This window comes from Arachis ipaensis, chromosome B7, assembly GCF_059453495.1.
Source record: "Arachis ipaensis isolate K30076 ecotype BB chromosome B7, ASM5945349v1, whole genome shotgun sequence".
Taxonomy (NCBI): domain Eukaryota; kingdom Viridiplantae; phylum Streptophyta; class Magnoliopsida; order Fabales; family Fabaceae; genus Arachis; species Arachis ipaensis.
This window is the reverse complement of record NC_142442.1, coordinates 26,493,126-26,565,214: the sequence shown is the minus strand read 5'-3', so window position 1 is coordinate 26,565,214 and position 72,089 is coordinate 26,493,126. Positions and strand designations below refer to the sequence as shown.

At 35.9% G+C, this 72,089-nt stretch overlaps 3 protein-coding genes and 1 pseudogene across 3 annotated transcripts; 3 read left to right on the top strand and 1 right to left on the bottom strand.

Moving 5' to 3' along the window:
• The first annotated feature begins 15,890 nt into the window (after positions 1-15,890).
• LOC107609839 (uncharacterized) lies at positions 15,891-19,471 on the top strand. The gene is made up of 6 exons (XM_016311884.3): positions 15,891-16,165; positions 17,258-17,317; positions 17,401-17,467; positions 17,669-17,709; positions 18,807-18,866; positions 19,221-19,471. Exons 1-6 carry the CDS (start codon positions 16,100-16,102, stop codon positions 19,272-19,274), a joined length of 348 nt encoding a protein of 115 aa, XP_016167370.1. The 5' UTR covers positions 15,891-16,099; the 3' UTR covers positions 19,275-19,471.
• A 20,309-nt stretch (positions 19,472-39,780) lies between these two features.
• LOC107606996 (uncharacterized) lies at positions 39,781-40,797 on the top strand. The gene has a single exon (XM_016308989.1). It carries the CDS (start codon positions 39,781-39,783, stop codon positions 40,795-40,797), a length of 1,017 nt encoding a protein of 338 aa, XP_016164475.1.
• Positions 40,798-40,860: 63 nt separating this feature from the next.
• Positions 40,861-47,147, top strand: LOC110264922 (putative ferric reduction oxidase 1; annotated as a pseudogene).
• A 236-nt stretch (positions 47,148-47,383) lies between these two features.
• Positions 47,384-51,057, bottom strand: OVA6 (Class II aaRS and biotin synthetases superfamily protein). The gene is made up of 11 exons (XM_016311115.3): positions 50,644-51,057; positions 50,499-50,555; positions 50,005-50,115; positions 49,717-49,803; positions 49,507-49,620; positions 49,216-49,422; positions 48,808-48,945; positions 48,509-48,670; positions 48,183-48,382; positions 47,861-47,944; positions 47,384-47,739 (listed from the first exon to the last, which is right to left on the bottom strand). Exons 1-11 carry the CDS (start codon positions 50,983-50,985, stop codon positions 47,598-47,600), a joined length of 1,644 nt encoding a protein of 547 aa, XP_016166601.1. The 5' UTR covers positions 50,986-51,057; the 3' UTR covers positions 47,384-47,597.
• Positions 51,058-72,089: the final 21,032 nt, after the last annotated feature.

Below are 72,089 nucleotides of genomic sequence, written 5' to 3'. Positions count from 1 at the left end.
GACGATATTTTTTTACCAAATCCTTACAATGAACCCACGCCATCTTGTTCGACACACCTCTAATATTCCATGCAATAATGTTACAACTATCCAATAAAAACCAAAGTATGAAGGAAGAGAACAAACTAAAAGTTCTAAACCCGAGCCTCTGCCCCTGTGGAGATGTTTGGCCCTTGGTTATGTCTATCTTTGACCTCAACATTGTTACCTTCAGATAGTTTTTTGTGATCCTAAATTTAGAAGGCTTGAAGTGACACCGACTTGATTCTCTTTCGAGAGTAGCCAAAGAGAGGGGTGCGATTAGAAGAGGAAGAAACTAAGCTCTGCTTTTGAACTAAAGAGCCTGGCCCTTCATGAGCTTCAGCACATTGTTTGGATTAGGAAAATTTGAAGGGAAAAAAATGGGAAGAGAGAAAATGGATGGAAAAATGAATTTTTTTTGTTGTTTGGATGAGAAGAGAAAATAGAGTGAAAAGAAAAAAAATAGTGTGGGACCCACTAAAATATTTTCACCCCAAAGATGAGATGAAAATAGAGAGAAATATGGTAAACATTAATAAAATTACACATTTACCTTTTATCATTAATAAATTATAATTTATATATAATATAGATAAGGGTATTAATATAATTTTATACCATTATGATTTTCTTTCTTCTCACTTTTCTTTCTATCCAAACAAAAGAAAATTTTCTCTCTATTTTCTTTCCATCAATTTTCTCTTCATCCAAACAACATACAAATAACTCCACTTTTCTTTCTATTTTCTCTCCTCTCATTTTCTTTGCTCTTATTTTCTTTCCCTCTATTTTCTTTCCTATATCCAAACAAAGTCTAAATGTCTTCGAGCCCTCTTTCACAATTGTGGAATTGCTCACTTTAGTATATTCCTGATCAAGTTGTTGTTTTAATGGGGGAGTGGGCTTGGAAGAGCCAAGTCCAAATGTATGCCCAGCAAAAGTCTTCAACTTTGGCCTATTAATAAAAAAGCCTTTGGCCATATTGGGTCCTTTGTTTTTTCTTCCAAATACATTCACTCATTTATTAGTGGCCACAATTTTTTTTCCTTTGATTTTATCAACTTGGACCAACCCTTCATTAGAATACTCTTTATGACTAACGTCATTAACTCCATGCAAAGCATCCATCACAACAATAGGAGCTTTCTGATTCTTCTCCGCGTGATTCTCATTTTTGCCAAAAACAAATTCAGTTTGAACTTGAATTTGACTATCAATTTGCTCACACTCCTCCCCCACCGTGGCAGCGGTCTTTCTATTAAGTTTAACCATTCGGTCTCCGCTCGGCAAACCGAGCTTCTTGGGACAATCTACTTTAATATGCCCGAAACAATTACATAGTGTGCAGATAAACTCCAGGCTTTCATATTCAACCTTATACAAAAAATTATTAATAAACACCTCTGTAACTACTGGTAATCCCAAGTCTACTGGACACAGGCTCTGGCAAATTTTCCTCGTTCAATTTCTTTAGTAGCCAAATCTATTTTAATGGGTTCTTCGATTGCACCAGCTATCCTACGCATCGCCTTTTCATGATAATACCAGATATTGAGACCAGTAATGCGTATCCAGACAAGCGTCGTCCTGAAGGTCTCTTCATTTGGCCGAAACTCCGGCGTCCATTGCTTCATGGCTAAGTAGTACCTACCGATCTTTCAAGGGCTTCCTAGTAGCACTTTCTCACGATCCTCAGCAAGATCACACTTAACCAAAAAATGTCAAAGCCTACTTCAAGAATGTCATAGCCACCCTGAAGTATCCAAATGCTTCGGAGACGAAAAACCATGGCTGTATAACTGAATTGCTTCCCAAGAACCTTAACTACTATGGATCATATATAAGGTTCAGCCATGTAAATGATCTTGCACCTATTGAGAAAGGACACTGATGACCAAAGAAGAGAGAATGATGCAGAGAAAGTAATGACCAAAAAATTGATTAAGATCTGAATGAGGAAAATGTGTTATTAGAGAGTTGTTATACAAAGGCACTTAGCTCCTATTTTATAGCTTAATAAAAACTGCACTAACACCCTCTAACAGCCACTCTAACTGAATTCTTCTCATAACAGAATTTTACTAACTTCACGTAATTTGTTACTTAAGTTGTTACTTAAGTTTTGGCTTCTTCTCCCTTAACACCCCTCCTCAAGCTTAGTTGGGGTTTTGTTCCCAACCTAAGCTTAGACTTAAACCGTTCAAACAATTTACAAGACAGGGGTTTGGTTAATATATCTGCTATCTGATCTTGTGCAGATATATTAACTACAAAAAGTTGCTTTCTATTAACTAGCTCTCTCAAAAAACGTAGATAAGTTTCAAGATGCTTGCAACGGCTATGCATAACTGGGTTCATAGCTAGGTGACAAGTACTCTAATTGTCACACTAGATCGTTGATGTCACTTGTTGTGGAACTTACAACTCTTGAAGAAGCTGCTATATAGACATGACTTCCATTTGAGCAGAGGCAACTGCTCGATATTCTGCCTCGGTACTCGACCTGCTAACTTTCAATTGTTTTCCACACTTCCAATCAATGAGGTTGCTTCCTAAGAACACTAAATAGCCACTGATCGACTTTCTATCAACCAAATCTGTCGCCTAATCTGCATCAGCAAAGGAAATAATTCTATAGTCAGTACATTTGTTAAACACTAAGCCTTGATTAGGGGTACCTTGTAAGTATCTCAAGATTCTCTTGACAGCCTTCCATTGTTCAATTGTTGGCTGATGCATGAAATGTGAGCACTTATTTACTGCAAAAGCAATATCCGGTCGTGTGATGGTCAAATATTGTAGTGCTCCAACAATTGATCAATACTTCTTAGGGTCGTCAAAAATTTCTGAGTCATTCTTGTGCAATCTTAATGAAGACACCATTGGTGTTGGCATTGGTTTTGACTGGTTCATCCTTGCTCTAGTTAACAGATCATGTACATATTTAGATTGTGTTAGTAATAGTTTATCCTTTGCCAAAAATTGAGCCTCTAACCCCCAAAAAATAATTGAATTTGCCTAAATCTTTTAGAGAGAAAATTGAATTCAAAAAAGTAATTAAATCATCAATTTCATTTGGATTAGAGCCTGTAATCACTATATCATCAACATAAATGATCATGTATATAACAGAATTATGAGATCTTCGAATGAATAAAGCTATATCTGAGGTTGAGTTAGAGAATCCAAACTGTTTGAGAGTGTGTGCTAGGGTCAGATACCATGCTCTAGGGGCTTGCTTAAGACCATAAAGGGCCTTGTGTAGCTTGCTTACTCTTGTAGAATTCTGAGTTGTGTAGCCCGGGAGTTGCTGCATAAACTCTTTATCTTCTAATTTGCCATTGAGAAAGGCATTATCAAAGTCGAATTGTCTCATAACCCAGCCTTGTGTTAATGCTACTGTTGTGATTATTCGAATTGTGATAGGCTGTACAACAGGACTATAGACTTCCTCATAGTCAATGCCTTCAATTTGGTGAAATCCTTTGGCAACTAATCTAGCTTTGTACCTAAGAATTTCATCATGTTGATTTTTCTTTACTGCAAAATCCCACTTACAACCCACTATTGTTGCATTTGGTGGTGGATCTATTAGTTTCCAAGTATTACACTTGTAGAGAGCCTTGATTTCATTGTCCATGGCCTCCTTCCAATGAGGGCATTGTAATGCCTGTTGAACTGTAGTTGGGGTTTCTTTTGTTAAATCAATATTGTTTACTATTTTGGCCAGAAAGTTTTTTGGATTTGATACACCAGATTTCGATCTAGTGATCATTTGGTGGGTATTACGCTCTTTTGTGGTTAGTGGTGGTAATTGTGGAATGGGGGGAAGGTTTGTTTCAATTCTAGAGATTGGAATTATCATGGACTGGTGGTATGTTTGTTGATTAGCAGCAGAAGCTTGTGGATGTATAGTATTTAAATAAAAAATCATAGATGGTGTATTTTGACTACTAGAAGTAATATCAGCACTGGTTGTAGGGGGTTGTAGTATAGATGATATTGTTGGAATTAGTAGAAGTGCTCGATGAAGGCATTGTACTTCTTCTAAAGATAGGGAAGTATGAACCTGTAGCATTGTCAATGAGATGCTTGGAAGGAGCTGTTGCATTTGAAAGATTAGTACTAATAGTTGGAAACAAAATGTGATAAGGGAAAAGAAATTCATTAAACACTACATTTCTTGCAAGATAGATTCTGCCTTCTTTAGATGAACATTTGTAACCACTATGATTAGAATCATATCCTAAGAAAATACACATTTGAGATTTAAAATCAAATTTTCTTTTGTTATAAGGTGTCAATAAAGGATAGCAAGCACATCCAAAGACTTTAAAATTAGAGTAATCTGGTTTGTTCTTAAATAGAACCTCAAAAGGACTTTTAGAGTCCAAAACTGGAGTAGGTAAGTGATTGATGGCATAGACTGCAGTAAGAAAGGCTGAATCCCAATGTTTAAGAGGCAATGAAGCAGTGGCCAAGAGAGATAAGCCACACTCTGTAATGTGTCTATATTTTTTCTCTATAGATCCTTGTTGTTGGTGTGTATATGGACATGACAATCTATGGAATATACCATTGTTAGAGAGAAATGTAGAAAAGGTTTTAGATAGAAATTCTTGGCCATGGTCACTTTGCAAGACCTTGATTCTACAACCTGATGACATGTCACCATGTCATGTTTTTCTATGCTTTTTCATACAAGAAATAGATGATTTGTGCTTAAATATTGAATGCTTTTGTGCTTAAATGGTATATTTTTTTGATCTTTTAATTTTATAAATCTTGTAGGAAATAAGAAGAAAAAAAAGCAAAAAAGCACAAAATAAGCTAAAAAGGAGAAAAAAAGAGCTTTGGGGAACACTTTGAAGTTGGAGCACACTTTGGAGTCTTAGGCCACGCTTTTAAAAGCGTGGCCCATGACCAAATTAAAGGAGAATAGGCAATCAGCACACAAAGCTCCACTCTTGGAAAGAGCAGAGCTTTATCGTGATGTTAAATGGGCTTTGAAGCAAAATATTCGCTAAGTTAAAACCTGGGCGCTCACGGCATTACCATGCCTCCTTCAAAGGGCTATAACTTGAGCTACAGACATCCGATTGATGTGATTTCAGTTGCGTTGGAAAGCTGACATTCAGAGCTTTTTAATGATATATGGAAATTCATATTTGGCAAAAAATTGAGGCACGAATGAAAGGCATCTTTAAGGACCAAAAACAAGCAAAAATATACCAAAGTGCAACCACCAAGGTTCGAAGCTAGAACCTCACTCCAAAGCAAAGTAGCACTCTACATCATTATTGTGCTCCGCTCTCTTATAGAGCCTTGTCGTGCTCTCTTCAAGAAAAATTCAAAGGAAAATGTTTGCTAGTGAAGCCACAAGCAAGCCATGATGCTACGCTCTCACCAGGAGTGGAGCATTACCTTGGAAGCAACACCCATGGGCCAAAAATTCAATAAAAATTCCATTTTAATTCAATGCTCCAAACCAATTAAACCAAGGCCAACCAAACCCATCTCTCTTCAAATCCAAAGCAAGCAAAGCCCACATCATCACTCAAAGGCACAAGAACAAGCTAGAATTAAGATTTTCATTTAATTTGTTTTTCATTTCAATTACATTTTATTTTGTAAAAAGCCTATATAAAGGCATCATTCTCATTTTCAAAAAGGGGGGAGCTCCATTAGAAAGCATAGGAGGTCAGCTCCATTAGAGAGCTCTCCCTTAGTTTTCATTCTTGTCTTGGATCTTGTGTGGAGAATTGAAGAAATTCTGTTTCAATCTCACCTTGGGATCTCTTTGTTTATTTTTCTGCATAATTCTAGAAACTGTGATTTGAATCCAACTTCTCTTTACTGCTTTCATCTTTCTTTCTTCTGCAATATTGTCTTCTGCTGGATCAAGGAAGGGGTTGAGATCTAGACTTGTTTTCTAGTCTCATTGATCCCCTGAGATCTTTACTTGTCTTTTTGGAATTTGCAATTAAGTTGAGATATCTTGCTATTTTAAATTTTTCAAGCAATTTCCCTTGAACTATTGTTGAGCTACATTTTGCTTTCTGTTTGGTTTCTCAAGTAATTCATCTTCTCTTGTTTAGATCTGTTGCATTTTAATTCATCCTTTACTTCTCTGTTTAATGCCATTTTACTTTCTCTTGTTTAATTTCTGTAATTCTAGCACCAAGTTCAATTTACTTTCAAGCAATTTAATTCTTCTACACTTGTTTGGCATTTTACATTTCTGTTCATGATTTGATTTACTTTTTCTGTAAGTTTAATTCTCTGCAGTTGCTCTAAGCTTTGATTTATTGCTTTCCTTTAATTTCCAACACCCCAACTCCTTTACATTTGATGCAATTTACATTTCTTGTCATTTAAGTTTCAGCTATTTTACTTTCTTGTTCTTTAAGTTACTTGCAATTTTACTTTCTGCATCTTTTAAATTCCTTGCAATTTACTTTCTGTTGGCTACATTTCACACAATTCACTCAATGTTAGCTTGACTAAACTAATCACCCACTAAAGTTTCTTGATCCATCAATCCCTGTGGGATCGACCTCACTCTAAGTGAGTTTTACTACTTGATGCGACCCTGTATACTTGCCGGTGAGATTTGGGTGTCTGAAAATTCATTTTTCCACAAAACATCCATCAAGTTTTTGGCGCCATTTTCGGGGATTGATTTAGATCAACAATGATTAAGTGGGTGAGAAGTCTAGATTAAGCAATTTTTTTGTTTTTGTTCTTGAAACCAAGGTGTTTGTGTTTTTGCCTCACTAAGAAATTCTCATCTTTGATATAAGTAATTTCAATTTTCATTGATGTTGCATTTTACAAAATACAAATGGAGTTCAACTCATCTTATGGTCAAACAAAATTTTATGGGATGTTACCCACCATCATCAATCTCTAATGGTGGCTGGGAATATCACCAAGAATTTACAGATTCTAAGCACTCCAATCCATGGAGATGCGCTTCAGAGCCACAAGATGAACAAGATAGTCATATGGGATATTTCTCACCACCACAAAATGATTCAAGTCATTATTCTAATGGTGGTTGGGAATATCACCAAGAATTGAAAGAATATGAACATTTTCCAGAGCCACAAAGTGACTCATACTGTGAAGGCACGTACACAAATGATGGCTGGGAAGGGAAATGCAATGATCCACATTCTAATTATTCAAGGACATTATCACTAGATCGTGCTGCCAGAGCATACTTGGAAAATTCTTCATCACTTGACTATGCCTCAACACAAAATCCATCCCAAGACTCACAACCAACACAAACTTCCACGAGCCAAAGACTCTCAATGCTTGAGTCCAGGTTCAACAGACTTGTGGAGAAACAACAACAATCCTGGAGAGAACAAGAAATCCTTTCTCAGGAGATGGATGAGCAATTGGAGGACACAAAGAAACGCTTAGAACTACTAAGCAAGGAAAATGAAGACCAATTGATGGATGTGAAGGACAAAGTGGAAGAGCAAGATGAGGAGGCTACTGCATCAAGTGAACTTTCAATAAAGAATGAGGTGGTTGAAAATGAAACTGCACTTGAGGTGACAAAGGAACATGAACATTCACAACCCTCACAAACTTCCCTTGAATCTGTGATCGAAAAATATGAAGAGGAGATGAAGAAATCTTGGGAAGAACAACAAACCTCCTCCATAAAAGAACTATTAAGTCAAATGTTGAGTGCAAAGAAAGGAGTGGAGGAACAAAAAAGTGAGGAAGTCTTTCAAGAAAATTCACACTCAAGTGGGGCAGAGAAGTACATGAAGGAAGAGCTCATTGAGCCACCAATTCAAAAGGCTCAGGATGAAGACAAAACTCCAATAATCACACAGCAACCAAGTCTTGAATCCAAAGGAGTGAAGGTAACTAGCAAGAGCACCAACCCTGTCCCTGATCCAGCAAGCAAGATCAATCAAGCCATTTGCAAAAGAAAGCTTGCTGAGGAAAGGCCAAGACAAGGGACAGTAGCTGAATCTTCTCCCCCCTTAAAGTCATTCCTCTTAACAAACTGGAAGAAGAGGAAGAAAGTGAAAAACAACATGTCAAGCTAATGACACTAAAGGAGCACTTGTTGGGAGGTAACCCAACCATAGGTAACATTTCTTTTCTGCTTTGTTTTCTTTCTGTGCTTTGTTTAAATTCAATAAATTGGCATATAGTTACATTCTAAGTTTGATGTTGCCCTGCAACAAACTGTTTTCCATCTTCATGGATGATTGCATCAATTTTACATGGAAGTGTCACACTAAGATTCTAAGTTTGCTGTGCCACTTAATTTTCTATGCAAATCATCCAGCAGCACCACTTGTTTGCATAATCACAATGCCTCTGCAGTTTTATTTTTCTCTTTTGATTTAACACTTTTTCATTCTACTTGCTTTAGTTATTTTTCTGTTTTTTTAATGCTTTCCTCTAGTTTGCTTATTAACTGTCTTTGTTAGTACATCGCTAAGAGATCCTTATTCATGACAGATTCTTGGCTTGGTGATTGTACTTAACATATAACAGTTTCTTTTGTTTAGTTTTAATTCAAATAAAATGGACATGTGACTGCATTCTAAGTTTGGTGTTGCTATGCAACAAAATTTGCTTCCAATCTTTACTAGATACTTGCATTAATTCCAAGTGAAAGTGTCACACTAAGTTTGGTGTGCCACTTATCTTTTATGCAATGTATTGTGCTCACCTTCTTAAGTTTGCAAATCACAATGTCTCTGTCTCTTGTGCCTTGATTGTTATTTTTAATTTTGCTTGCTTGAAACACATGTGCTACTAATGTTTTATTGTGTAAGACATTCATGATCCATGATAGCCCTATAGCCATTGTTCTAATTGTTGCTTGAGGATGAGCAAGCATTCTGAGTTTGGCAAGGGAAAGGGAAGAATAGAGGAAAAAGGACAACAATAATGAAGATGAACTACAAGGTTGTAGAGTTCCTTTTCTTCTCATTTGTTTCCAGCACTTAAATTACATGATTGTCTTCATTTTTTCTGTTTACATGTGTGTATGAATAAAGCATAGCTTGAATTTTGATTTGCAACATGTTGCTGTGACATTATGACTACCAACTTGAGTTTTGTAAGTTCAAAAGCAATAAAGCATCATGATCATAAACAAACAAGGAATTAAAGAAGAGTTTAGCATGTGCATACAAGTATTGGAAAGCTAGTATGATTAATTGTTGCTCAATTGCATTGGATTTTATTTAATTGAAGTTTTCATCTAGGACATTTTTTGAAATCTTTTGAAAATCATGAAAACCTTGAAGAAGCAAATACAATTAAAGCAAGAAAAGAAAAAGGGAAAGAATGAGAAAGCTGAAGGCTCTGAGTACCAAATGGCAATTTATTTGCTAAGTACTTGTGGTGTTTATGTATCAAGTAAAATGCTTGAAAACAAAACACTTAGAAATCAAGGTTAGGCTCAAAGTGCAAAAAAAGCACTCCCTCAAAGCTCAAGGCTCTGAGCATCAATGATTAGAGAGTCAAGAAAAAAAACAAATGAGCTTAATGAAGTCCTCTAATTAAATGCTTGTGGTGCTTATGTATCAAGTGGTAATACTTGAAAACAAAGCATTTAGAAGTCGTAGCTTTGTTATCAACTCATGGGGCAAAGCACCCAAAAGGATAAGCTAATAAGAAAATCAAAAGCTTGTTTCAAGGAAGAAATATAACAGAAAGATTTCATAAATTGAGCTAGATAGAAGCATCAATCATTTACATCTCTTTTGTGATTGTAGCATGCTTAGAAAACTATCTAACCATGAACATTGAGTTGCTATTCTTCTTACCTTAGATTGAAAATATTTATTGCATGATTCTTTTCTTGCTTGGGGACAAGCAAGGTTTAAGTTTGGTGTTGTGATGACATGTCACCATGTCATGTTTTTCTATGCTTTTTCATACAAGAAATAGATGATTTGTGCTTAAATATTGAATGCTTTTGTGCTTAAATGGTATATTTTCTTGATCTTTTAATTTTATAAATCTTGTAGGAAATAAGAAGAAAAAGAAGCAAAGAAGCACAAAATAAGCTAAAAAGGAGAAAAAAAAGAGCTTTGGGGAACACTTTGAAGTTGGAGCACACTTTGGAGCCTTAGGCCACGCTTTTAAAAGCGTGGCCCATGACCAAATTAAAGGAGAATAGGCAATCAGCACACAAAGCTCCGCTCTTGGCAAGAGCAGAGCTTTATCGTGATGTTAATTGGGCTTTGAAGCAAAATTTTCACTAAGTTAAAACCTGGGCGCTCACAGCATGACCATGCCTCCTTCAAAGGGCTATAACTTGAGCTACAAATGTCCGATTGATGTGCTTCCAGTTGAGTTGGAAAGCTGACATTCAGAGCTTTCCAACAATATATGGTAATCCATATTTGGCAAAAAATTGACATACGAATGAAAGGCATCTTTAAGGACCAAAAACAAGCAAAAATATACCAAAGTGCAACCACCAAGGTTCGAAGCTAGAACCTCACTCCAAAGCAAAGTAGCGCTCTACATCATTATTGTGCTCCGCTCTCTTGGAGAGCATTGTCGTGCTCTCTTCAAGAAAAATTCAAAGGAAAATGTTTGCTAGTGAAGCCACAAGCAAGCCATGATGCTACGCTTTCACCAGGAGCGGAGCATTACCCTGGGAGCAACACCCATGGGCCAAAAATTCAATAAAAATTCCATTTTAATTCAATGCTCCAAACCAATTAAACCAAGGCCAACCAAACCCGTCTCTCTTCAAATCCAAAGCAAGCAAAGCCCACATCATCACTCAAAGGCACAAGAACAAGCTAGAATTAAGATTTTCATTTAATTTGTTTTTCATTTCAATTACATTTTATTTTGTAAAAAGCCTATATAAAGGCATCATTCTCATTTTCAAAAAGGGGGGAGCTCCATTAGAAAGCATAGGAGGTCAGCTCCATTAGAGAGCTCTCCCTTAGTTTTCATTCTTGTCTTGGATCTTGTGTGGAGAATTGAAGAAATTCTGTTTCAATCTCACCTTGGGATCTCTTTGTTTATTTTTCTGCATAATTCTAGAAACTGTGATTTGAATCCAACTTCTCTTTACTGCTTTCATCTTTCTTTCTTCTGCAATATTGTCTTCTGCTGGATCAAGGAAGGGGTTGAGATCTAGACTTGTTTTCTAGTCTCATTGATCCCCTGAGATCTTTACTTGTCTTTTTGGAATTTGCAATTAAGTTGAGATATCTTGCTGTTTTAAATTTTTCAAGCAATTTCCCTTGAGCTATTGTAGAGCTACATTTTGCTTTCTGTTTGGTTTCTCAAGTAATTCATCTTCTCTTGTTTAGATCTGTTGCATTTTAATTCATCCTTTACTTCTCTGTTTAATGCCATTTTACTTTCTCTTGTTTAATTTCTGTAATTCTAGCACCAAATTCAATTTACTTTCAAGCAATTTAATTTTTCTGCACTTGTTTGGCATTTTACATTTCTGTTCATGATTTGATTTACTTTTTCTGCAAGTTTAATTCTCTGCAGTTGCTCTAAGCTTTGATTTATTGCTTTCCTTTAATTTCCAGCACCCTAACTCCTTTACATTTGATGCAATTTACATTTCTTGTCATTTAAGTTTCAGCTATTTTACTTTCTTATTCTTTAAGTTACTTGCAATTTTACTTTCTGCATCTTTTAAATTCCTTGCAATTTACTTTCTGTTGGCTACATTTCACACAATTCACTCAATGTTAGCTTGAATAAACTAATCACCCACTAAAGTTGCTTGATCCATCAATCCCTGTGAGATCGACCTCACTCTAAGTGAGTTTTACTACTTGATGCGACCCGGTATACTTGCCGGTGAGATTTGAGTGTCTGAAAATTCATTTTTCCACAAAACATCCATCATAACCTGTTTGATTTTCAATGAAAGATTTATATTTTTGAAAAGCTTCTAGAGCCTGACTTTTGTTGAATAAGAGAAAAATGCAAGTATATTTACTAAATGTATCTAAAAACTAATATAATATTTGTAGCCATGATGAGAAGGAAAGGGAACTGGGCCCCAAATGTCAACATATACTCATTCTAAAGGTTGTGTATAAACAGATTTTGATGTCTTAAATGGTAATTGATGCATTTTTGCAATGGTACAAAAGTCACACACTTTATGATTTTCATCAATTGGAGAGATCTGTATGCCACACTGGTGCATGACTTGAGCTACTGTCCTAAGAGAGCTATGGGTAAGTCTTTTATGCGTAAGTCATCAATTTTCTTATTATAAGTATAATAAGCCACAGGATAATTCATAGAAGGTGTTAATGATGTTCCTGTAGAAGAAGTAACAAAATTAGCATTAGATCCTAATGAATCAGGTATAGAAAAGTGAGAATTAGGTGTAGTATAATTGGATAGAAAGATAGAATCAAAGGAACTCTTTACTGCATTATTATTCAAGAAAGAACCACTATTAGTGTCAATGTTACTATTGATAGAGGAATTATTACAATCAGTAGCATTAATAGGATCCTCATTACACAAACATGATTTTTTGTGATCTTTTATATTAACAAATTTACAATGTGAAACAGAATTAGACAAATTGCTTGTAGTAGGATTCAGATGAGATGCTATTGGCACCACTAGATTATCAAAAGAGTAAATGCCTCCTTTAGCTATTCCTTGTAGGAGAATGTCCTTGGACACCTGATCAAGAACCATACAAGATTTAGGCCAGAATTCAAAATAGACTTTATTATCCTCAGCGAATTTGGACACACTCAAAAGATTTTGTGTAATAGAAGGGACATGCAGTAAGTTATTTAATTTAAATAAAATATTTTGATATTTATCATAAAGAATTGTAGATCCATGATGTAAAATAAGTACTCTCTAACCATTACCAACAAAGAGTTGCTCAGGGCCTTGTGATGAATCGGTGGAATTCAGAAAATTGGTATGTTCAGCAGTAATATGATGTGAAGCACCAGAATCTGGGTACCATGCACTATCATTCAGGGTGGAAGAGGTGGTCATGTATGCTCAAGATTGATGAAAGGATGCTAGAGGAGGTGGTGGAAGTGAATTTGCATATGGAACTGCAGTCTGAGAAGATGTTGAAGATGATGGATTCTGAAATTGAGCATCAAACCTGTGATAACAATTTTGCACTACATGACCCATTCTACCACATAATTGGCATTGGGGTCTTGAATTCATAAATCTAACACCCCCTCTCATAGATCTCCCAACACGGCCCCTTCTTCTATTGTTGCCTCTTCCAAAGTTTGATGGTGAAAATAGAGAAGCTTAAACTAAATTTGCTAACACAATCCCTTGTTCAGGCTTCTTAAACCTCTCGAGCATATCTTCATAGGCAAGCAGAAATGATTCAGCTTCATGAATTGTGAAATTTGTCATTCGAGACATCACTGATGTGATGTAGCCTTGATATTCTTCAGTAAGACCATCCAAGATAGCTTGGATGTGATCATCTTCTTGAAATGAGTAACCTATAGCAATGAGAGAGTATGCAATCTTGCGAATTGTAGAGAGATATTCAGCAATTGTTGTAGTTTTCTTGCAAGCTCTAAGCTGAGTCTTTAAACTTTGAATACGTGTTCTTGAAGAAACCATAAAGATGTGATTAATCTTTTCCCACATTTCAGCAAAAGTAACGCAGTGTACCATCTTATTCTTGTATGTACCGTTCATGGAGGACATAGCCCACATCATGAGTGCAAGGTCATTTTGCCTCCATTCTTTGTATTTAGATGAGTCCTTTTGAATTGTTGATGTAGGTGTGGATTTCATTGTTGCAGGGACCTCATCTTTTGTAACAGAGGGGGTTGGAGTTTGTTGTGCAGAATCTGAGCTTTTACTTTCTTCAACAATTGTAACTGATTCTTGTTGTGATGGAGTTTTTGACGAATCAAGATGATCCTCAAGCTCAAGCGTTTGAATTGTTAGAAGGATGCTGTGCCTCCATGTTGAGAAGTTATTTTCTTCAAGTTTGTCTGCCAGAGGAACCAGTGCGTTCTTGAGAGTTGTTGATGAAGTTGCAAGGGGTAGAGCCATGATTGTTTTCAACCCGCTCTTGATACCATGTAAATGATCTTGCACTTATTGAGAAAGGACACTGATGACCAAAGAAGAGAGAATGATACAGAGAAAGTAATGACAAAAAAATTGATTAAAATCTGAATGAGAAAAATGTGTTATTAGAGAGTTGTTATACAAAGGCACTTAGCTCCTATTTTATAGCTTAATAAAAACTGCATTAACACCCTCTAACTACCTTTAATAGCCACTCTAACTAAATTTTTTTCATTACAAAATTTTACTGACTTCACGTAATCTGTTACTTAAGTTGTTACTTAAGTTTTGACTTCTTCTCCCTTAACAAGCCAGAGATCGCCGACCATCCTCCGAGAAAGTTACCCTTAGAGGGGCACTATCACCCTACTTTCCAGTAATGATAACTAACTTGTCCTAGTCAAGAGCATCATCAACAACCAATGGTTTTGGTGCAGAGCCACCAACGACCTTGTCTTTAAAAGACACCTTAAAATCCGAGTTCCTCTATCCTATCACCAGATGCTCCCAATCCCGCAATCTCCCTCTTATTACTTTGTCCGACATGACCAGATTCTTCACCATGTTTCCCATTCTCATTAACCTTCAAAACCCCGCCCGCACCACCGTGAGTTCTGCTCTCTCTCATTTCTATTTAGAGGTGTTGATATATAATTTTTTTGTGTAGGATCACAATATGTTAATAGTAGACATTGCTTACAAAGTATAAATAATTTTAAATTGGATAGTCTGATTTGCTTTGAACAATTTCAAATTTTTTTAAGAACACAAATCGAACAATACAATTTATATTTTCACAAATAAAAAATATTGCATACAAAAAAATCGAAGAGTCTGATTTCACTTACCAAAAATTTAAACGTTACCTATGCCTCCATTTTTCACAACAACAAAAAACGGACATGATTTCTCTTTTCTAAGTTTAAAAACAAGAGCCGTCACAACTAGGGATGTCATGGGGGGGGGGGATGCCTCCCTGCTCCCCGTCCCCGCCCCTAGAATTAATCCCCATCCCCGCCCCGATCCCCGCCATGGAGGATAATTGTCTCCATCCCCATTCCCCGCGTTCCCCATATTTCCCGCGGGGACCCATTCTCCATCCTCTTATATTTAACATTCATATAAAAATTATAGTAAAAAATATCAAAAAAATAAAAAACAAACTACAAAATACTATTACAAACACACAAACATATCTTATCCAAGATTATAAGTCCAGAAATACAACATAGCAAATTATAATCCATAAAATAAAATCTTAAAATACAACTTCCATTCTAAAAAAAACAATAAGATATAGTTTTTAACATCAAGTATTCTTTGATGGTCAGCATACTCAACAAGAAAAATCATAATTGCTTTAGATACATAGAAGGAGAGAAAATCAAGCAACTATTTCAAAATCAAACCCTAACTATTTCAAAATTATAAACCCTATATGTCTAATTGCTTTAGATACATAGAAGGAGAGAAAATCAAAATTATACAACACAGTGAGTAGGGAAGACGGAATAATAGGGTTAGGATTTTTTAATTGGTGAAATTACTAAAAAACCCACCTATGTTAGAAATAAAGTAAGGTTATTTAAGAAATTTTAAACATTCAGGAAATTATCGGGATGGGGCGGGGATCTCCGCTCAGATCCCCGCGCCTGTCTCGAGAGAATTTTGCTCCTCATCCCCATCCCCACGGAAAAAATTTCCCACCAATAGAATCCCATTCAGGGTGGTCTCCGCGAAAATCCCCGCCACCTGGAAATTTTTGACACCCCTAGTCACAACCACTGTATAACACCCCTCAATTCCATGACTTAGCATAACACACACCATTCTAATATCCAAAAAATGAGCCTAAATCAATGTGTTATAAACTTTTACTAATTTAATTAATTAATTTGAGCTAGTCATAATATTTTCACTGTGCTTCCTATTGTGTGTGTCTTTCTCCTTCAGGCTTGAAAGGTTTCACATTTTCGTCAGACTCACTCAATAGTGTTCAACAATGGACGAAGCTGAATTTCAACGCCTTCTCCAACTCTTCCCCGTTGTTCGTTCTCGCGATTACTGTGTACTCTCTCTTTCTCTCTCCCCTCTTGTGATTCTTTTTTACATGAATTTTTAGGGTTTATGCTTTTGTAATGTCTCCGTCTCATTGATTTTTTTTTTTAATCCATGTTGCGCTGCATAATCAATCTCACTTCGCTTTTAGCTCAATGATTCGATTTTTCGGTGAGTCATTTCGTGATTTTCGATTGTTTGCTTGCTGCTTCTATCTAATGCAGTGATATGCCCTTTTGCCTTTTACTTAGGTTTTAAGAGAGTTTTGGAATTTGAAGTATTCGTAGTGTGTGACTAGTTTGGAAATTTGAGGCGGATGCTATGGTTTTTATTTTTTATTTATTTATTTTTTGTTCTCTGTTTTGGTAAAACATGGTTGTCCACAAAGAATAGGTGGGGGTGTAGGGTGGGATCTTAAGAAGGCCCTAAACATGAATTGAGTGATTTGATTATTATAAGAAACATGACATATTTACCGGGGTTAAGAGGGGGAATTCAATATTAGTTAATGCAAAAGAGATTTAATGAGATAACAAGGCAGCCAGTTTGAACTTTTAAGTTCAACTAGACACTAGACTAGAGGCTTTATATATCTGAGGTTGATGAGTGGAGAATTCACACGTATGGTGTTCGGTGTTCCCTTTCTGGCAACTTTCTGCTTGACCTTATTTTAGAAGTAAATCTTCCTTTCTGATCCGTCTGGATCATGGAGATCAACCAGCTGATGCTAGGAGGATTTGTCCAGGCAGTTGCATTGCAAAACGGTTCATGTTATGTTGTTATTTGATTTCTCTTTGATTTATATCAGATGATGTTATTGGAAAAATCACCATTGTTTTCTCCATTCCGTTATGTTATATGTGAGAGTGAGACATTGGCACTTTGGCAGTATCTTGGGTTGTTTTTTTTCATCTTCCTTAAAATTTTTTTACATATTTGAATGGTTAGCATATTATATTATTTCATGATTCCCAAAGTATACTGAGGAACTTGATGGCCTAGAACCCAATTTCGATATTATAGCTTAAATATATAACGTACTAAGGCCATTCTATATTTGAGAATGTATTCAGCTAACAAATTGAAACCTGTTAAATTTCAGGCCGAACAAACATTATCTAGGCGGCTGTCCGGACAAGCTTCTGGATGTGCAAAGGATGAGGTAATAGTGCTGGAGCTGCTGTGTGCATTGTTGACTTCTTTTGAACATGTATGTAATGGTTGCTAACTTATTTGGCGCTGCAGCATAGGGAATGGCAAGATGCATGGGATGAAAGGGATATAAATTTTGAGAACCGAGGAAATAACCCACGTGAGTATCACACATAATCTTTGTTATTGAACAAATTTAACCTCTCTATTATCTTTGCAATATTTTGGTCAACTTTAACTGTCTAGAATGAGCATCAAAGTTCATTGAAATGTTTTCTGTAATACTTGTAAATTGTAACAATCTACTGTGTTATGCTTTTGAAATTTTTGTCCTTCTTATGTGAATTCTTTAAACCTACAGATTCATTTTGGAGCAAGCTGAAGTCAGAGGCTGCCAAGAAGGTAATAAGAAATTAACCTGTTTGCAATTAGCCAATTATATGCATGCCTATTCTCTCTCTGTCTTTTTCTCTCTCTCTCTCTCTCTCTCTCTCTCTCTCTCTCTCTCCACACACAAAAAGTAGAATTAGCATTCCTGTCAAAATTGTAAAAAAGGAAGAATAATGTAATATTTTTATTGAGGACTTTCTTTTGAGCCGTGATTTAAATCCTTCCTCACTTTTCAATACATACAAAAACACTCTAAAGTTTGAAGCTGGTTATACGAACTTCTAAGTGGGCGTTTGTGAGCTGTTTTGGATAAGCTGAGGCCTTGCGTAGCAACCGTGAGCTAGTATACTTGTTTTCCTTCCTCAATTGAAAATTTCTATTTTGGTTGGCTTTATTTTTATCGATTTTGTACAGAGAGGAGAGAACATGTTTCTAACCTAATGTGATAAGGCTTTTGTTGTTGTAGTAGTAGAGAAACATTCTAATCAACATTTCTACACGTGACCTATATTCAGTTTTCAGCTTTCTCTTTTCTTAGAGTGAAATCTCACCACGGCCCTTAACAATTTCACTAAATCCCTTTCTGCCCCTTAACGAAAGCATAATCTCATCGCGACCCCTATCCATTACTTCCGTTAGACATTCTGGCCATTACTTCCGTTAGACATTCTGGCCCTTCCGTCAAAGTCTCCTTCAATAGGAGTATAATCCCAACCCGGCCCCTAATCATCACCAACATCTACAACCATTCTTTGCATTCTCTCGTTCTCCTCTCAACCATTTTTAGCTACCATCATCACCAACATCCACCACCATTCTCTGTTTTCGCTGCACCACCACTGCCATCATTCTTCTTCTTTTTGACCGAACCAAAACCATGAAGCCATATTTCTCCTCCTACTTCTCTGTTCACCATCGACAATCCCGCGCCGCCACGGCTACCCTCTCTCCCTTTTTCTTCTCCTTATCCTCACAATCCCTCTCTCATCTATAATATGGATGGTGATGTTTCATAGAACTTGTTTATGTCATTTTCCAATGACTGTTAAACAAGTTCTCAAGAAAACTTAGATTGAGACTCATCTTTTCGGTTCTAATGTTCGAAACAGGTTGGTCCAGAAGAGGCCGAGAGATTTTGCAAGGCTTTCCAGCAAGTTCACGAGAAACTGGTATGTGTAATGCTAGTTGTTTCATTTAAGCTTGTATTTCCTATGTATATTACTTTGTAGGAGTTGGCGAAACATGTTAGAAACCAAATAATTTTGTTCTCATAAAGCTCCTCTGTATAATTCTCTTTTATAGATTCAGAAAATAATTTTGTGAACTATGTCTATAGTGACTTTAGAAAATTATTATAATGCATGTTTTGCAACAAATATAGATAGAAAATAATACAATCTCTCCAATGAAGTTTCAGAGAAAATAAAACAAAATAAAATATGTTCTCTTTGTTAGTTTTTTTTTTAAAAGAAAATTCATTTTGGTTTCTATTATTATTAATTTTTTATGGTTCATTTTATTAGGTCTATGAAGAGTTGAATTCAGATGCTGGCAGAAGCTTCATAAACTCTTCGTAGAGTTCAAAAGAAGAATTAAATACATGCTTTACTCCTCTTGAATTATGATTCAACAATCATCCATTGTAATTTTATTGTACTTTGTCAAAGTATTTGAATATTTAATTACATATGACATCTGTATTAGTTATTTACTATTTATTTATTTATTTATCTAGTTATTTATTTATTTTAATCTTTTAATTATTCCAAGTCTAGTTGAAGCTTACTTTTGCATTTTTATTTATTTATCACTATCCTCTCTTTTCTTTCTTTTACTATGTTATTTAATTTCCTAGCGATAATTTGGTTTGTTTCCAACTTTCCATTTTGTTGCTTCCAAAAATCATAAAATTGGCGGGTGTTGTGTGTTTGTGTGATAGAGTTATAACGTTACTCTCACAAGATTAAGATAACAATAAATTAAAATGTCTATGGAGTGTAGTGCCACTGAATGGACATTCTCTTCAAGGTGGTTATTCCAATAAAAATTTTATGATTGTCATTATGTGAAGATATTTTATTTTAATTTTTGAACAATAAATTGTAGGATTTAATTTTTATATGTTATAAAAGTGTTATTTTTATTTAAAAAATATGGCTAAACAAATAAGTCATATTTTTTAAATATTTTTTGGCATCTTTATTAGAATAGTTGCTTCCCCTACATATAATAGGAAAATTTTCAGGTATGAAAGTCACTTTATTGGCATTCCGAAATGCCACGCCTATGTACCGTTGAGATATTACATATTAAAATGTGAATGGTCCTGATCGAGTGGGTGGAAGCATAGGTGCACCATAGAAAAATGTATTCTTGTGTGTGGTTACTCGAGTATCCAAAAAGGAGGAACGTTAATTTACCTGGAAGGTGCAGCTTCTTAAGGAGACATGGAGGAGACCTGGCCATTGTTGTTGAGCTGAGCTTTTTTTTTGGACAGGTTGAGCTGAGGTTTGTGTCAGCCGTTCAGTGTAGCGGGCCAAGATAGGTTTCTTGTGTGGCCCAAGTATAACGTTGTGGAAGAAGGTGTTGGGTTTGTTATTGCCTGGGCCAAGAATTGTAAGTCATACTTGTTTTTATTACGGTGGATCATTTGAGCAACTGATTTGAAAAGAATTATTTTTGTAAGTTAAATGTTTTTGTTTCACCAAAAAAAAATGTTATTGTTGTGGTCATTTGCAAATAATTTAGAATGCACTTTAAAAATTTGAACTTGTTATCCCATACCCAATCTGCTTTTAAATCACTATAAATAGAATTAGCAACTCAAGCAGACAGCAATTAGATAAATAGAAAAAAAGCACTGGTTTTCTAGAATTTAACCACACCCCCCTTGCATTGTCATCATGGGTGGCAACCTATGAAACACGGATACTTTGTTAAGTTATCATGTATGCGTATTAAATACATTTTGAATACGACATTTTTCAACACGTATATGTTCAACTCTGTCTTAATAAAAAATAAAATTTTTTTCTCCAAACACGTTTGGACATACCTAGATACCATCACGTGTCAGCGTGTCCAATCTTATTCTTAACATATATTTTTAAAATAAATTTAGAAATAGTATAATATTATTTATTAAAACAAAAAATATTTTAAATACTTTATATAATTAAAATAAAATATTAAAAATAGTTAAAAAATTAATTTATATTTTAATATCAATAAAATATCAAAATATTATTATAATTTATTTAAAAAATATTTTATATTTTATATATATATATATATATATATATATATATATATATATATATATATATGTGTGTGTGTGTGTGTGTGTCCCCGTGTGTGTATATATATATATGTGTGTGTCCCCGTATTATTTTATAAGATTTTAAAATTCGCATGTCCGTGCATCACAGGGCAACAAATACCAATCTTTTGCCTTTGCTTTTATTCTAATTATTATGACTTTTTTCAATCTTAGCATTCTGCATGTGATGGCTCGTCCACTAGTTAATAATAATTTAAGGTTGCATAATTCGAGTGAAATGCCAATGGGGGCTGAGTTCCTAGATTCATCATCATCAAGCTCAAACAATAATACTAATGAAGGTCACAAATATGACAATAATGTTTTTCGAACTTTAGAGGAAGTTATGGAGTCTGGTCCTAGCGGTGGAGGAAAGGGAAACTGATGCTGGAGCGGCTGACAACCTATCGCCGACCAAAATATATCAAACTCATGTGCCACTTTTGTTGTGCTTCTGTACACGTCCAAATTAGAGTTTCACAAAATACACTTCACACCAGCTTCACTCAGCTTCTTTGACATCACTCTCAACCGGAACACACAGCATCCTGGCGATTCATGCTAGAAAGGTCACGCCGCCTCTAACATTTCTCCTACTCCACCTTAGCGAAATTACCTAAACTGTTTTTGGAGTTAAGCCTTAAAGTGGTCCCTAAAGTTTCACTCGAGCCTCAAAGTGGTCCCTGAAATTAATAGTTACCCAATTTTATTCTTGAACTTACACTTTGGGACTCATACTAATTCCTAAAATATTTTCCATTCATCGGAACACTAAAACGACGTCGTTTGTATTTTAAAAAAGAGTAAAGTATCGTTTTTGTCCCCAACGTTTGGAGTAAATTCTATCTGTGTCCCTAACGTTTAAATCGTCCTATTTGTATCCCTAACGTTTGTAAAAGTGATTCAATGTTATCCTACCGTCAATTACACATCATGAGCGCTTTAGTTTGAGTTTTAAAAATCTCTTCTTGAAGTTAGAATACAAATGTCTAGGATAGAATCGATGATCTATTCCAAAAAATAGCTCATCAAATGTTGAAACTAATTCCTACAACATTTACATAATTCACTTTTCTAGGGACATAATTGAATCTAAACACAAATAGTGGGTATAATATTAAAATCGACCACATCCAAGTGAGACCTAATTGAGAATGAATACATTCAAGTGAGAATAATTGAAAAATATAATCTAATTTGTTAGTATAATTGATAGTAGGATAACATTGAATCACTTTTATAAACGTTAAGGATACAAATAAGACGATTTAAACGTTAGGGACACAAATAGGACTTACCCCAAACGTTGGGGGACAAAAACGATACTTTATTCTTAAAAAAAAAAAAACTAGAGCCTCCCCCTCTGGCCCTCCCCTTTTCCTTTTCTCTTTTTCTTCTTTCCCCCTTATTCTTTGTTCCTTGACTTCTCTGTTGTGGACCACCGGCGCAACCCACAGGACCACCGAAGCCAACCCCTTTTCTCCACAAGCTCGCTACCGGCTGCCACCACCCTAGCACTGCCGTTGAACCTAGACCGCCGCGATGTCTCCCTCTATCGTTCCTTCCCAAACTGCCAGCCGCTAGCAACCCTAGAGACCACCCCACGACCCCTTCTTCTTCCCTCCTCCTCCTGTTCTTCTTCTCCTTGTTTTTCTCCTTCCCTTCACGCAAGACAAGCCACCGCTGCCACCACCTGCGCCGCTGGCCCGCGCCTTCCCTTCGGCCTCATCATCAATCATAGAACACGTCCCCCCAACCTCTCCCTCTAGTTTGTCAAAAAAAAAAAAAGATGCAGAGACAGTGGTTGTGATCTGTTGTTTTTCAACAAATTCGCAATTATTTTTTTGTTGTTATATTTTTGGGGGTTAGCTTTGTTGGCGTGCTTTTCAAATTCTAATTTTTATTCATCTTTGTTGCTGTGAGAGAAGGAGAAGGGAAAGGGTCTCAAGTAGGAAAAGGGGGAAGGGAAAAGGAAAGGGAAAGAAGGAGGGAAAGGGAAAGAACCTCAGGTTGGGGAAGGAAAAGGAAAAGGGGAAGGGGGAGGGGAAGAGCCTCGGGTTGGGAAAGGAGAAGGGAAAAGGGAGGGTGTTTTTTTTTTTAAATAAATACAAAACGACGTCATTCTCAGGGTTCCGATGAAAAGAAAGCGTCTTAGGGACTAATATGAGTCTCGGAGTGCAAGTTTAAGGAGAAAATTGAGTAACTATTAATTTTAAGGACTACTTTGAGGTTTTAGTGCAACTTCAGGGACCACTTTGAGGCTTAACTCACCGTTTTTGCCCTACTCAATCTGGATAAGCATAATACCATGATCTAATAACACATCAATTCTACAAGGCCCATTTGCAAGTTATAAATCACCTACCCATTAAGCCGCCCAAACTGTGGCCTAATGAATAAACTGAAATTATTAGCTCACACTAAAAAATGGACTGCCTATTTGTGTCCACCTATCACCAAGTAGATAGACATTTATATCATTTTGAGTTTTGTTTAATAACAAACCTGTTAGGCTGTTACCATCTAGGCACCTACCGAACCGTACTTGGCATTTTAAAATAGTCAAAATCATTTGTGACATACCAAAAAGGCTTCCAATATGATAATGTGGATTGTTTCTCAAAACATGGCAATACTTTTTTCTATGGTTAGGTAATATTCTATAAGACATTTTATTTCTAAAGGTACAGTTCTTTTGAGATTTAGGATATATGATATTTAGCAATCAACATATGTATTTTTTAAAAAATTCAGTGTAAATATGATAAATTAAGTGATATTGTGTGCAGCATCACCAAATGGCACTGTAATTTGCTCCTTCAAATTATGTAACTTTTACGCCGTTGTCAGTTCATAAATTTATATAATACCATTATAAAGAGTGCATGACTAAATTACATGTTTTATGATTCTACATGCATAATATAAAATTTTAGCATTTACATTGACTATTCAACAAGCCACGATTATGTCAGTCATCTTTTTACGAATTCCAAATTCTTCCAAGGCATGTTTAATGAAGTTTCAATTTAAGCGATCATACGCTTTTTCGAAATCAACCTTCAAGGACATAAACTTTCTTTTTCCCTTCATTTTTTGCATATCATAAGTCATCTCCTTAGCAATGATGATATTATCCTATATAATTCTCCTAGGTATAAAGCTGGCTTGGCACGAGGATATTCGATCCTTAAGCAAGGGCTTTAACCTTTCCACCAAAATTTTTGTAAGACACTTATAAGTGACATTGCAGAAGGCTATTGGGCGAAGCCGGGAGATGAATTCAGATTGTTGACTTTTCGGTATCAAAGCTAGCAAGGTTTGGTTTACACCTTCAATGGCAGCAGGTTGTCTCCAAAACTTTGTAATGAACCTGACCAAAGATTTTCCAAGTGTTTCCCAATTATTCTTGAAGAAAAGGGCTGGATACCCATCTTCTCCCGAAGTTTTTAGCAACCCAATATTGAATAGGGATGTCTTAACGTCTTCCATGATAGGGATTTGTAGCATCGCTCTCTTTTGATCATCTTCCAATTTTGGGAAAGTAGTCATAGTGTTCAGGTGGTTTCTATCCTTCTCATCTTTCAAATATAGCCTTTGATAAAAGGCCAACATATGAGTCTCGAGTGTCTCTATATCCTCAATCCATTGCCCACTATTTCCTCTTAGCTTAACAATTTGATTTCTTCTTCTTCTCACAATTGTCTTTGTATGATAATACTTAGTATTCCGATTTCCATCAACTATCCACTACTGCCTCAATTTTTGTAGCCAAAAAATCTCTTCTTGATTAAGGATTGTCTCCAGCTCATGTTTTAGATTTCGTTCTAGCTCCTTGAGGAAAATATTATTCGCGTAATTGATAGAACTCTGAATGCCTCTTAGCCGATTTAGAAGACGTCTCTTCTTTTTGAAAATGTGCCCAAAGACTTCAGCATTTCATTTCTTTAATTTTTCTGTCAAGTTGAGTGCTATGGGGACATCCATATCAGTCCTCCAATTCTCCTTTATTGGCCCTCCAAAATTCTCATGTGACTTCCACAAAGCTTCAAAACAAAAAGATTTTTCCCCCGCATCAAATCTTCCAAGGTCCAAGCAAGTCATACTGGGGTTGTTGATCTGAGTTCTGGGCAAGACATTAACAACAGCATATGGGAAGGTGGTACACCATTCTGGATTAGCGAACGCACGATCCATTCTTTCAAAGACTCTGTCTATATCATTTCTGATCCCTCCAATTCAAGTGAATTTAGAGCCAACATATCCCAAGTCCATAATTCTACAATCTTCAATATTTTCTTGGAATCATCTACACGCATGTAAATCTGACCTATCTCTGCCTTTCTTCTCTTTCTCATTGGTAATGTCATTAAAGTCACCCATGAGTAGCCATGCGTCTTTCATACCAGCAGCAATTTTCTTTAGTTTTTGCCACAATTTATTTGCAGGTGCATGTGGGGATTGGCGTACACTGCAGTGAGAAACTAGACCTTTTTTCAGTAGTCAATAATCCCCAAATGAATGAATTGGTAATGGGTAAGGGTGGCCTTTATAGAGAAATTGTCAGAGTTCCACAGAATCCAGACACCCCGTATAAATCCATCCGCTTCTTCTAATATGCAATATCTATATCTCATATCTTCAATTACTTTCTTAGCTCACTCTCCACTACATTTGGTCTCAAATAACATTGTAATATCAGGACAGTATTAGTTTCTGATTTCTTTGAGAGTGCAGATAGTAGCTTTATTTTCACACCCTCTAACATTCTATGCTAAGCACTTCATAATAAGAACAAAAGAACATAAATACTCTATCCAAGCAAGGTTAGAAGAACATTTGAATCAGTTGCAGGGTCAGACAGTCCTTTAGGAGCATTGCATCTCTTCCCCAACTTGGGGCTCTTCTTCAGGCTGGTAAATAATATCTTGTTTGTTCTCAAATTGCACCATGGCTTTAATCAAATCTTCAGAATTAAGCGATCCAAAGTCTAGGGATTTCAGATCCAAAGGTATATTTGTCTTCATGTCTTATGGGGATGTGTCTACCACTTCCATTGACTGAGGTGGTACTTCCTGTGACATAACCGTCCAGTTCTAAGGGTAGTGAGGTGGGTGATTATCGGTTTGCATATTGGGTTTAGGGTGAGATGCCAGTTGTTGGTGCTTGGAAGAAACTATGGTGGGGTTTATTATAGTTTAAGAATGTTGCTGATTAGTGGCAGAAATAAGGGGTCTTTAGTTTTTCATAATGGAGTCATTGTTTTGTTCTGTTGTGGATTGCTGGTTATTAGGGCCAATTTGAAGGTTAGAGTTGTTTTCCAAAACTGGACATGATTGACCTAGGGCAGCTAGGTTCTTTTTGTTGTTCTAGGGTTGGGTTTGGGCTTTAGTGGGATGTTTTGGTTGTGGTTAGAATTTTTTTAGACTGTCTCTCTGCAGATATTAAATTGCTATTTCTACTCATTTTAGTAACATTTACACCATTAATAGGTGGAGGGACTACTAGATCATTGCTTATCACAGTCTCATGATCAGGGGAAACATTCTCTCCTCCTTCATCGTATTGGAGTCCTGCAAAGTGCGATTGCGCCACTTTTCCATTCTCCATTACCTCACGTCCTTGTACATTTTTTTGCTCCACTACTTGTGCCTTCCCCCTCTTTTGTGGAATTTTTGCAATGTATACTCTTTTGTACCCACATCCAGGGTCCATAAGGACTTATTGGCTCCTCAATGCCTTCTTTACCCTTCTCTTTTTAAGGAATGACAGTTTTATCTCTATCTTTTTCAGCCACCTTGTCTTCTCCATTAACACCTTGTTGTTTTGTTTCTGCCCGTTTCAGCTCTAGGCATGTCTCCCTTTCATGCCCCCACACGGCCGCATTTGAAGCAGACTTAGTGTAACCCCTCATACTCTACCAAGTGGAGAATATCGTTAATCAAGTATTGACACACAAGAGGTTTCTCCAGATCTACCTCAACACATATCCATGCAAACTTTTCTCTTGCTACCTGAGAAGTGTTTGTGTCCACATTCAAAGTTCTTCCAATGATGTTACCAATCATACCCAAAACCTTCTTATTATAATACTCTATAGCCAAAATAGGAAGTCTCACCCACACTATAATATTATCAATAGATGAAGTCATGGGATTAAAATCTGGCTTCCATAACTTTATAGTCAGATAGTGACCCAGGACCTTCAAAGGACCCTCCATCAAGGCAAAGTCCAAGTCCTCTGAGTTATAAAATCTGACAAAAAAAAATCATTTTCTATATCTATAACATCAAAACTACCCATTTTTTCCACATGACTTCTAACCTTCTCTTAAGAACTAGAAGGGATGTTTTCCTCCCCAATAATTTCACTATGATGGAATCCCACCACTCCTCTCTAAGTTTAGATTACAAACTTTACTAATAATTAAGTTATAAATGCCATTAGGAGTTCTTTCGATAGTTACCTCATTAGCTTCCTCTTCTTCTTTCTTATCACTCTTCTCTTTAGGGGTTTTTAAATGGGTAGTTGTTCTATGCCCTCTATCCTTCCCTGTCATTACTGCTTGTGCAAAGGATCTTGTTTGACTTGTGGGCTTTGGACCAGTTCTATCTTTCATAGGCTGAGGGTTGCTGTTATGGCCTCCATGAGCTTCTTGTCTCTCTAGACTCTCCTCTTTTATGCATTCCTCCACACGTGAAACAAGCACCTGACTTTCTGTGTATCCCGCTCCTTCCGTCGCTTTCTTGACCTACTTGTTGTTTCTCAGATTAGCTTTTTCATCTCCTCAATTCTCCTCTCTCAGTCCGCGTGGGCGTGCTGTCCTACCTCTCACAAAGCCTCTTCTCATAAAGGGACTATTTGGTTGCTCACTGCTCATTGCTCTCTATTTACAATTTTGCTTTCATAAAAAGTAACATAGAACTAGAAAAAGATTGTTGTTGTTGTTCTTTTTTTTTAAATATTGGATCATTCCCATGCAATATCAGCCCAATCCATCTATCTAGCAAAAAAAGCGCAACTACAAAAAAAATGACCAACCCAATTTTTTTCAAAATTAAAAAAATGGTTAAGCACTTAATTTAAACATGCTTTCTCACCTAATTACCTAAGAACACTCAACAAATTCCTGGGTGCTACAACTACCACTCAGTCCGTGTCTCCCCCTATCACATCAACACTAACGCGCATCCTTCATAAAGAAGTATCCACCTCATTTCAGTAGATGTTGAAAATTTTTCACTTCAGCATGGTAGCATGACCCCGTCCCTAAACCCCGTCCCTTTTTGTTGCCTTTCGATCCTTTGATTTTCTTTTAAATAATGTGTCTACCAAAATCAGCTAGACTGCTACTATATAATTGTATATATTTATATAAATACATATTTTGTTTAATTTATTTTTAATATGTATTTATATTCTAATATATATTTTATATTAGTGGCTGATTTTAGTGTATATTTGATACAATTATTTAAATAATGCATTATATCTCCTAATCTTAATATTGAAAACTATTATTTAATTGTAAGTAAAATATTTTTTAGCTCCTATCCACTTTAAATTTAGACAATATGCACCCTCTCGATTAAAAAATGACAAATCTCTCCCAGAACTTTAGCTCTATTAAACACATCAACCATTATGTGAATGTTTTTGACAAGATTTTTCAGATTTTGATGACATATTATATTAGGTTTCTAAACTGGACTGCACTTAATTGAGGTAGATGGTAACAATTTGTTTAGGACAATAAAATCACTGCCTAATCATTAAAACAATGTTGCCATTCGAATGTATGGATCCATTATGTAACCTAATAGAAATAGTTAACCCTAGGACAAGAAGCAAACTATGAGTGATGTAGGTCAATCTTCAATTGCTTAGTGATATGTTGGAGGGAAAAAGATAGCAAAGGTTATGGGTAGTTTTGGAAAAATTAAAAACTAATTTTTTTTACTATTGCCAATAATTACAAGAATAATTTACATAATCAAAATTTAGAACTATGCCAAATTTAAAAATTTGAAAACATATGAAGTTTGAGAAAAGAGGACCATAATAACTCATCTTTGCCTATGAGTCTCTGTTACTATAGCTCCGTCGACCCCTTACAAGATGAACCTGAAAACGGGAACAGGTTCAGCAACGTGAGGGAGACGGGAGAGCTTCAGTGACGGCCATGGGAGAGGATCAACGAGAACGATGGAAAACTTTCCATGACGAAAGGAAAGGATGTCAACGGCACTAGTTGACGGGAGACCTTCAGCGACAATGGCTCACGGGAACGACTTAGGCGACGACGAAGCTTGCACGGAGCCTTTGAGATTTTAGCGACAAAGGATGGTGAGTTGGCGATGGAGAAGCTGGAGTCAGCGATGGAGAGAGGCTAGGGGGAGGAGGCTAGAGAGAGAGAGAGAGAGAGAGAGAGAGAGAGAGAGAGAGAGAGAGAGAGAGAGAGAGAGAGAGAGAGAGAGAGAGAGAGAGAGAGAGAGAGAGAGAGAGAGAGAGAGAGAGAGCATAGAATTAAGGATTATGGTTTTTTGCATCTTATATCAATATATATAAAGGGTATTTATATAATTTCACTATAGTGGAGATTTAGTGTGTCCTAACGAGTACCTCAGTCCCTATTTTCGTCCCTATTTATTCGTGAGGATGGATCCCTATCCCCGTAGAAATTTTGTGGGTCTCCATTTTTTCCCGTCTCATGTAATTCTCGTGGGTACCTGCGAGTTCAGGTTTTTTTCTCATTCCTACTTTCTATATCTAATCTACATGATAAGTTTTATAAATTTTATTTCATATCTAACATTCTATTTTCAAAGAATTATTATATACCTCTTAAACACTTACTAACTTAGACGTCAGAGTGTTTTTTACAGGTATACTCATCCACTGTATTCTTTCACATTCAAATTATAGTCACTCCATAAAAAAAAAGACATACTACATCACAAAGGACAAGCTATACCTCGAAATTTCAACCACACAAGAACATAATTAATTGATTATAATATATTTTATATATTCACAAAAAATATATTTTTTTAATTTTGTAGTTTGAATTGACGATGAATTTTGGTTATAATAAACTAATTAGTTCATCACATACATAACACACCAAAAATAAGAAACGAGTGCAAATATCAATTTATATTGTTTTAAATGATATTTCAAGTATTATATGATGAATTTATACTTTTATAATAGTATTATACAAATATTACAAGTGCAAATATTAATTTTTGTTAAAATTAATAGTATTATACAAATTATGATATAATATTTTAAATAAATATAATATGATAATACATATTTTTATTCTTTATTTCATTTTTTATATCTATTTTTTCTTTTTATTTATTATTTTACAACAAAGATAATTTAGTCACCACGACACCACTATTGATACATATCACAGATAATATAAAAAACCCTAATTATTTTTGAAAACTAAATATTACTAATTTATTGATGCAAAACTTCTGCTTTAGTTTAGAAAGTTATGATGCGTCTAAAATGTTCCAATATAATTGAAAAATTAAACATGATGTTTCGATTAAATCTAAACTATACATATTTTTTATTGGCAATTCTAAATGATAGAATTTAGTGCAACATTTTAATGCAGTAATAGAAATTTGAATACCAACATGGATCTTCAAGTTGCAAGTAATTATATTTTTTTAAAATATAAAATTGTAGAGACAAATAAAAAGATAGAAAAATCGTTATGAGTTAATCTGAAAGACATATATTGAAAAGTAGTAAAATAAATATTTTTAACTAAAAATATTTTGTGTTAAATATTTTAAATTTAATAAAATGCAATAAATGAAAGATAATACCTATATATTGAAGCATTATATAATAAAGTAATCAATTTTAACATAATTCACACACTATTAATTTCAGTTTTACTATAACGTTACTTGATATATTAGTGAAAAACTATATTTTAGCTTCAATGGAAGAACTACTTTTGTCTCTTGGATTTTTTTTATTTGTTTATTTGTTCTTTTTAGTTTTTGAATCTTTTTTCCTTTTTGTATGTAGCTAAAATTGATTAATAAATGTGTGATTTGAAAAAAAATAAAAAATTATAGAAAAAGATATTATTATAAATAATTGATTAAATTGTTAAAATTTAAATTAAATTAAGAGTTAATATTAATCAGGACAATAAAATCGAATAGATTCTTAAAGTTATCATCATTACTATTAATGCATCGCCATTTCCAGTATTGCACAAAGGATAACAAAAAATAAAAAGTAAAATTATGATCAATGAAATCAAAATCATAAAAGGTCAATTTGGACAACCACAAAATATTAAAATCGAATTACACGAGTGAAGTTTGTTAGAGAACAAATAAAGCAACAAAACTAAGAATTAATGATACTTTTTTATCTTTTGAGTTGTTCTGCCGGATCAGTCGCTTAAGACTTTTGGTCTCTATTTGGACCTGATGAAAAAAAATGGGCTCACTTCTTATAGACTCGTTGAGAATGATTCTCATCTAGTTCATGGCCTATTAGAAGTAAAAGGCGCTCTGGTGGGATCTTCACGGAGAGAAAAAGGTTGCAGTCAGTTTGATAATGATCGAGTGACATTACTTCTTCGGTCCAAAACAAGAAATCCCTTAAATATGATTCAAAAAGGATCTTATTTTATCGTTGATCAAAGATTTCTCTATGAAAAATATGAATCGGAGTTTGAAGAAGGGGAAGGAGTCCTCGACCCGCAACAGATAGAGGAGGATTTATTCAATCACATAGTTTGGGCTCCTAGAATATGGCGCCCTTGGGACTTTCTATTTAATTGTATCGAAAGACCCAGTTAATTGGAATTTTCCTATTGGGCTAGGTCATTTCGGGGCAAGCGGATCATTTATGAGGAAGAGGATGAGTTTCAAGAGAATGATTTGGAGTTCTTGCAGGGTGAAACCATGCAGTACCAGACACGAGATAGATCTTCTAAAGAACAAAGCTTTTTTCAAATAAGCCAATTCATTTGGGACCCTGCAGATCCACTCTTTTTCCTATTGAAGATCAGCCTTTTGTCTCTGTTTCTGTGTTTTCACATCGACAATTCTTTGCAGATGAAGAGATGTCAAAGGGACTTCTTACTTTCTAAACAGATCTTCCTACATCTATATATAAACGCTGGTTTATCAAGAATATGCAAGAAAAACATTTCGAATTGTTGATTCATCGCCAGAGATGGCTTAGAACCAATAGTTCATTATCTAATGAATTTTTTCGTTCTAATACTCTATCTGAGAGTTATCAATATTTATCAAATATGTTCGTATCTAATGGAATGCTATTGGATCAAATGACAAAGACCTTGTTGAGAAAAAGATGGCTTTTTTTCGGAAGAAGTGCATCTTTTATCCGAACCTTCTTCCATAATGGTAAGGAACAACAGTATTATTGAAACAAATACACCAATCACTTTTAATATAAGAAGTCGAGTAGGCGGATTGGTGCGAATGGAGAAGAAAAAAAAAATATTGAATTACAAATATTTTTTGGGGATATCCATTTTCCTAGCGAAATGGATAAGGTACACCGACACAGTGGTATTTTGATACAACTTGAAATGTTAAAAAAATATTCAAAGGAATAAAAAAAATAAAAAATTGGATCTCTATCCAATGGATCACAATTATCAAGAAAAAGTATTTTGTTTTGGTTTGACCTGTAATTCTATATGAAATTACAAACTATATTAATTTAGTAAAACTTTTTTCACAAAATCTGTTCCGGAAAAAGGATAATTTGGAGTTTAAAGCTCTTAATTATATTCTCTATGGAAATGGAAAATCAATTCGTAAAATTTCTGACACAAGCATTCAATTAGTTCGAACTTGTTTAGTATTGAATTGGAATCGAGATAAAAAAAAGTTCTTTAATAGAAGAATCTCGTGCTTCTTTTGTTGAAATAAATATAAATGGTCTGATTGGAGATTTTCTAAGAATTGATCCAACGAAATCAAGAATTTCCTATATCAGAGAAGAAAAAAATGATCCATCCGGCTCAGAATGGATCTCGGATAATGAGTCAAATCAAATCAATATTAATCCATTTTTTCCTATTTCTTTCCAGAAAAAATTCTACAATCACATATCCAAAATCATGAAACGATTCATGTGTTGTTGAACAAAAATACAGAATGCCAATCTTTAATAATTTTTTCATCATATGATTGTTTCGAAATAGGACCTTTTAGCAATGTAAAATACTACAACAAGCTGAAAATAAAAAAGAGAATAAAAAAATAAAAAAATATCTTTAAATTCCAATTAAGAATTCATTAGGTCTCGTAAGAATAGCACTTCAAGTTTCAAATTTTTATTCAGTTTACCTTCTAATAACTCATAATTAGATCTTGATGAATAAAAATTTAAAACTTGACAAGTTAAAAAAAACTTGTCAGGCATTAAAAATTTTTTTAATGGACGAAACCGAGATAATTTATAAGCTCGATCCATGCAGCAACATAAAACTAAATACATTCCGTTTGAATTGGGATTTTTTCCATCATGATTATGATTCTAAATATTGTGAAAAAACGATTGCAATAATTAGCCTGGGACAATTTATTTGTGAAAATGTATGTCTATCTCAAACAAAAAATGGACTAGAACTAAAATTAAAATCAAGACAAGTTTTAATTATTAAAATGGATTCCATATTAATAAGATTGTCTAATACCTATTTGGCAACTCCAAGAGCAACAGTTCATGGACATTTTGGAGAAATTTTTTTTGAAGGAGATATATTAATAAAATTTATATATGAAAAATCGAGATCAGGTGATATAACCCAAGGTCTTCCAAAAGTGGAACATGTATTAGAAGTTCGTTCGATTGATTTAATATCGATTAACCTAGGGAAGAGGGTTGACGCTTGGAACGAACATATAACCAAAATTTCCGGCATTCCTTGGGGATTCTTTCTTTGTACTGAGCTAACTATTGTCAAAAGTCGAATTTCTTTGGTTAATAAAATCCAAAGGATTTATCGATCCCAAGGAGTGCATAACATAATAGACATATTGAGATTATCGTACGCTAAATAACATCAAAAGTATTGGTTTTAGAAGATGGAATGTCTAATGTTTTTTCACCCAGCGAGCTAATTGGATTGTTTCGAGCTGAACGAGAGGGATGTTCCTTAGAAGAAGTAATTTGTTACCGAGCTCTATTATTGGAAATAACAAAAACATCTTTGAATACCTAAATTTTCATATCCGAAGCGAGTTTTTAAGAAACTACTAGAGTTTTAGCAAAAGCTGCTCTCCGAGGTCGTATCGATTGGTTGAAAGGTCTGAAAGAGAACGTTGTTTTGGGGAGAATGATATCCGTTGGTACCGGATTCAAAAAGCTAACACAGCCTTCAAAGTAAAGACAACTTATTAAGATTGCTCCGAAAAAAAAGAATTTACTCGAAGAAAAAATAAAAGATATCATGTTCCACCATAGAGAATTTGCTTTTTAATTTCAAGAATTTAAGTGATACATTGCAACAATCATTTTCGAAGATTTGATAATTGCTAAACGCCTATTTTTTCGAATATATAATTCTTAAATTTAAATAAAGGCGTTTGATTACATTTTTGAAAGGGAATAAAAAAAATAAAAAAAAAAATTGAATGGCCTGACCATGTATCAAAAGGCAATCTTCGATAAAAGAGAAGGTTTCATCGGAACAAAACTTTTCTTATTTCAGGATACCCTTTCTCTTTTTTTGCGGGATCAATGACAAAAAGATACTGGAACATAACGTTGGAAGAGATGATGGAAGTGCGAGTTCATTTTGGCCATGGTACTAAAAAATGAAATCCCAGAATGGCACCTTATATATACACAAAACGTAACGGTATTCATATTCTAAATCTTACAAGAACTGCTCGCTTTTTATCAAAAATTTGTGATTTGGTTTTTGATGCAACAAGTAAGGGGAAACAATTTTTAATTGTTGGCACAAAAAATAAAGCTGCGGATTTAATAGCACGGGCTGCAACAAGAGCTCGGTGTCATTATGTTAATAAAAAATGGCTCGGCGGTATGTTAACTAATTGGTATACTACAGAAACAAGACTTCATAAGTTCAGGTCCTTGAGAACAGAGGAAACCTATTTGGGTGGCATTAAATATATTGTCATAATCGTTGATCAACAAGAGGAGTATACCGCTCTTAGAGAATGTATCACTTTGGGAATTTCAACGATTTTTTTAATCGATACAAATTGTGACCCCGATCTCGCGGATATTTCGATTCCAGCTAATGATGATGCTATAGCTTCCATTCGGTTAATTCTTAACAAATTAGTATTTGCAATTTGTGAAGGTCGTTCTAGCTATATACGAAATTATTAATTAATAATAAAATAAATTATTCCATTGAGAACTTCATAGATTTATAGAATCGATTATTATAACTAATTTACTAAATCACGCAAAAAACAAAAAATCCAGAAATATTAAGTGATTAGTCGATATTCAAAATAATTCCTTTCAAGTTCTATTTATTTTGAGGGCAATATGAATATTCTATTATGTTCCATCAACACATTAAAAAGATTATATGAGATATCTTCTGTAGAAGTAGGTCAACATCTCTATTGGCAATTAAGGGGGTTCTAAGTGCATGCCCAAGTACTTATAACTTCTTGGGCCGTAATTGCTATCTTATTGGTTTCAGCCATTTTAGTTGTTAGAAATCTGCAAACCATTCCCACTTTTGGTCAGAATTTCTTTGAATATGTCCTCCAATTCATTCGAGATGTAAGCAAAACTCAGATTGGGAAAGAATATGGTCCGTGGGTTTCCTTTGTTGGAACAATGTTCTTATTTATTTTTGTTTCAAATTGGTCGGGGGCTCTTTTGCCTTGGAGAATAATATAGTTACCTCATGGGGAGTTAGCTGCACCCACAAATGATATAAATACTACTGTTGCATTAGCTTTACTTACATCAGTAGCATATTTCTATGCGGGTCTTTCGAAAAAGGAATTAGCTTATTTTGGTAAATATATCCAACCAACTCCAATCCTTCTACCAATTAACATGTTAGAAGATTTCACAAAACCCCTGTCGCTTAGCTTTCGACTCTTCAGAAATATATTAGTGATGAATTAGTAGTTGTTGTTCTTGTTTCTTTAATACCCTTAGTAGTTCTTATACTTGTCATGCTCCTTGGATTATTTACAAGCGGTATTCAAACCTTTATTTTTGCTACTTTAGCTGCGGCTTATATAGGTGAATCCATGGAAGTCATTAACTTAACAAATTTAGGAAATAGTCTTTTTTTTTTTTAGTTTTTAGTTTAGTTTGACTCGCCGCAATATATGTGCGGCTAAAGATAATATACTTAGGTAACAAAAATACATAAAAGAGAAACAAATCAGTTTTAAATTCTGATTCTATTAATTGAATATTCATAAATATAGGGTTAAATTAAATGCAATCAAAGTATAAATAAATATATGATTTAGTAAAAAAATAGAAAAGATTACTTGAGAGTTGTAAAAAAAAATAGAAAAAACATCATTTAAATAATGAATATTTTTCCTATTATTTTTTTACTAAACTAAAAAGAATCTTTGTTTTCAATTTTTTCAATAATTTTTTGGTATTATTTTTGTTGTATTTTATTTTGTTCATTCAATCTATAACATAAATATTTTTTTACATTATAATATAGATCTAATTTAAATATTATTTTATTAGAGTCTATTAATATTGTAAATATAAATATTAAAAACTTTAACTTTGAACTTTGTAGGATATTTCCGTTTACGACATGTGATTAAAATGGATATTACATAAAACTAGAACGTATTTGTATTTCATTCATATTCAATTCAACAATAAAAAAAAAATTCCATTTAAATCACTCAAATTTCAATATTTCGTTGCAAAGATTCAGTTCTTCGGTCAAACAATTTTTTTAGATTGATTATACCATATGGATATAAACGAGGATATAATCAAAAAGAAGAAAAGGACTAGCAAAAACCTAAGACTATATGTATACATTTTCTTCTCGCACCAATAATGTTGGAAAAATCATAATTCAAGTTTTGTCTTTATCTTGTTCTAATGTTCTCTGGTGAAATCATTAGTTGGGACGTAAGCGTAATTATATTATACCATGCATGATCATTGATGAGCTAGGTAAAATGAAAAAAAAAATGCAAATTATATCTAGACAGATAAAACATGATTTGAATATAAAATAACATATTATATTATAGATATAAAACGATAAATCTATACATATACCTATCATTTTTGTTTGTTTGTTTTTTTATTTTATTTATATTTATTTTTATGCCCAAATAATTGCTAATATTTATTCAAAAAATAAAGACAAAATTTACTACAGTATCCAGCCATGTGAAAATTGTATTCTCATGCTGTTGTTGCTGTTGTCAAAAAAAGCTAAACGCCTTGCCTCCTAAAATAATGGGGTCTCTTGTGCACTGTTATAATGAAGTACTATATTTTCTTTAATGATGAAAAACAAAGCAGTGAATAACAGTATCATATGATATGAATTTATGAAGTGTGTTTCTCACCAATTTCCTTCTCCAATATTATTGGTTAAGTTGTAGTGTATTATGTCACTGTCTTTGGCCTTTACCATACACTCTATCCTATAAAGGCATAAGGGCATTGAAGGAACTTTCCTGCTTCCAAAAGGGCATCATTACTGTATGTGCGACTATGGAATCAAAGAAGAGCGAATGTGGATGTGGATGTACTTCTTCAAGCGATGTGGAGTTTGTTTAAATGGGATATGGTGGTTCTCAGTGTTAATCTTTCTTGGCTACATAGTGCTTTTGGTTTATTATTAGCCATAGCATATACTTGTACAGTTTGTTATAACCATGGTTCTGAAAACCAAATCGGACCGACCAGTTCAACTGAATTAACCGGGAATCGGTCATCTAGTCGGTCCGAGTAAGGTCAGAAACCGTTTGAAAAAAAAAAACAGTAAGAAGACCAGTCAAACTGGCAGTTAACCGGTGAACCGAGAGAATCGTCCGATTTTTTAACGGTTTTTGGTTAAGAAAGAAAAAGTGCTAAACAGCGTTGTTTTTCCTTTAAAAAAAAAAAGAAAAGAAAGGCTAAACGCCTAATTGCCTAAACGAAGTCCTAATCCTTTCAGCAGAAATCACCCACAACTCAACAAGCCAGAAGAGGGATCTGGGATCAGCAGTTTAGCACCGCCATTGCCACCGCATCCCGCAGCGATAGCAGCGACGGCGTTGAGAGCCGCAACCACCACCGCGTCCTGTTTCGTCACCGAGCTCGCCTCCTCGTTGGTCGTCGCCGAGCTCGCCTCCTCGTTGGTCGTCGCCGAGCTCGCCTCCTCGTTGGTCGTCGCCGCCGGTAAGACTCTGTTCGTGTTTGGTTATTCACTTAGTCCTCCTCGCTGCTTCTGATTTTTTGTGCTTGATTATATGATTTATTTGTTATCTGTTCATGATTTTGTTTGATGGCGTCATTATTTGTTTGTTTGCTGGCTTCATGATTCTGAGGTTATTTGTTCATGAATTTGTTTGCTGGCTTTATGAATTTGTTTGTTGCTTCATAAATTTGTTTGCTGCTTTATTTGTTCGATTTTGATTTTGATTTTTCATTTTCTGAGGTTATTTGCTTGTTTGCTGGCTTCATGATTTGTTTGTTTGCTGGCTTCATGATTCCGAGGTTATTTGTTCATGAATTTGTTTGCTGCTTCATGAATTTGTTTGCTGCTTTATTTGTTCGATTTTGATTTTGATTTTTCATTTTCTGAGGTTAGTTGTTTGTTTGCTGGCTTCGTGAATTTGTTTGCTGCTTCATGAATTTGTTTGCTGCTTTATTTGTTCGATTTTGATTTTGATTTTTCATTTTCTGAGGTTAGTTGTTTGTTTGCTGGCTTCATGAATTTGTTTGTTGCTTCATGATTTTGGTTGCTGAATTATTTATTTGTTCATGGTTTTCTGAAGTTATTTTTTAGTCTTTGATTTTCTGATTGTTACATATGGAACAATCACAAAGTAACCCATAGCCACAAGATAATGCTGTTCAAGATTCTCAAACTGGTTCATCTAGAGGTAAACTTTGATGTTTGAAGTTGTTTGTGAACTTCTAATATTAAGTAATGGATAATTTATTATGTGAAATTTTAAGTTTTAATAAGTTAAAAATTATTGAATTTATATATTTAAAATTATTTTTAGATTTTTTAATAATTTTATTTAATATTTAATTAAACCGGTTGAACCCCGATTGAACCCCGGTCGAACCAATGAACCATTGAACCAGTGACCTCACCGGTTTATTGACCGATCCGGTTCTCGCAACTTTGGTTATAACTTAACATAGTTAGGATCTGAATTAGTTATATTAATTAGTTAGACTAGATACAGAGTTTGTTAGTTAGACCATCACCTTGTATGCATATATATACAATTGAGTCAATTTGGAATCTTTCACAATCAATAACAACTAAGTTCACTCTCTCACTATTCACAGTATTCAACATGGTATCAGAAGCAATTTTTTCTTGAACCTTCCACTCTTCTCTCCTTTCTTCTTCTCCTTCTTTCCCTCTTCTCTCTTCCTCTTTCCTTGACTCATATAACTGAGTTTGATGAGAATGTGCGTATTTCACCTCTGTTCTTGGTAGAAACAGTGATTTCAATCAACGAGACTTGGAAAGAAGCGTCATTTTGTGCTTTCTCTAATTCCACCAACCATGGCACAACCAGCCTCATCTTCATCTGCAGTTTCTTCAACTTCATCAATGGCTGTGGATCCTTATAACCTCTCTCCCGCTGATCAACCCGGTCTGATCTTGGTCACTCAACAACTCGTTGAGGACAACTATCATTCTTGGAGTCGCGCGATGCAGAAAGCCCTAAATTCTAAACGAAAGCTTGGTTTCATCACTGGATCGGTGCCTAAACCAGATCCAATTACTGAACCAGAGAAATTTGAGAACTGGCAGTGCGTGAATGATGTAATAAGCACATGGATTTTGAATTCTGTTACAAAAGAAATTGCTACCTCTCTCGTATACACAGATTCTGCAGCAAAATTGTGGAACAATTTTAAGGAGCGTTTTCAACATGGAAATGGCCCTCGCGTGTTTGAATTGAAGCGCGACTTGATGAATCTTCGACATGGTGCCATGTCTGTGTCACAATACTTCACAAGAATCAAGGTTCTTTGGGAAGAATTAAACTCATATCGCCCGGTGCAATGCAATTGCGGTGATGCACGCGCCATGCAAGAGTTTCTTCAAGCTGGGTATATCCACTGTTTCCTCATGGGATTGGATGAATCTTTTTCACAGATTCGCGGGAAAATCTTGCTCTTGGAACCTCTTCCCACAATTAATAAAGTCCTTTCTCTTGTAACACAAGAAGAAAAACATAGGGCAATAATAGGAGCTTCACTCAATTTTGCTTCCCAGAATCAAGTAGCCTTTCTGGCGAGAAATCAGCAACCACCACAATCTCAAGGTCGCGGCAGAGGCATGGTGAAGAAAGATAGACCCCTTTGCTCGCACTGTGGAATTCTTGGGCACACTATCGACAAATGTTACAAAATTCACGGTTACCCTCCAAATTTTGGCAAAGGAAGGAACATGAAGCCTTCGGTTCATCATGTCTCCACATCTCAATCCACTTCAGATGCACAAATCAGCCCAAATTTAGCTCCAACACAAGTTCAACAGCTCCTAACCTTGCTGAATGATCACAAGATCTAAGATATTTCATCAAATTAATCAACAGAAGTTTCAACTCCAGCAGGTATCGTTCTCAACGCATCCATGTTAAGGTCAAATTTACCTCATAATTCTTGGATTTTGGATAGTGATGCCACCATTCACATTGCTTGTGATTTATCTCTGTTCACCTCAATACACACTTCAAAAACTTTTTCTGTCTCTCCACCTAATGGTGACATTTTCTCTGCCAATTTCATAGGTTCAGTTACTCTCAATAAGCATTTATCTCTCCAAAATGTGCTTTATGTCCCTGAGTTTCGTGTCAATTTACTTTCAGTTTCAGCCTTTCTTGCTAACTCCACAATCACTATCACTATTGGTTTTAATTACTTCACTATTCAGGACAACAAGTGTTTGAAGACGATTGGGAGGGGTGACTTGCAACAAGGACTTTACATCCTAAGAGCAGAAATCCCAACCAATTCAGCACTGCATGGTTCACATAATTCCTCAAATTCTTTTCTTTCTAGTCATATTTCTCATACTGATTCTATCTCAATAAATTTGTGTAGTCCAGAACTATGGCACACACGTCTTGGTCATGCACCTTCTAACATTCTACACCACTTAAATAGTATTTTACATTTGTCGAATAAATCAGGTTGTCATACTTGTGAAATCTACCATTTAGCTAATTTAAGAAACTTCCCTTTGAGTCACATAATCACATATCTTCTAACACTTTTGACCTTATTCATTGTGATGTGTGAGGACCTTATCATACTCCCACCTATAATGGAAAACGTTTCTTTCTAACCATTGTTGATGATGCAACCAGGTTTTGTTGGATTTATATGCTGAATAATAAATCTGAAGCCACAGGTTGCCTGAAGGACTTCTTTGCATTGATTGACACTCAATTTGGCATTAAGATCAAATGTCTCAGGTCTGACAATGCTAAGGAACTTGCACTTAAGGAGTTTCTGCAGAAGAGAGGTGCCCTGCATCAATTCTCATGCCCTTATCGACCCCAACAAAATGCTGTTGTAGAGAGAAAGTACCAGTATCTGTTGAATGTGGCCAGATCCTTATTCTTTCAGTTAAAATTCCCTATTTTCTTTTGGGGGGAGTGCATCATCACTGTAGCTTTCCTAATCAATCGAATCCCAAGCAAATTATTACAATTTAAGTCTCCCTTTGAACTGCTATTTGGAAAGACACCCAACTATGATGCCTTAAGAAATTTTGGTTGCCTTGCATATGCAGCAAACACCTCTAACTCCAAAACCAATTTTTGTCCTAGAGTTGATCCCTCGGTCTTCATTGGATATCCAACTGGTTACAAAGGTTACAAACTTTACAACCTTAGAACCAAACAGTTTTTTTATCTCGAGAGACATCATTTTCCATGAACATGTTATGCCTTTCAATACTTCACCTCATCTACAGTCTAATAAGGACTTGTTCAATGACTTTGTACTTCCTAAACCCATTCTTGATCACATCCCTTCTCCATCTTCACAGCCTACCCCAACCGTCATAAACCCAGAACCTCAACATCAAGAACCAACACCAAACACCATCACTTCACCACCTAAATAACTAAGAAAATCAACTATACACATTCAACCTTCGCCTTGCCTTACCTTAATGACTACGTCTGCCACACCTCTACTCCTTATCCCTTAGCCAATCATATTAGTAACCATCGCCTTAACCTTACATACCTTTACTCCATCGCACAATTAGACACCATACCTGAGCCTTAATTTTACCAACAGGCAATTCAGTTCAAAGAATGGAGACAAGCTATGCAAGAGGAACTTGATGTGCTTGAGGCCAATAACACTTAGGCCCTTGTACCTTTACCACCAGATAGGCGAGCCATTGGTTGTCGTTGAGTGTACAAAGCTAAGCTAAAGGTTGATGGCTCGTTAGAGAGATATAAGGCACGTTTAGTTGCAAAAGGATATACTCAACAAGTTGGTATTGATTTTAGGGACACATTTAGTCCCGTGGCAAAGATCACTACTGTGAGGACCTTATTTACTATTGCTGCAGTCAAGAACTGGAGCCTCCTACAGCTGGATATAAATAATGCATTCCTCAATGGTGAACTTAATGAAGAAGTCTACATGGAATTGCCTTTGGGTCATCCTCAGCGGAAACAAGGGTTAGTTTGTAAACTCACACGATCCTTGTATGGGTTGTGACAAGCATCAAGGTAGTGGTTCACTAAGTTTTGCAACACACTAATCACCCATGGCTTTACACAATGCTAACATGATTACTCTCTTTTCGTTCTAGGAGAGGGTGAGGCAACTACATATCTTATTGTGTACGTGGATGACATCATCATTGCTGCTCCCAAACAAGACATGGTGGACAATGTTAAACACAAGCTTCAATCCATCTTCAAGCTTAAAATCTTGGGTGACCTTAAGTTCTTCCTTGGTCTTGAGCTTGGATGGGATTACTCTGAGTCAGCGAAAATATACACTTTCATTGCTGGAGGAGACTGGTTTCTTAGGGTGCAAACCTGCCAATACACCCATGGATGCTAATCTAAAACTTAGTGCTGATGAAGGTGATCCTATCCCTGATGCTTCGAGATATCGCAGATTAATTGGCCGCCACATGTATCTCACTATATCTCGGCCAGACATCACTTTTGCTGTGGTAAAACTGGCTCAATACATGGCAAATCCTCGAACTCCTCATCTCGAAGCTGTGCACGATGTCCTCAAGTATTTGAAGGCAGCACCTGGCCAGGGATTACTCTTCTCATCAAAATCTAAGTTTCACCTCTCTATGTACACTGACGCTGACTGGGGCAGCTGCCTCGACACACGGAGGTCCACGACCGGCTATTGCACGTTCTTGGGAGATTCATTAGTGTCATGGAAGAGCAAGAAGCAAGATGTAGTTTCGAGGAGCTCAACGGAGGCAGAGTACAGAGCTCTAGCCAACGCTGCCTGTGAAGTTCTATCCGTCATTTCCCTTCTCAAATTCATGCATGTCGAGGTGAATTCAACAATGATTTTTTGTGACAACATCTCTACCATTCAAATGGCCACCAATCCGACTCTACATGAAAGGTCCAAGCACATTGAAATCTATTGCCACTTCGTTAGAGAAAAAGTGGCAGCAGGAATCGTCAAACTCATCCATGTACCAAGCAAGCATCAACTCGCGGATTTACTCACCAAGGCTCTCCCAGCGCCTCAGTTCAAATTTCTTATGGCCAAGTTTGGAACATACAACATGTATGCTCCAACTTGAGGGGGGATATTAGCCATAGCATATACTTGTACAGTTTGTTATAACTTAACATAGTTAGGATCTGAATTAGTTATATTAATTAGTTAGGCTAGATACAGAGTTTGTTAGTTAGACCATCACCTTGTATACATATATATACAATTGAGTGAGCCAATTCAATTTGGACTCTTTCACAATCAATAACAACCAAGTTCACTCTCTCACTATTCACATTGTTCAACAGTTATGGTCCCAACAAATACCTTCTATCTACATTGATTGCCTGCCATTCAAGCTAAAACAGATTCAATATACTTTGGCAAACAAGGTATTATATCCCTTTTATTCGTACTTCATCGAATGGTGTTATTTGACATGTCATTCATCCTCTATATATGTTGCACAGGGGCAAGTATACTTGTCTACATATTTTACATTTTACTCATAACCATTTTAGCCTGTCTATACCTTCATTTGAAAAGTAAACATCCTCATTACAATACTCAAAGGTACGTTATTTCATACCTTGTTAGTCATACATGATGTATGACTAATTTCTTGCTCTCAAGAAGGTGGGATTTTTTGGATTGGTATCATGGAAAAAGCCGTTGCTTGTGAATGGTTCCCTTGAAATCATTTCTCTAACAGAACTCTCTCTGATTTTTATGTTTCTTTTATATGACTAGTTTCTACCAGTGACCCTACTGGCAACTAATGAGGCCAAGTGTAAGAAAAGAACTTCCCACTCTTCATCAAATATTGTTTGTTACATTTCTCTTCTTCTAAGTTGGAACATATATAGGTGGAAGATTTAGTAATGGCCTTAGGCCTTGTTGGAAATATCTGCATGATGTTTCTGTTCTTTCTAGTATTAAGAGTGTCTTCGCTTTTGCAGTTCATTGGCCTAACTTTAGAGGGAAGTATCAAGTACCACATCTAGCTAGGACCACCGCAATGGTCCTCTTCACAGCCCATGGACTTTGCTACATTATCTTTTGGGACAACACTAATCAAATCTAAGAGGTAAATTCAATAAGCAACTTGTTCAATGCAAAGTCCTTGTTCAATGCAAAATCCTTTTTCAGTCATAAACTATATAGGCTAACATTGCAAGAGCTTTCATTGTAGATGCTCATGTGGAATAAAGTTGGCGTCTCAAATGTGGCTGGAGAAGTAGCTTTGCTAGCAGGATTAGCCATGTGGGCCACTAACTTACCTTTGATAAGGCAAAAACTTTATGCAACTTTTCTTCTACACTCATCAACTGTACATAGTTTTTGTAGTCTTTTATGTACTACACGTAGGATTTTTTTCTTCCTGTGTGTTTCTTGCAGGATTTTACTTATTCTTGATGGATCGCTACCTAAGATTCCTACAGTCCCAGCAAAAAATTTAGCTGGTTTCTGCTCGCATCGCATCTTGTGAAACTATTGAACTGAATTTCTCCAAGAATCCAGATGAATGACAAGTTCTATATCTGAATTTTGTCTCCATTTCAAGCAACATAGTATTTATTTCAATTTCCTCTCATGTTGCTGCAATAGGATTGTGCTATACTCCTACAAGTGTCATTTACATAAATGTTGTTAATATTTCCAAGTTGAAATGGCATCCTTTTTCCAACACCTCTTGCTGCGACACTGAACATGATACCCTAAGCATTCTCATCAAAAGTTCAGGAAACTGGTCTCATTCTTTGTATCAGAAGCTATCATGTTCATCTCCACCGTCCCACCTTAACATCTTTGTCGAAGGGTCATATGGACGGGACTCATCAACCTTTCTCAAGGTATGGTAACTAGTTAAAGGAGCCTCCACAGTTTACAACTCATGGATTGACATATATAATGTTTGATGCAAGTATGAAATGGTAGTGATGGTGAGTGGAGAAAGTGGAATTGCACCTTTCATCTCCATAATTCGATGGCTACTCTTTAAGGCCAATACCGAAGGGGGCAAAGCTCCATGAGTTCTTGTATGCGCCTTCAAGAAGTGCGTTGATCTCACCATGGTAGACCTCCTCATGAGTGTTTCAGGCACAGCCTTTGACATCTCGCGCTTGCAGCTTCAAATTGAAGCCTATGTAACAAGAGAGAAACAACATGTAACAACAGAAAGAAAGCCTCTTCAAACATTATTGTTCAGGTCAAATGCATCAGATGAACCCATTTCTGCAATCTTTGGGCGAAACAATTGGCTCTGCCTTGGGATTATCATCTCTTCATCTTTAATATTCTTCCTATTACTTATTGTCATCCTAAGCAAATAATATATATATCCAATGGATCATAATTCAGACCTCAAATTCCTATACTTCTCAAGGGCCAGCCTGAGCATGCTATTCATCTGTGTATCCATAGTCATTACAGCTACATCTGTTTTTATCTGGAACAAGAATCAGAATATGTATATTAAGCAGATTGAAAGCAACACATCTCCAGGCACTGTTTGTTATGATGCTGACAAGGAATTAGAGTCTCTACCCCACCAATCCTTTTTTGATGTAGTTAAAGTACACTATGGCAAAAGACTAAGGGTAAGATATAACTTTTTGAGATGACCATTTCTTTAAGTTCAGTTAAATATCTTTTTCATTGAATAAATAACACTTTCTCGTTGGAATTTGTGAGTAAAACCTCAAGGAGGAAAATTTCATTCTGTGACATACTCTCTAGTTTCCAGGATCAAGCATTGGAGTTCTTGTCAGTGGCCAAAGTGAAATGAGACATGAAGTAACATCAATCTGTAAATATTGCTCCACAGAAAACCTGCAAGTGCTTGAGTTACTCCTTTTCGTATTTTGTATTCGATGTCTTAGTCTCATATCTCCACTTTTATAGTCTTGTGTAATACAATGAAAAAAAAGAATAATCATGTATTAGTCTATCTGAAATCAACTATTAATCCCTAATTCCATGGAGTTCACTTTTCAATTGATAGGAGCCAAACCCACCAATTCTGCTTTTTAACCATGTATTTGTAAAAATTATACTACCTTTTTTTGTTAGGGTACAAATTATACGTAACTAAGGCATGTGCCATGAACTTATGATAGCAGGAAGGGTGAACTGGCTGGCTTCATTCATTTGCAATGTTTTTGGTAGATTTCCTTTGACAAACATACTCAAATGGAGGATATTATTAAATTCAAAAAGAAAATCCTAAAATGGATTAATTTGTTCTTGAGATCATATAACCTAAACACTATTCATTACTTGTTCTACGTTTTTCCTTTTCAACAATAAACAGATTCATATGCTGTCGAGTGTAGGTGTATAAAATTTTAGCATTTAATTGCAGGACTGATCTGAATTAACTCATATCATCTTAACAAATTTAGGATAATATCAAGAAATCACATAGGTATCATCAAAACTGCAAGTCATAAATATTCCCTTACGAAATTGACAAATTGTAACTCGATTATGACAACTAACAATAAAAAGCTACAGTTGATCAGTTAAATGTTCTGTAGTAAGTTGTCTATGTTGTACAACACAACTGACTTACCAAAAAATGTATGATTCAAACCAAGAATTTGACTACAAGCCCCATCTGCAGGATAATATACTTGGGAATTAGTAAGATTTGGCAAAAATTGCTACTTCTTCGGCAGGATCTCCAGTCATGAAGCATTTTTTGATCCCTTCGGGTTGTTCAAAAGGGAAGCACCTAATGGTTGCTCCTGTTTCCTCCTTTACTTTTAGCTCATGTTCATTGCTGCATGATCATGTAAAACAAGCATGAAACTAGAGTTGTCAATCATGGTCCACATCCATATAGACACATTTATGCTTAGCCCTGAAAATCTGTTTTAAGAATCTTAAATGAAAAAACCTACGTAGCAGACCAAGGACCCCTAGCCCATTTGCCTTGTGATATTGCTACTTTAAGATCATCATATGAGTTCACATCTACAATATTGCTGCAAAAGAAAATGCCGTGCTTTTTCAATATGTCAGTGTTATAGCATAAGCCAAAAACCAGATTCAAGGAGAACATTGTTTTGCCACAATCTAAAGTTATGCTACCATTAGCCTTCTTCACTTCAAACAAGTAGATGATTAATGAAATTATATTACTATACAGAAGCCATTATTTCACACAATTCAAAGCATGTTAGGAAAGGAGATATTTAGAGTTTAGACAGAAAATGAGTGAACCTGTCACGAAATGCTATGGCCCTCTCCAAAAGAGAGGACTGTATTTCATACAACTTGTCTTTCACAAAAGCCACCAAAATAGAAGGCTCCATAGAGATTCCAAACACTTTCCCCTGCTTCCCAGGAACATCTCTCCTGGATATCACCACACTCTCACTAGACACATCACGAGGACCAATTTCAATTCTAAGAGGAACACCCTGAAATGAGAAGGTGCATATTAGGTAAGCACAAGTAGAAATTTAATTTGGCATGAGTTTGCATTAAGCCAGCAGCAACTACTACATCAGATTATTTATATCAAGCATCCAAGTTTAAGAGAAAACCTTCATTTCCCAGAAATTGAATTTCCATCCAGGAGTTCTTTGCTCTGAGTCATCTAGTTTAACTTTAATACCTGCCGTATGAAGAACTTCTTTTACAGAAGATGCTGCATTTAGAACAGCCACTTTCTCTTCATCCTTCTTCCAAATAGGTACAATTACCACCTAAATGAAGCAAGGCATATCATTAAAAAGTACAACCATCAAACGAATTAAATTATCAGCCAAGGTGGAAGATGTTCCAAAGGATAATCCCAAACCAGTGACTTAACGTGACTTAGATGTGCAGCACCCTAAAGTACCTGTATCGGAGCAAGCTTTGGTGGAAGCATTAGGCCGGCATCATCTCCATGGGTCATGATTATGCCTCCAACAAAACGTGTACTAATTGCCCATGATGTCTGCCAAACATGCTGCATTTGTCCAGTCTCATCTAAAAACTGCATAAGGATAAATCTTGAGCATCTGCATCTGATATAAATACTTGAAAAAAAGGCATGCAAATATAACAGAGTCAATCAAAATTTGAGGGTAACTGCCCAGGTATCATGGAAAGCAAAAATAGCAAATAAATAAAAATAACTCGTGCATTTAAGACGGGGAGAAGGAGCATAATTTCTTGAAGAAATTAAGTATATTGATAAAAACAAGTGAACTTCAAACTAAGAACATTTTGCAGATCTGCAACTACTAAAATGTTGTTTAAATACCTGTGTTCCAAAGGCACGAGAAAAGTTCTGGCCAAGGTTGTGGCTGGTTCCGGCTTGCAATGCTTTCCTGTCACCCATCATGGCCTCAATTGTATAGGTCTTATTAGCTCCAGCGAATGTTTCTACTTTAGATTTTCGACCTGCAATAACAGGTATTGCAGCTTGCTCATAAGCAAATTTGGTATAGATGTCAATCATCTGTATAGCCTGCAGTTTAACAGAAATATTTACTAAGATCACAGTGATGTAACAAGTGAAGACACTAAGGCTTAACACAGAGAAGATGATGACCTCATTTTCTGCCTCTTCAGGAGTTGCATGAGCAGTGTGGCCCTCTTGCCAAAGAAACTCAAGAGTCCTAACAAATGGTTTTGTGCGCATCTCCCATCTTGTGACATTTGCCCACTGCATCACATTTATGTGTCAAAAGAAAGTCACAGACTATCCAATCACATAAGCAGACAAGTGTCTAATCACAAGCACAGCAGCGGAAACATTTACCTGATTAATCAAGAGAGGGAGATCACGATAACTTTGGATCCATTTGGTAAACATGTGATTGACAATGGTTTCACTTGTGGGTCGAACCTGACACAGCCTCAAGAATTACAAAAATCAAAGCTAACCTTAGGTCACAGATACTCAATATCACAAATAGAAATTCTATTCAGTATATAGATTGTGAGGAAAAGGGAAAAAAAAAAAAAGAAAAAAAGAAAAAAACGATACGGAGAAGAAATGCGCATGAAAGCAACATCAGCAAACAAAAAAGTTGAAGAGCATACACACCACGAGCTTCTCTTCAAGTTCCTTTCCACCTCCAATTGTCACCAATGCCAACTCGGGACTGAAGCCCTCCACATGACTTGCTTCTTTCTCTATAAATGAGTATGGAATAAACTACACCGCAGAATGGAGAAACAAACAAGCACCAAACTCAATAAGAGATATTTTGATGTCATACTACAGTTAGAATCATGCTATCCGCATTATCAATACCTCACTTTGCATTACCATTACATTTCCTATACTACAAGGTGGTTTGCATTATCACACACAAGTTCACAACTTCGGAGAATAAAAAAAAGTATTCTTCCTTGAACTGTCTAATGCAAATTCTCCGTCCAACTACTACAATAACCATAGTCACTGAGGATTAAACTATAAATGAGCTAGAAATCCCCCCAAAATAAATAAATTCGCAAACAGGGGAATCACCATAATCACCGAAAGATTTTTCCTTACATCATCCCTTTAAAATCCATCAGAATTAAGAACCTTACCTGCGGAAAGTACATGTTACTATGCCCTGTTTCCTTGAACTTCACATTCAAATAGTCCTGTACCCCAAGAAAAAGAAAATAAGAAAAAAAAAACATTTCTCTTAATATATCGGCCAAAAAGAAAGCATAAAAATTGAGGTGGAACCTGAATGGATTCCCAAATAGCGTAACCATAGGGACGAATGACCATGGTGCCACGAACAGGACCGTAATCGGCGAGCTCGGCGTTGGCTATAAGGTCGAGGTACCAAGCGTTGAAGTCCTGTGACCTTGGCGTTATTACTTGGTCGCTTCCTTTGCTGCTCTTCGACTTATCCTGGGTCTGAGCTGACGCAGCCTCTGCTCTCTGGGAGGAGAAGCTAGCAGCGAGAGGAGGCGGCCGGAGAAGAGTGCCATGGGGGCGGCGGCGTCGTAGAATGGGAAGAGAAGACGGTGAGGAGAACAGGTTCGTTAGCGTTAGAGAGGGCAGTCTCAGTGACACTGCCATTTCCTCACTCTTGTCTCAGATGAGGTTTTCTTTGTCTCCCTCAAATAAATAAATAATAGCACTTATATTGGCATTTTTCTATCTTAATTCTTAAGTCTTAATCAAAAAGAGCAATACACACGTTTACCATTAGGACAAGTTGGAGGGAATACAAATATATTTTTAGAAATTTTGAGATGAAAATATCTTATTTCCATGTTTAGTTCAAGATTTAAAAAATTATTATTGGGTATGTTTTATTTTTTGGAATCAAAATCCAACCCATTTCATTCCCATCTCTCCCCTGATTATCTTTAATTCCAATAGGAATGGAATGTGTATAATTAAGTGAAAAGACTAAAATACTTTTGTTAATTTCATTCCAACCCTTCTTTTCAGATTTTTACTCCTCATTTGATCAGAAACCCAAACTCTAGCAGAGCCCCTCTCTCATCGAAATTAAAATCTATTCGAGCTTCTTCCCCAAATTCATGGAGGCTCCACCGGCGTCAACACCGTCTCGCCACCGATTTGAATTTGCACGACCACCCGTCACCTTATTCTAGAAGGAAAATCACTTCAATCGTTCGTTTGCGTTCGTGTTCCATCATCGCAGCTCACGTCGGTTCACTGCCAATGTATGCTTGCGTCGTCGTTGCCGCGCCTCTAGCCGGATCCTCCGCATCGCGTGCTCGCGTTTGGTCTCTCTCCTTCGTCTGAGCTCGATTGCTACAACATTTTCTGAGGTTTTTGGTTTTTACTAGTTCATTCAAAATAAGTTTATTTACGTCTTTGAATTGTTGTTTTAATTGATACATCCTAATTCCTTTTTCATGATATATAGATGCTGATTTGTTTTTTTAGTGGTAATATTTGCTTATCTCTATGGTTTGAACTATGTTTATTTTATTTCTCAAATAAATTGTTGAACTCTGTGGTTTGAACTCTTTTTTTTTTTTTTGACTAAAACTTTGATTTGAACTATGTTTATTTTATTTCTCAAATAAATTGAGGGTTTTTTAATTGTTGTGGTGCATATAGTGTTATAGCATATATTAATCTGTAAATTGTTGTGGTGCATATAATTTCAGCTCTTGATCAAAATTTGAAGATCACTTTCTGTTTGTTGTCGTTTTTCTTTGAATCTTATATTATATAATAATTGCTGAATTTTGATCTTTTGAATATGTTAATGTTTCTTTCTTTGTCTTGTTCTGATGCCTAATATCTTTGTTACTTTGATGTTTCAAGAACATTTGATTAGCCATGGCATTGCCATTAATTTCATATTGAAAATTGGTTTCCATGGTGTAAAAGGTTATTAGTTGTGGTATTGTTTAGTTTTGCTGGAAGCTTTTATAATTGGCATAACTATTTGTTAATATTTGTTATTTGTCCAAGTTGCAGCATAGCTGATAAACCACTATTTCATGGTTTATCTTGTGCTCAATAGAGTGATTTTTATCAAGTCTTTGCACACTTATTCATACTAATTGCATGGTTTTACATTTTCCTTCCTAATTTTGTGCTATGATTAAAAACATGCTTCTTTGGCCTTAAATCTGCTATGTTTAATCCCCTCTTATTACCATTCGATGCCTTGATATGTGTGTTAAGTGATTTCAAGGTTTATAGGGCAGGAATGGCTTATAGGATGGAAAGGAAGCATGCAAAACTGGAAGGAATACAAGAAACTGAAGGAATTGCTAAGCTGTCCAGCATGACCTCTTTGTACTAATTCGATCATAACTTGAGCTACAGAGGTCCAAATGAAGCGGTTTCAGTTGTGTTGGAAAGCTAACATCTGGGACTTCAAAATGATAAATAATTTGCCATAGTTGCCATGCTGTTAGGTGACGCGCACGCGTAGATCACGCGTATGCGTGACCAGGTAAAAGTTCAATCCACGCGTACGCGTGGGCGACGTGTACGCGTGACAGAGCGACGTGCTGGACGTATCAAAAATCGCTGGGGGCAATTTCTGGGTTATTTTTGACCCAGTTTTTGGCCCAAAAAATACATATTAGAGGCTACAGAGTGGGAGAATGCATCAATTCATTCAACACTTCTCATTATTCACAATTTAGGTTTTAGATGTAGTTTCTAGAGAGAGGCTCTCTCCTCTCTCTAGGTTTTAGGATTTAGGATTTCTTTTAGTTTTAGGATTACTTCTTCTCAATTCCAGGTTCAATGTTCCTTTAATTTAATTTCTCTTCTACTTTTATTTGTTCTAGCTTTCTAGTTTATTTATTTTCCCTTGTTGATTACTTTATGTTGACAATTTAGTTTATGAACTCCATGTTAGAATTGATTTTCTTATTTAATTCAATTTGAGGTATTTCATATTTATGATTTTAATTCAGCTTTTTATATTCTTAGCTTGAATTGATTAATTGGAGACACTTGAGTTATCAAACTCCTTTGTTGATTGATAATTGGAATTTGCTGGTTGGTTTGGATTCCTCTAAAGCTAGTCTTTCCTTAGGAGTTGATTAGGACTTAAGGAATTAGATTGATTAGTCCACTTGACTTTCCTTTATTTAGTAAGGGTTAACTAAGTGGGAGTAATGAACAATTTTCATCACAATTGATAAGGATAACTAGGATAGGACGTCCAGTTTTCATACCTTGCTAAGAGCTTTATTAGTTATTAATTTAATTCTTACAATTTACTTTTTCTTGTTCCTTATTCAAAAACCCCAAAAAGATAATCTTCCATAACCAATAATAAATACACCTCCCTGCAATTCCTTGAGAGACGACCCGAGGTTTAAATACTTCGGTTATTAATTTTATTGGGTTTGCTTTAGTGACAGACAAGTTTTTGTACGAAAGGATTCTTTGTTGGTTTAGAAACTATACTTTCAACGAGAATATATTTGTGAAATTCTTTACTAGCAAAAATCCGTTCGTCAAAATGGCGTCGTTGCCGGGGACTTGCAAACGTGTGCCTTATTATTGGTTATTGTAAATATTTACTTTTTCGTTTCTTTATTAGTATTTTTAGTTTTAGGAGTTTATTTTTATTTTTATTAGTTTTTATTTTTACTTGTTACTATGAATTCTCACCCCTTTCGCTATGAGTTTAGTTCAAATTATGTTGCAGGGAATGGACGCTATAATGAGAACATGCATCAAGGTTGGAACAATCAAAGACGGGAGGAGCCACAAGGATTTGATCAACCCTCTTGGCAACAACCCCCTCCAATGCACTATAACCAACAACCATCCTATGATGCATACCAAGACAATAGTTATGGTGGACCCTTTCGTGACAACCAACCTCCACCAAATTACTATGGTCAAGAGCCATTCTAGGATGCGTACCAAGATGATGGATATGGTGGACCCCCTTGTAGTTACCAACAAGGCCCACCCTATGCTTATGAACCCCCTCCTCAACATAGCTTTGAACCACCACACTCACAAGCCCCCCTACTAGCAAACACCCACACATTATCCCAACCCTTATCCACCATATCAACCACCATATGAGCCTTATGAGCCATACATAGATCCATCCCAATTCCAACCCAATTACTCCCAAGAACCACCACCTCCATATATACCATGTCCATATCCATCAACCCAAGAGCCATATGATCCTAATCATGTTATTCAAGCTGGACAAGAGTCAAGGAATCGTCTCAAGGAAGCAATAGATCAACTTCAAGCAACCATCCGTCAAAAGTTTGGCCCAAGAGACTCATGCAATGAACAAAGCATTCCCACGGATGAGTGTGTTGAGAAACAAGTGAAAAAGATGGAGAGTGTTGAACCGCCACATAATGATCTCTCCATTCCATCACCACCCTCCATGGCAGAGCACCCACATCCATCAATCCAAGAGCAAGATGATTCCAGTTATGCTATTGACATGGAACAAGAAAGAAGGAATCATCTTCGCGAATCCATACTTCATAAGAAGCTAGAGGAGGCCCTAAGGGCAGCAGTAGGAGAGACCCTTGAAGATGAAAGAATAGTTGAAAGGAGTTGTCATAGAAAGGAAATCATCAAAGAGGAGTACGATTTGATACTAAAACAACCGGACAAAGTAGTAATTATTGAAGAGGAAGAAGTGGTTGCAGACTTATGAGATGCGAAACCTCCTTGGGAAAGTCCAGTCATAGAGCCCCCTTCTAAGGTGTTTGATGTTGATGTTGAGGAGGGCGTACAACCTCCAAGGCATATCATGGTTGAAGACTTTGCAGAAGTTGATCAAGAGATGGAGATTCAAGAAGAAGAAGCACAACCTCCCGTGCCCTTGGTAAGCAATGAAGAAGAGACTGAATTGAAAGAAAGTTACCAAGAGGAAGAGGTTGAAATTGAAGAAGTTTGCAAAGAGGTGGAAGTTGTCAAGGAAGAGCTCAAGGGAATGGAGCTGGAAATCACCTTGCCAAAGTTGTTGGAGACCTCTCCCCCTAAGTCACCATCATCCTTCACAACATTCAAATGGGTAAAATTTATATCTCTTAGCTTTCTCATTCCACTTGAATATGGTTTACTTGAGACAGATGGTCAACTCAGAGCTCTTTGTGGCTATAAGAGAAAGCGGGAGATGGTTAGTGGTAGGAATTGTCATGCAAGGTTCAATATGGTTGCATGCTCCAAATTGAAGTACAAGGGTTAGTATAATTCTCAATTGAATGGGTCTAGGAAACTGTTTGGATGTCTCGGTGAGAATTCCGATTACTCACCACCCAAGTAGAAAAATGATGATCAACAAGAAGACGGGTGCAAAAGCATAGTTTGGACCCCGGAATTTAGTCTAGCAATCAACACTCTTGGGGCCTTGTCACTTGCTTTAACTTGCTTGAAGGCTTTACGCGCCTAGTTTGGGATCCTGGAGACTATTGGAATTGCAAACATTGGTGGAGATTTCTGGATGAGTTCAAGCATAAGCCACCATGACAAGGAGCTCACAAAATGTCCAACTTAAGGACTTTAACTAAAAGTGCTAGGTGGGAGATAACTCACCATGGTATAATCGTTCCTTTTTATTCTTAGTCTTATTTTATTTTATTTTCATTAGTGTTCATTCATAATTTCTGCATATTCACCTGCATTCTGCATTTTGCATTCTACATAAAAAAAAAGGGGATCGACGCGCAAGCGTTCATGACGCGCGCGCGTCGTTTGCGTATGTGCACCTGAACAGAGAGTTGCGCGAGAGACGCGTGGGAAGGGTGCGTGGCACATAAGCACCCCATTCGTACGCGTACGTCACACGTACGCGTCCCCTGCAAAGAGTTCAACCCACGCGTAAGCGTCAGCGACGCATACGCGTGGGCATGGAAATCGGCGCCAACAACATGCTGAACAGAGAATTGTGCTGCCCCCACGCTGAAATGGTGCTACAGGCATAAATTTATCTACGCGTACACATCCCTAACGCGTGCGCATCAATTTCAATATTTGGCAATCCACGCGTGTGCGTCCCTGACGCGTACGCGTCATTTGAACTTTACGCGACCCATGCGTACGCGTGATGCACGCGTACGCGTCGCATGCGACGCACAATTCAATCAGCACACCGCCAAATTTCAAATCTCCCCTCCCCCAATCCTAATTCTTTTTCATTCCTACTTCTTTTCTTCTTCTTTCTTTCTTTTCTTCTCCCCCTCTACTCTTCTCCTCTTTTAATTTATTGCATTTATTTATTCTTCTTCCTTTTCAATTTTTCTTTCAGCTTAGTTATTTATGGTTTCTCTTTCATTCTTTTCCTTTTCTCCATGCATTTTTATGTTGGTGTTGGAGCTTTATTTGGATCTCATATTATTATACTTGAGATTGTGGATATCATCAAGAGTGATTTGATAATTAATATTAATTTTTGGGTTGCATGCATGTTTTGAGTTCCTACCTTTTCTAACATATTTTACATGCATACCAAGTGTTTGTGAAGAGCCCGTATGGCATTGTGCATTTTTAATTATTCTATCATTCTACTCTAATGCCTGTTTTTCACAAAATCCTTTCAATATTTTATTAATTGAATATAATTGTCAATATAAACGTGATTGTTATTTTGTTACGAATGATAATACATTTTAGCTATTGATGCTTGATCTATGCTACTCATGTCTTTGCCGGCATGCTAATAAACATCTTGCATCCACTTGCCATAATATGCACTTGCTATATTTCCGTTGATGAACTGATCACATGTAGTCGCGACCATGTGTTAATGATAAACCACTATTTTATGGTTTATCTTGTGCTCAATTGAGTGGTTTTTATCAACTCTTTACCCACTTATTCATACTATTTGCATGGTTTTACATTTGCCTTCCTAATTATGTGTTTTGATTGAAAATATGCTTCTTTGGCCTTAAGTTCCCTATGTTTAATCCTCTCCTATTATCATTAGATGCCTTGATATGTGTGTTAAGTGATTTCAGAGATTACAGGACAGGAATGGCTCAGAGGATAGAAAGGAAGCATGCAAAAGTGGAAGGAATACAAGAAGTTGGAGAAATTGCTAAGCTGTCCAGCCTGACCTCTTCGCACTCAAACAACTATAACTTTAGCTACAGAGGTCCAAAGGACGCGGTTCCAGTTGCGTTGGAAAGCTAACATCCGGAGCTTCGATTTGATATATAATATGCCATAGTTGCTCTGACGCTAGGTGACGCGAACGTGTGCTCCATGCGGACGCGTCGTAGTTCCGAAAATCAGCGTGGCAGATTTTTTCTCCAGCGATTTCTGGGCTATTTCTGACCCAGTTCTTGGCCCAGAAAACACATATTAGAGGCTATAAAGTGGAGGAATGCATCCATTCATAAGAATAAGCTTACACATTCACAATTTTAGGAGTAGATATAGTTTTTAGAGAGAGAGGTTATCTCCTCTCTCTTAGGATTAAGATTTAGGAAAATGGCGCCGTTGCCGGGGAATTGCAAACGTGTGCCTTATTATTGGTTATTGTAAATATTTGCTTTTTGCTTGTTTATTTGTTTTTATTTTTGTTTTTTATTTTTGTCTTTTCGTAAATTAAGAGGTTATTGGTTTTTACTTAGTTATTAAAAATTTTTCAAACAATTTTTTTTCTTGGTGTTCATCTTGATCTTCAAGTTGTTCTTCGTGTTCATCTTGATCTTCAAGTTGTTCTTCGTGTTCATCTTGACCTTCAAGTTGTTCTTAGTTGTTTTCTTCGTTTTGATCTAAAAATTTTTAAGTTTGTTGTCATTTTATTATTTTTCTCTTTCCTTATTAAATTTAAAAATGTTCAAAATTCAATTTTAAAATTTTTTTCAAATTTCAAATCTCAAATTTCAAAATTCAAATTTAAAAATTCAAAATTTTAAATTTCAGATTTCAAAATTTAATTTTCAAATTTTAAAATTTAATTTTCAAATTCAAAATTTAAATAACCTTTTAATTTAAATTTGTTTTTATTTTCATTTTTATTTGCTACTATGAACTTTCACTCCTTTTGCTATGAGTCTGGTTACCATTATATTGCAGGAAGAGGAAATTACAATGAGAACAGGTATCAAGGTTGGAACAATCAAAGATGGGAGGAGCCACAAGGATTTAATCAACCCTCATGGCAACAACCACCTCTAATGAACCATCAACAACCACCATCATATGCCTATAAACCCTCTCCTCAACATGACTTTGGATCACCATACTCACAAGCCCTTTATCACCAAACACCACCATATGATCCTAACCCGTATCCACCATACCAACCACCTTATGAGCCAAATGAACCATACACAGAACCACCACCTTTCCAACACAACTACTCTCATGAACCACCACCTCAATATTCACCATCTCCATATCATTATCAAGATGAACCACCTTCCTATTATGAACCCTCTCTCCCAACTAATGAATCCTCATATCCACCCCAACCTCCAATGGATGACAGACTTTGTGTTATTCTTCAAAGGCAAGAAAGGATGAATAAGAGTGTGCTAAATTTCGCGGCCGCCTTAGGCGAGTTCGTAAATATAATAGCTTCCCAATATCTGAGCACTCAAAGAACTCCCATGGCTACATGTGGAGAATCAAAAGAAGAGCAAAGCATGAAGGAGACACTAGAAACTTCGGTGGACAATGAGGAACATGGCTTTGTATTGGAACAAGTGGAGGAAGCCATAATAGTTGCAGAGGAAGAAGTGGTTGAAGACTTAGGCGATGCTGAACCTCCATGGGAAAGTCAAGACATAGAGCCTCCTTCCAAGATGGTTGCATTTGATGCTGAGGAGGGTGTACAACCTCCAAGGCATATCATAGTTGAAAACTTGGAAGAGGTTGGTCAAGAGATGGAGATTAAAGAAGAAGAAGCACAGCCTCCCATGCCCTTGGTGAGCAATGAAGAAGATATTGAACTGGAAGAAAGCTACCAAGAGGAGGAGGTTGATATTGAAGAAACTTGCAAAGAGGTGGAAGTTTTCAGAGAAGAGCACAAGGGAGTGGAGCTTGCAAATTCGTTAATAATACCTCCCCCTAAGTTGCCATCATCCTTCACAACATTCAAGTGGGTAAAATTCATATCCCTTAGCTTTCTAATTCCACTTGAATATGGGCTACTGGAGACGGATGGTCAACTTAGAGCTCTTTGTGGCATAAAGAGTAAGAGGAAGATGGTCAGCGGTAAGAATTGTCCTGCAAGGTTCATTATGGTTGGAAGCTCAAAGTTTAAATGCAAGGGTTGGTGTAGAGCTCAATTGAATGGGTCTAGGAAGCTGTTTGGTAGCTGCAGTGAGAATTCAAATTACTTATCACCCGGCTGGAAAAATATAAATCCCAACAAAAATGGGTGTAAAAGCAAGGTTTGGGATCCTGGAATATGCTCTGACATTTGTCATCCCGGGAGCCTAAGAATCTGTTTGAAGCTTCTTAAGGGCTTTACATGCCTAGTTTGGGACCCCGGAGGTTACTGGAAGTACAAACACTGGTGGGGATTCCTGGATGAATACAAGCATAAGCCACCATAACAGGGAGCTCACCAAATGTCCAACTTAAGGACTCTAACTAAAAGTGCTAGGTGGGAGACAACCCACCATGGTATGATCGTTCCTTTTTCATTTTTATTTAGTTTTATTTGTTTTCGAGTTTTATTTTATTTTATTATATTGAACCTGGAGTTTTGCATCACATTCATATTAACACTGCATTCTGCATTTTTTTTCAGATTATAAAAAAAAAAGCACGCACGCGACGCGGCAGCGTCGCTGACGTGTCCGCGTCACCAGTGCAATGGAAAGAAAAGAAAACGATCAGAAAGTCACGCGAGAGCGTGGCTGGAGGTGCGCCTTTAGCATGATTTGACCCCATGCGACCGCGTCGCTGACGCGTCCGCGTCAAGTGGGAACATTGTCCTCCCACACGACCGCGTCACCTGGAAATCGACGTAAGAAAGGGTGCACGACCGAAAGTTGTGCAAGAGTGGTGCTGGACTGGTGCTAAACGCACAAGCCCTACGACGCGACCGCGTGACCGACGCGATCGCGTCATATCCCAATATTGGCCACTTACACGATCGCATGACCCATGCGATCGCGTCACCCAGATTTTTGGCACTATGCATTTAAACAGAGAGTTGTGCGAACATGAGGCTGCACTCGCGCCAATCGCACAAATCAGGCCACGCGATCGCGTGACCCAGGCGTCTGCGTCACCTGACCTTATCGCGCACCACGCGACCGCGTCACTCACGCGTCCGCGTCACCTGCGCCGCACAGCTTATCCAGATCAGTGCCACATATTTTATCTTTTCTTTTCTTATCTTAATTTCTTCTATCTTTTCTTCTTTCCTCTTTCTTTCTTACTTTATCTCTTTCACTCCTCATTCTTTTTCACCTTCATTCAATTTTACTTAATTTATTTGCATATTTCATTCATTGTATTTTAATTTTGTGCATATTTTTCTTTTCTTTTTCTAAATTCATTATTTTACCTTTGGTGTTGATTTTCTTATTTAACTGTTGCATCTTCTCTTGAATTATTTTGGGTGCTTCATGACTTGTTTTATTCTGATTGGGTAATATTATTTAAATCAATGCTAATTTTTATATTACTGATATTCCTTTTGCATTGACATGAACTTACATTGTCTTTCATTACCCACTCTCTTCCCCATTGTTGCAAATTTTGCACCACTGGTATGCCATGGCTTCTATTGTTTTCTCACGTACATGTTGAAGCTTCCATGTAAATGAGACCCTTATCATTTGGCATTAACCCACCCATACTTCATTTATTTTCTTATCTTTATTTTTGGGTTACTTTTCTTCCCTTTTTCTTTCAGGATGGCCACCCGGAAGGGAATCGGAAGATGTTACATGGGAAAACAAGACAAGTCCATCCGCACAATCTTTGGAGAAAAGCATCAGTTGGAACAACCCGTCCACCTGCACATCTCAGCATGCACCGAGGACGGTGCAATCTTTAAGTGTGGGGAGGTCGATACCGATCTCCATGGGTTAGTTACTCTTCTATCTCAACACCAATAGTTTATTTTCCTTGTTAGTTGTTGCATTTGCATGTTTGATTGCATATTTATTTGATTTTGTGCATTTAGTTACTACTTGGTTAAAGTAATAAATTTCTTTTTAAGACCCTATTTTTGAAAAATTTCACTAATTTAAATTGAAAATTTTTTATGTTAAAACTTGTTTGAAGTTATATTTGGAACATAGTTTAAAAAGCTAAGAACACACAACCTGTGAGATTTTGAGCTTATTTACATGGTTACATTATTTAACCATAAATTTTTATTCTTGTGTGTTTTCTTCACTATGATTGCAACCTTTGCTTTGTTCCATTCTATATGTCCAATATTTAGTGTATTTACATGTTTGCATATGATTGAGGTCATTGTTTAATTTTAGCTCACTTATCCCAAATAAGCCTACCCTTTAAATCACCCTTGTCAGCCACTTTGAGCCTTTTAATCCCATTTGTTCTGTATTTTACCACATCACTAGCCTTAAGCAGAAAAACAAATTAAAAACCCCAATTGAATCTTTGGTTAGCTTAAGATAGAGATTGTGCATCAACTAAGTGTGGGAAAATTGTGGGAACATGGGTTAATAAGGGAATGTATCATGTTTCTAATTTATTTGAATATTGGGAATTTGGGAACCTACTCATGAAAAACCAAAATAGAAAAATAATAGAAAATTCATGTGCATTGATAAGTTATGTTTATTTCTCTACAAAAAAAAAAAAGAGAAAAATCCAAAAATATTCAATAAATAAGTAAATAAATAAGGGGACAAAATTACCCTAATGCTAAAGTTAATAAAAAGATCAATGCACATGTGATAAAAGTAAAGAAATATCAAAATTTTGGTACATGAGTATGGGAATCATATAAAAGTGGGAATTATGGGTAGCTAGGCATGATTCTAGAGTTATATAGAGTGTATGTATGTTAGGTGAGAGCTTGGTTAGTCAAAGATTCAATTTATAGCTCACTTAGCCATATATATACCTTTACCCTTACCTTAGCCCCATTACAACCTTGAAAAAGATCTCATGATGTTTGCAGTGGTACATTAAATAATGTTGATTGGTTAGGTGAAGAACAAAGTTTAGAAAGCATGATTAAGAGAAGAGTAGAGTGATTACCCTATACACTTGAGAGACTAGAGTGCATATACATTATCAGTGAGGGTTCAGTGCTTAATTCTATGTTCCCTGCTTTCATGAGCTATCTTCTTACAAGTTTACTTGTCTTTTATTACATGATTTGAATTAGTGAAATTTGAATTATTTTTGTCTTGGAGAACTTGTTCACTTTTAACCAAGTAGGTAGAAACATTTTGCATGTAGTTGCATTCATACAGATAGGTTGCATTTCATACATTCTATCATTCCTCTTCACTCCTTTATAGCTTCTCTTGAGCTTAGCATGAGGACATGCTAATGTTTAAGTGTGGGGAGGTTGATAAACCACTATTTTATGGTTTATCTTGTGCTCAATTGAGTGGTTTTTATCAACTCTTTACCCACTTATTCATACTATTTGCATGGTTTTACATTTGCCTTCCTAATTATGTGCTTTGATTGAAAACATACTTCTTTGGCCTTAAGTTCCCTATGTTTAATCCTCTCCTATTACCATTAGATGCCTTGATATGTGTGTTAAGTGTTTTTAGAGATTACAGGGCAGGAATGGCTTAGAGGATGGAAAGGAAGCATGCAAAAATGGAAGGAATACAAGAAGTTGAAGGAACTGCAAAGCTGTCAGCCTGACCTCTTCGCACTCAAACGGCTATAACTTTAGCTACAGAGGTCCAAATGATGCGGTTTCAGTTGTGTTAGAAAGCTAACATCCGGGGCTTCGATTTGATATATAATATGCCATAGTTGCTCTGACTCTAGGTGACGCGAATGCGTGCTCCACGCGGCCGCGTCGTAGTGACAAAAAATCAGCGTGTTTGAATTCGTACCCAGCGAATTCTGGGCTGTCTCTGACCCAGTTCTCGGCCCAAAAAACACAGATTAGAGGCTATAAAGTGGGAGAATGCATCCATTCATAAAGAAGCTCACAATACACAATTTTAGGATTTAGATAAGTTTTTAGAGAGAGAGGTTCTCTCCTCTCTCTTAGGATTAGGATTTTAAGATTTAGGATTATTACTTCTTCATCACAGGTTCAATGTTCCTTTTATTTATTTTTCTAATTTAATTTATGAACTCTTCCATGTTATATTTGATATCTTTATTAGTGCTAATTGAGGTATTTCAGTTTATTGTTGCTTTCTTTTATTTACATTATTGTTATTCCCATCTGAAGACATTTTTATTCCAGTAGATTTACTTTTCTCCTTTTGGTCTTGGTTAAGAAATCAGTAACTCAAGAGTTATCAAACTCAAACATGATTGATAATTGTTAACTTTGTTAATTGAATTGAACTTCAATAATCCCAATCTTTTCTTAGGAAATAAATAGGATCCGAAGATCAACCCAATTAATCCCTTGACCTTCCTTTATCTTAGTAAAGGTTAACAAAGTGGAATTAAGATTCAATTCTCATCATCATTGATAAGGATAACTAGGATAGGATCTCTAATTTCTCATACCTTGCCAAAAGTTTATTTTCAGTCATTTATTTATTTTACTTGCCATTTAAATTACTTGTTCTTCATTTACTTTAATTGCTGATTAAACTATTTACTCCTCATTCTCAAAACCCCTAATTTACAACCTTCATAACCAATAATAAGAACATACCTCCCTGCAATTCCTTGAGAAGACGACCCGAGGTTTAAATACTCGGTTGTCAATTTTAAAAGGGTTTGTTACTTGTGACAACCAAAATGTTTGTACGAAGGAATTTCTGTTGGTTTAGAGACTATATCTACAATGCGACTGTTTTTATAAAATTCTTTACTGGCAAAAATCCTAACGTCAGTTAACGACATCCTTCTTTACCTTGGCATTGATTATCACTTGTACTGTCCTCTTCCTTGCTTTAACCCTTGGCTTTACATGTTACTTTCCTTTTTCCTTTTCAGGATGGCCACCAAGAAGAGCAAAGAGAAAGCTGCTCCCAAACCACCGGCAAGAAGAGGAACAAAAAGAGCACTGGATACGGAACCATCCTCAACATCAGTCAAGCCATCCACAAAACGAGTCAAGCGGATCATCAAGGTCGATGAAACAGAGAAAGCCTTTCTAGCAAGGGACACTGCGCGGTTCACTAACCACTACTGTGAGCAGATGTTCCCCATCCTGGCTGAGCGGAACTACAACAATGAGCACCTACTCATCCTCCCTACCCACATTATTGAGTTTGTAGAGCCCCGCATTGAGTGTAGACAATGGAGATTCTTACGGAGACAGCCACGGTAGGTTAACCTCTCATGGGTAGTTGAATTCTACTCCAATTTTTACATGCCAACTCTGCAGTCTGTCTATGTCCGTCAGAAGCAAGTCCCTATCTCCGAAGGGGCCATTCAGCGAGCTTTAGATCTCCCCCTGCCCCAGAAGGATTGGACGCATACCAAGAAGCCTCTGTCAAGCGCCAGACATACCAATTCAACTTGGACGACGTCCTCAGAGTGATAGCACAACTTGGCAGCAGATGGATCTATGGATACCATCGATCCCAACCTAAGGGCATATTGGCTTCAGCACTTATTCTGGAGGCTCGAGTGTAGGCACATATTATGTTCCACTACATCTTTTCGAGCACTCATGAGTCCTCCTTCACTGCAGATATGACTGTTCTCTTCTGGTGTATCCTTACAGACCAGCCTCTCAACTTACCAAGACACCTCCAGCACGCCATGGGACATGTACAAATTGCGGGCAACCTACCCTTTTCCGCCTTGGTTTCAGATCTAGTCTCGGCAGCCGGAGTCTCCTATAGAGCTGGGGACACCAAGACCACACTTCTAGGGGATGATCAGATTGTCCCCAACGGGAAGTACATCAAACCCCAAGAAGCCACTACCAGCCAGATTGTAGACACGGCCGAAGATATTCCTTCTCCTTATGCATCACAAGCACCTTTAACAAATCAGATGCTCCTACAGATACTTCAGAGGTTGGACCGCTTTGACCGGAAAGTAAAGCAAAGAGAGCGCCGTAACAAGTGCCGATTTACATACCCCAAGGAGCTGATTGTTGGCAACCACCCACCTGAAGAGGAACCAGACACTCCGAACTCCACTTCACCTACTAGCACCGGGAGCCATGACAACCCCGACTGTGGAGATGCTGTTACCAGCCCCCCTTTGTTCCTGACTGATGGCACCGAGGATGGTGCCAATCTTTAAGTGTGGGGAGGTCGGTCAATACCTGACTTCCAGAGGTAATCTCTCTCTTAACACCAATATTTATTTTTTCTTTTGTTAGATAGAATAGATTGCATGATAATAATTGTTTGCATGTATGTTTGCTTGGTTAAAGTAATAAATTTCTTTTCAAGACTTTATTTTATAATATTTCACTAATTTAAAATTAAAACCTTTTTTTTAATAAACTTGTTTGAAGACTGTAAATTGGAACATGAATTATAACTAAGAACACACAACCTAATGAGATTTTTGAGCCTAATTATATGGTTACATTACTAACCATGATATTTTATTCTTGTGTGTTTTCTTCTCTATGATTGTAATTTTTATTTTGTTCCACTCTATATGTCTAATGTTTAATGTGTTTATATGCATGCATATGATTGAGGCCATCATTTGTTATTAACTCACTTATCCCAAATAGCCTACCCCTTCAAATACCTTTGCTAGCCACCTTGAGCCTTTTAATCCCCATTTATTCTATATTTTACCACATCACTAGTCTTAAGCGGAAAAACAAATTAATTACCCCAAATTGAATCTTTGGTTAGCTTAAGATAGAGATTGTGTATCAACTAAGTGTGGGAAAACTGTGGAAACATGGGTTAATAGGGAATGTGTTATGATAAAATATTAGGAATTTGGGTACCTACTCATGTGAGACCAGAAAAATTAAAAATCCATGTGCATTGATATGTTATGTCTATTTTTAAAAAAAAAATCCAAAAATATCCATTTAAATAAATAAATAAATAAATAAGGGGACAAAATTATCCCAATGTTAAGCTAATGAAAAAAATCAATGCATATGTGATACTAATTAAAAAAAAAGTTGATGCATGAGTATGAGATGCAAAAGTGGAAATTTTGGGTAGTTAGGCATACTTTTAGAGTTATATAGAGTATGTGTGTATAGGTGAGAGCCTAGGTTAGTCAAGGATTCAATTTATAGCTCACTTAGCCATATATATACCCTCACCTTTACCTTAGCCCCATTACAACCTTGAAAAGACCTGATGATATTTGCATTGGTACATTAAATATTTGTTGATTGGTTAGGTGAAGAACAAAGTTTAGAAAGCATGACTAGAGAAGACTAGAGTGGACTACCCTATACACTTAAGAGATTAGAGTGTACATACACTACCAGTGAGAGTTCAATGCTTAATTCTATGTTCCCTGCTTTCATGAGCTGTCTACTTACAAGTCTACTTTTCTTTACTATATGATTTTAATTAGTGATAATTGATTTATGTTTGTCTTGAAGAACTTATTTACTTTTAACCAAGTAGATAGAATCATCTTAGCATATAGTTGCATTCATAGGTTGCATTTCATGAGTCTTACTTTTCCCCATTTATTCTTTATATCTCCTTGAGCTTAGCATGAGGACATGCTAATGTTTAAGTGTGGGGAGTTTGATAAACCACTATTTCATGGTTTATCTTGTGCTCAATAGAGTGGTTTTTATCAAGTCTTTGCACACTTATTCATACTAATTGCATGGTTTTACATTTTCCTTCCTAATTCTGTGCTATGATTGAAAACATGCTTCTTTGGCCTTAAATCTGCTATGTTTAATCCTCTCTTATTACCATTCAATGCCTTGATATGTGTGTTAAGTGATTTCAAGGTTTATAGGGCAGGAATGGCTTAGAGGATGGAAATGAAGCATGCAAAACTGGAAGAAATACAAGAAACTGAAGGAATTGCTAAGCTGTCCAGCCTGACCTCCTTTTGCTAATTCGACCATAACTTGAGCTACAGAGGTCCAAATGAGGCGATTCTAGTTGCGTTGGAAAGCTAACATCCGGGGCTTCGAAATGGTATATAATTTGCAATAGTTGCCATGCTGTTAGGCGACATGCACGCGTGGATCATGCATATGTGTGACCTGGCGAAAGTTCAATCCACGCGTACGCGTGGGCGACGCGTACGCGTGACAGAGCGACGTGCTGGACGTATCAGAAATTGCTGGAGGTGATTTTTGGGCTGTTTTGACCCAGTTTTTGGCCCAGAAAACACATATTAGAGGCTATAGAGTGGGGGAATGCATCCATTCATTCAACACTTCTCATTATTCACAATTTAGGTTTTAGATGTAGTTTATAGAGAGAAAGAGAGGCTCTCTCCTCTCTCTAAGTTTTAGGATTTAGGATTTCTCTTAGTTTTAGGATGATTTCTTCTCAATTTCAGGTTCCATATTCCTTTAATTTAATTTCTCTTCTACTTTTATTTGTTCTAGCTTTCTAGTTTATTTATTTTCCCTTGTTGATTACTTTATGTTGACAATTTGGTTTATGAACTCCATGTTAGAATTGATTTTCTTATTTAATGCAATTTGAGGTATTTCATATTTATGATTTTAATTCAGCTTTTTACATTCTTAGCTTGAATTGATTAATTGGAGACACTTGAGTTATCAAATTCCTTTGTTGATTGATAATTGGAATTTGCAGGTTGATTTGGATTCCTCTAAAGCTAGTCTTTCCTTAGGAGTTGACTAGGACTTGAGGAATCAGATTGATTAGTCCACTTGACTTTCTTTTATTTAGTAAGAGGGTTAACTAAGTGGGAGTAATGAACAATTTTCATCACAATTTATAAGGATAACTAGGATAGGATGTCCAATTTTCATACCTTGCTAAGAGCTTTATTAGTTATTAATTTAATTCTTACAATTTACTTTTACTTGTTCCTTATTCAAAAACCCTAAAAAAATAATCTTCCATAACCAATAATAAATACACCTTCCTGCAATTCTTTGAGAGACGACCCAAGGTTTAAATATTTCGGTTATTAATTTTATTGGGTTTGCTTTAGTGACAAACAAGTTTTTGTACGAAATGATTCTTTGTTGGTTTAGAAACTATACTTTCAACGAGAATATATTTGTGAAATTCTTTACTAGTAAAAATTCATTCGTCAATAGCTAAAAGAAGAAATATAATTATCAGGTAGTAATAAGTAATAACTTTTGGTGAATAGAGAGTTTGCACTTACTAAGTTAGTGCTTTGTCTCATGTATCATGTGTTCTTTATTTTAGAGGTACAAAAATGTACAAAAATGTATCCTATATCCTGTGTTCTTTAAATTTGTTTTATTTTCAGGTACATATGTCTTTGTGTGTGTGCAACTAATAATCTACAATTCTACATGCATGCTTACTTGATGCCTTTCACAATTCCACCTGTTATTTCCTGGCTGTGCTAAATAATACTCATCCACATAAATCAATTTTCTAATTAAGGGTATCTTTCAGAATTTAATTAATTTTTTAAATTTTTGTTGTCTAATGTTTTTAAGACACTCATTATTAGTTGATTCTTAGTAATAATACAACTCTTTACACAGTAACAAGAAAGAAAGGGTGTGATTGTAATTGCAACTCTGAGAATTAGCTAGCACTATAAAAATCATATTAGTAGTAGCTAGCTGCAAGACACATTTCAAGTTGCATAGAGTCCATAATAATGGAGAAGAAAATGATAGCTTCTCTACAATTTTTTCGTGCTATCATGCTTGTGATGTTGCTCTTCTGCATGGCAAAGGTAAAGAGTATAGTACTAAGTAGTAGTGCTCTAAAACATTGATGAGCTGAGGAATCCAAATAAATAATCTTTAAGTTGCCCTTTTATTTATTTATTTTAATTTAATTTGCATGCATCAGGTGTCATGTGCTGATCCTGAAGCCAAGATCCATGACCATGTCACTGGCTCTGAGGTTTGTATGATATGTCATCCATCCCATGTTTAATTTGTGTTCTAATAAGTTTTAACTTCTAAATAATAAGGTACTTAATTGTTAATGTGTTCTAATAACAAATAATGCTTTAATTTTTTAGGTAGTGAAAGGACCCACTAGAAGGCTTTTACCATTTGTGGGTATGATATATATTCTTCTGTATATATTAGCTATGTTTAATTTAAGCAATATAGACTAACTTATTAGTAACTTAGTATCCCTTCATATTAGACTTTTGCTCTGCCTCTTTAGCCCATTCTGTCATTCCATATGCACACCACATATATACCACAAACAACATTTATTTTTCTCTTAATAATTTTATTTTTTAATTCAATTCCTATATTATTTTTTAATTCAATTCCTAACCAGAATTTTGTACCAAAGATATGATTATCCTTCCTATTTGCTTCTGCCACATTGCTTGTTTAAATTTTTAAATTCTGACTTGCATTTCTTGATCTCATTCCATTTTTTATAGGCTTTAAATATTTTCGATGTCTAAATCATTTGTGGATGTAACTCGAGACATGGTTTTAACGAAAAGGAATATATACATATGTGCATATTCTATAACTATTTCTCATACAAACTATATAAATCATCTAATAAAGTCCTTCATTGGCCCTGCTTCAGGCTCCTTTAATCTATGCACCTACTTCCTTTGAGTTTTCAGTTATTACTGATATCCTGTTCTTGATAATGTGCAATCACTAATCCTTATATAAATTCAATTATTCATTTATGAATGTATATGCTTGACTGTATATATTGGTATTCAGAGTTGTTGCTATTAATGGAAACAAAGTCATGGAACTGATCAGATAATTTTATTATTTTTATTGGGATTGTAGTTGAATGTGTGTTGGCAAATTCAGTTGCAATTGTAGTTTTGAATTGCAATTTTAAACCATTTTTAAGTGTTCTTCTTAAATTGAGCTTAATAGTTCATAGTACTGTATTAAGTTTTCTGATGTTGTTTCACATTGTAATATTTTTAATTTATTCTCTTTTAATTTTGCTGATCATTCATTTAGTATAAAGTTACTATGATTTTTTGAAAGAGCAAATGAGATGCCCTCTTTTAATATTCAAGTTATGATAATGCAGAAAAGGGAAGTTAAGTGCTGAATGTATATCTCTGTGGTCTGATCTCATTGCTTAGCTTTGAATTATGATTTATGCAATAAGCTAAATATTTCGAATAAGTTTGAAGTATGGCTATTAATTTTATTTTTTAAATGATAGAAAAAGTTTACAAAGAATAAATAAATAGTTAAGTCTTCTAGCTAAATATTTTAATATTTTTTTTGCAGAATGGATCTCAAACAGAAGATGAAAGTTATTGCCTGCTTGATTTTACATTTCGAATTAATGAATGACCTTATGGTTAAGTTGTTGATGATTTGCTATGTTTTGATTATATTGCAATTAAAAAAAAGAAAAGAAAATGGAATGATAGTTATAGTAGGCAAGTAATAAGAGATGTTAGTGTTGATATGATTATTTATTTTAGTGATCTAGCATGTATAGAAAACACAAGAATGGATAGATGTGCCTTTCATGCATTGTGTAACATGCTTAAAAGGGTTGGAAGGTTAGAACCAAGTAGGAATATGGGTGTGAAAGAAATGGTTGCCATGTTTTTACATATTATAGCACATGATGTCAAAATTAGAGTAATAAAGAGACAATTTGTGAGATCTGAAAAAATAATTAGTAGGTGGTTTAATGATGTATTGCTTGCTATTTTGAGATGTCATAATCTCTTACTGAAGAAACCTCAACCATTTAGCCAGGATAGAATGGATGAACGATGGAAATGGTTTAAGGTAATTTATTTTGCTAATGTTATTAAATCTCATATGGTTGGTGTTCTTTAGGATTGAGTTAATTGATCTTTGTTTTGGATTTTAGGATTGCCTAGGAGCCTTAGATGGTACTCATATCAAAGTCAATGTCCTTGAGGCTGATAAGCCTAGATATCGAAACAGAAAAGGTGACATAACAACCAATGTGCTTGGAGTGGTTGCTCCCGATATGCAATTTATCTACGTACTGGCGGGGTGGGAGGGTTCAGCTCCGGATTCTAGGGTATTGCGAGATGCACTATTTCGCAATGGGTTTAGTGTTTCCCAAGGTATTTTATTGAGACTTTAATATGTTATCAAAGTAACCATTTGATCTTTCATCAATTTTGTTCAATTGTGTATGTCACACTAGGTCATTATTACTTATGTGATGCTGGATACATGAATTGTGAAGGATTTTTGGCACCTTATAGAGGACAAAAATATCATTTGAGTGAGTTTAATCCACATAATCAACCTAGTACAGCCCAAGAACTTTTTAATATGAAACACTCACAAGCTTGAAATGTCATTGAAAGGCAATTTGGAGTATTGAAAGCAAGATGGAGAATTTTAAGGGGAAGGTCATTTTATCCTATTAAAACTCAAGGAAGAATTATAACTGCATGTTGCCTTTTGCATAATCACATTAGAAGAGTGATGGTTGTGGATCCTATTGATGAGATAGTAGATCAAAATATGCTTGGAGTAGATGGGGGGACGATCCACCATATTGAGACGAGCGATGCTTGGGGTA

Bases quoted from the DNA above. Each gene is read 5' to 3' on its own strand.
- LOC107609839 (XM_016311884.3), top strand. From the start codon at position 16,100: ATGGACGAAGCTGAATTTCAACGCCTTCTCCAACTCTTCCCCGTTGTT. The intron at 16,166-17,257 runs GTACTCTCTCTT...GTTAAATTTCAG, and splicing joins TTCGTTCTCGCGATTACTGT to GCCGAACAAACATTATCTAG. The intron at 18,867-19,220 runs GTATGTGTAATG...TCATTTTATTAG, and splicing joins AGCAAGTTCACGAGAAACTG to GTCTATGAAGAGTTGAATTC.
- LOC107606996 (XM_016308989.1), top strand. From the start codon at position 39,781: ATGGCACAACCAGCCTCATCTTCATCTGCAGTTTCTTCAACTTCATCA.
- OVA6 (XM_016311115.3), bottom strand. From the start codon at position 50,985: ATGGCAGTGTCACTGAGACTGCCCTCTCTAACGCTAACGAACCTGTTC. The intron at 49,804-50,004 runs GTGTGTATGCTC...AGGCTGTGTCAG, and splicing joins AACTTGAAGAGAAGCTCGTG to GTTCGACCCACAAGTGAAAC. The intron at 49,621-49,716 runs GTAAATGTTTCC...AATGTGATGCAG, and splicing joins TCCCTCTCTTGATTAATCAG to TGGGCAAATGTCACAAGATG.